Source organism: Oryctolagus cuniculus, chromosome 2 (genome assembly GCF_964237555.1).
Source record: "Oryctolagus cuniculus chromosome 2, mOryCun1.1, whole genome shotgun sequence".
Lineage (NCBI taxonomy): Eukaryota > Metazoa > Chordata > Mammalia > Lagomorpha > Leporidae > Oryctolagus > Oryctolagus cuniculus.
Window position 1 is genome coordinate 176799278 of NC_091433.1, and position 69242 is coordinate 176868519.

A 69242-nucleotide genomic window follows, 5' to 3' on the forward strand; every position below is an offset into this window, starting at 1 on the left:
ACTGTGGCATAACAGGTAAAGCCACGGCCTGTAGTACCGGCATCCCCTATGGGCACCGGTTTGAGACTTGGCTGCTCAACTTCAGATCCAGCTCTCTGCTGTGGCCCGGGAAAGCAGTGGAAGATGGCCCAAGTCCTTGGGCCCCTGCACTTGTGTGGGAGACCCAGAGAAAGCTCCTGGCTCCTGGCTTCAGATCAGCCCAGCTCTGGCCGTCGCCGGCCATCTGGGGAGTGAACCGGCAGATGGAAGACCTCTCTGTCTCTCTCTCTGCCTCTGCCTCTCTGTAACTCTGCCTTTCAAATAAATAAATAAATCTTTTTTAAAAAAAAAATAAGTTATTGGTCGTCTCCCACGGTGCCTAATTTATAAATTCAAGTTTATCATAGGCATGTCTATATAGGAAAAGACTATTAAAGGGTTTGGAACTCTGCGGGGTTTCAGGTGCCCACTAGGGGTCACTGCAGGCATCTTCTGTATTCAGAGATGAACGGATAACGCCACAGAAGAGCTCACTGGAGTGGGCATTTAGGTTGGTGGTGGAAATGCCCTCATCCCGCACTGCAGTGCCTCGGATCAGGGATTGCCTCTGGCTCCTGACCACAAGAATCCTGGGAGGCAGTGGTATGGCTCAAGGTTGGGTTCTCGTCCTCCATATGGGAAACCCGGATTGAGTTCCTGGCCATCGCAGGCATGTGAGGTGTGAGCCAGCAAATGAGAGCTGTCTCACCACCTCTCAAAAAAAGAAAGGCATGCTCCTTGCCCAGTCCAAGTTGCCACAGAAGGTGAGGAAAAGACGAGACTCCGGAGGCTCGCAGGAGGCAGGAGAGTCTTTATCGGGAGGCAGGAGTTGACAGAAGTGTTGGAAGAAGATGGAGCGATCTGGATAGGGTGTGGATTGAGAGCTGAGCTGCAGAACTCAGCACAGGAGGGTGGGAAAAAGGCTGGCTTTGGACTGGGAACCCCAAGTCCTTGTGCTGCCACTAACCCGCTGAGTTAATGTGAAGATTAAAGCGCCCGGTTCAAGTCCCGGCTCCTCCACTCTGACCCAGCTTCCTGCTAATGTGCACCCTGGGAATCAGCAGATGATGGCTCAAGTGTTTAGGTCTCTGCCACCCACATGGAGACCTCGATTGGGTTCCAGGCTCCTGAATCCAACCTGGCTTAGCTCTGGCTATTGCTAGCACTTGGGGAGCAAACGGACGGATGAAAGATCTCTATGTTTCTGCGTGTGTCTCTCTGCCTTTCAAATAAAGTGAAAATAAATAAATAAAAACTTTTAAAAACCTCTGGGTTTGGACACATTTGGGGGACTCCCAGTTAGATAACATCGTAGTGATTGACAGCCCGGAAATTGGGAGCTAATCCAGTAATTTTGTGACACAGTCATGTCTCCCTCTGCTGGCAGAGATTGTAATTGCACCTACAGACCCCGAATGACCCTGTCGTGTTAGTGTAGTCTGCCCTGTGTTGTTACCAGGACCACCCTGGAAGAAGATGCTGGTGTGGAATCCCCTGGGAGAGAAAAAAGGTCCTTCATTAGCAAGGAAATGAAGCAAAGGAACTCCTTCCTCCCACCAAGCCGACCTGAAGCTGTCGCTCACGCTGGGATAAGGAAGCAACTGATGTGCCCCTCCCCTGCACAGCAAGCTCACCCCGAGGCACAGAGGGAAGATCTGCAGGCTGCGGGTCTGGGGGCTGCAAGCGACCAGGCCACTTCAGGACTGGAGTTCCTTCCCTAGTCAATCAGTCTGAAACTTGGGAATTTTCTTACAAAACAGGTATATTAATAGTTTCCCCTTTTCTGGAATCATTGTGAGGGCCCAGGGACTAATCAATGTGTTGGCGCTTTGTTCATTGTAAACCACTCTACAGACACGAGGGTTTACTACTGGCACTTCTTGGTCTCCTCACCATTTTCTTGGCCTGAAGTTATCTGAGCTTTCGTTCATTTGTTTAACGATCCGTGCGGACCTGCAGTGTAGACACAGCCATGCTGGGTCTGGGGAAGAGAACCAAAGGCCAAGATCACCGCTCCAATGCTGGGGACACATGCTACAGAGCGGCAAACAGACTCTGTTAACCACCGTGCGAGTGTGGCTTCCGTGAGCACCAGGAAGAGGAGCTAAGAGTGAGCTACAGAATCAGGAGGGGACGGATTCATTCTGGCAGAGTCTGGAGACTGGGGTCATAGAAGTCTTCCCAACAGAGGTGACAGTCACGTGGGGCTCAGATTTATTTAGTTTATTTTTTTTAAATGGAGACAAGGGGCTGGCACTGTGGCACAGGAGGTTCAAGCCCTGGCCTGCAGCACTGGCATCCCACCTGGGCACTGATTTGAGTCCTGGCTCTTCTGATCCAGCTCCCTGCTGATAGCCTGGGAAAGCAGTGGAAGATGGACCAACTCCTTGGACCCCTGCACCCACGTGGGAGACCCCGAGGGAACTCCTGGCTTCTGGCTTCAGATTAGCCCAGCTCCAGCCGTTGCTAGCTATTTGGGGAGTGAAGCATTGGGTGGAAGACCTCTCTCTCTCTCTGCCTCTGCCTTTCAAATCAAATAAATAAATCCTTAAAAATAAAGTAAAACAAAATACAATCTTAAAAAAATTGAGTCCAGGTGTTTGGCCTGTTGGTTGGGATAACCACCTTCCATTCTGGAGAGGCTGGGTCTGAGTCCCAGCTCTGGCTGCTGACTCCAGCTTCCTGCTAGTGTGGACCCTGGGAGGCAGTGGTGATGGCTCAAGTAATTGGGTTCCCGCCACCTGTGTGGGAAACCTGGACTGAATTCCTGGCTCCTGGTGGGGGGCAGTCTAGCTCCTGGCGGGGAGTACTGGCTGGGGGGGGTCCTGGTACCTGGGGGAGTGGTCCTGGCTCCTGGGGGGGGTGGTCCTGGCTCCTGGGGGGTAGGTGGTCCTGGCTCCTGGGTGGGTGGGAGGTCCTGGCTCCTGAAGGAGTGGGTGGTCCTGGTCCTGGGAAGGTGGGTGGTCCTGGCTCCTGAGGGTGGGGGGTCCTGGCTCCTGGGGGGTGGTCCTGGCTCCTGAAGGATTGGGGGGGTTCTGGCTCCTGGGGGAGTGGGGGAGTCCTGGCTCCTGGGTGGGTGGGGGTTCTTGGTTCCTGGGGGGGTGGGGGGTCCTGGCTCCTGGGGGCCGTTTTGGACATTTAGGAGTGAGCTGGTAGATGGAAGCTCTCTCTGTTTACATATCGCCTTCTCTTGCCTCCCAAATAAATCAACAAAAATTTTCAACAAAAATTGATTAAACATATACCATATGGGGTCAGCACTGTGGCGCAGCAGGTTAACGCCCTGGTCCGAAGTGCCAGCATCCCATATGGGCGCCAGTTCGAGACCTGGCTGCTCCACTTCCGATCCACCTCTTTGCTATGGCCCAGGAAAGCAGCAGAAGATGACCCAGGTCCTTCAGCCCCTGCACCCATGTGGGAGACCCGGAAGAAGCTCCTGGCTCCTGACTTCAGATTGACGCGGTTCTGGCCGTCGCGGCCATCTAGGGAGTAAATGATCGGATGGAGGACCTCTCTCTCTCTCTCTCTCTCTCTCTCTCTCTCTGCTTCTCCTCTCTCTGTGTAACTCTGACTTTCAAATAAATAAATAAATCTTAAAAAAATACACCACATATGAGAAACTGGACTGCTTATTGTGGATACAAAAGATGAGCTAAGCAGACATGGTATGTTTTCATATAACAACAGGGAGGTGGATAAGTAGTCATTTAATTATGAATACGCTAAGTTCCACGAGAGTATGAGCCGGGAAGGATGAGGACATATTACAGAGGGGGATCACACAAAGCATCTTTCCTACCCAGGAAGTGAGATGCAGGCTGATACTGGAAGGATGAAGAGGAGGTATCCAGGCGTGGATGATGAGGATACATGTGCTGGGAGCAGACCGTATGTGTAAAGGCCCTGTGGCAGGAAGCTGGAAGGGAGCGGAACAAGCCCATGCTGACTGCAGCACCGGGGGATGGCAGAGAGTGGTGTGAGAGGGAACAGGGTCCTGCAGTACCGGGGCGTTGCAGTGGGAAGCACAGGGAAACATGAGCCGATACATCTTGTAAGAAGATTGACTTGTAAACAAACGCTGGGTGTGCAGAAAGAGCAGAGCTGGGGAGGCCAGACTGGGGGCTCCTGCAGGAGGCCAGGCCAGAGAAGACCTGACAGTGGCCAGGGAGGTGGACGAGCAGAGAACAGAGCTGAGAAATACTTAAGCATTTGAGTAGAGTCGATGCGGGCTTTGAGTGGATGTCCTAGGCCTGAGGGAGGTGCTGCTGACAGAGCAAGGGACCGTTTCTGGAGCAGCAAATTTGGAGGAGAGAATTGCAGGTGCCTGGGAGGCATCCAAGAGGATCTGTCCATTACTGAATTGGATTTATAGGTTTGGAACTCAGAGGAGAAACCTGGACTCACGATACCAATTTAGGAATCAAGACAATAATAGAAGCCATGAGCAGCAGTGACACTAGAGGGTGGCAGACAAGGGGCTTAGGACCAGCTCTTGGTGAACTCCAACATCTTAATTTTTTAAAAAAGATTTATTTGAAAGTCAGAGTTACACAGATAAAGGGGAAAAGAGAGAGAAAGAGAGAAATCTTCCATTTGCTGATTCACTCCCCAGATGGTTGCAATGGCTGGGGCTGGGCCAGGCCAAAGCCAGCAGCCGGGAGCTTCTTCCAGGTCTCCCACATGGGTAGCAGTGGCCCACACATTTGGGCCATTAGCACAGAGTTGGATTGGAAGTGGAGCAGCCAGGAATCAAACCGGCATCCATATGGGATGCCGGCATCGCAGGCGGCAGCTTGACCCACTACACCATGACGTTGGCCCCTTTATTATCATTATTTCTTAAAGAGCTCCAACATCTTAATGTTGGAGTTGAGGGGGAGCAACTTGGTTAAGGAGACCAGGAAGTAAGGAACCAGAACATATAGGATCCATAGGAGAAAACCCAGAACACTGTAGTGTCATGGGCGCCATGAGAGGTGAGTTTCATGAAGAAGGGAAGGGAGGTAGGTTATGTCCAAGGCTCCCTGGAGTTGGCACCGTGGCGCGCCGATGTCCTGGGGAAGAGTCTCTGTTGAGTGGCCGCATTGAGCGGCAGAGCGAATGGAGGTGAGGCTGTGTAGACCGGAGTGGTCACTTAGGAGGGCGTTTCAGGCAACGAAGCAGACAGCAGGGGCAAAGACGTGGAGACAAATCAGAGCGGCTGGAGGTGCAGGTGTGTAGGAGGGAGGAAGAAGGGTTGAGGACGATGCTGAGAAGGAAGGCACCGGGGGCAGGTTTTGGTCTAACAGGTCAGGTGGCTGTAGCCCTTACCAGAGGGTTTGGGTGTGCGTCCTGGCTCTACGCCAGATTCCAGCTTCCTGCGAAGGCACTCTGGGAGGCAGCAGGTGGTGGTTCAAGTTCTTGGGTCCCTGTCACCCCACGTGGGAGACCTGGATTGAGTTCTCAGCAACATGCTCCGGCCTGGCCCAGCCCCAGCTGTTGTCGTGGGCACCAGGGGAGTGATCCAGATGTGAGCTCGCCCCTCCCCTCCCCCTCCCTCCCCCTCCCCCTCCCCCTTCCTCTCCCTCTCTCTTTCTGTCTGGGTAGAAGGTGAATAGGCTTGAACTCAAAGGAGAAAAGAAAGGAAAACTATTTCGCGAGTGCCTCCCACGTCCTTCACCCACATGGTCACTTCATCCCCAGGTTTCCCGCTGGGACAGCTGTTCAGACAAGTTCAACAGTGCGTTCAGAGTCACACGTCTTAGAAGCAATAGATTCCGATCTGCGTCCCATACAGGAAGAGCTGGACGCACGCTCTCCCAGGGGGTGGCCCTTTCATCCAGCCGTAGCATCAGATGTGTCAGCCAAAGCAGAGAAAAGGGCGTTCAAAAACCAAAGCCAAATGCAACAGGAACATGGCTTAAGAGCCAAGTGGTCCATCCGGAAGTCAGCCTGTCACAGCCAAGAGAAGTCAGTCTACAAAGCCAAAACCCCACCCGGCAACTGGTCCCAAAGCCAAGTTACTCACAAGCAGTGGAGCCCGATCAAGAAGAGGGTGGAGGGCGGACAGGACACTGCAGAGGTGAGTGAGCTCCCAGCCAAGCCTCATGCCTCCTCCTCCTCTCGACCTTCCAGCCCCAGGGAAGACACGGCAAAGGCTCTGGGCCCTCCAAGGACACGATGGGACACATCTGGGGGGAGGACTCAGTCCCCACCCAGTGCTCCACGGAAAGGACTTTGACTTTGTCCTTGCACTTGTAGAATTACACTTAAATTGCACCCTAGAGTGGGAGGGAGTGAAGATCCCGAAAAGAGCATCCGGCACACGCCTGCTCTCCGGGATGCTCCAGGAACCCGGAGCCGCTTGCCCGCCCACCCCGTGAAGGAGACAGTCTCTTAAACGGATGAGGAAAGGGAGGCTGGGGCAAAGCAGGTGGCTGCTCCAGTCCCAGCTTGGATGGAGAGCAGAACCGGAACTGGAATGCAGGTTGTGTTTTATGCAAATTCGATGCCTCCTTCTGCTATGGAAAAAACCCAGGGGTCAGGGAAGGCTCCACGAAGGAGGAGGAGGAGGAGGTGCCAGTGGTGTCCAAGTGGCGGCGCCCCAAGTGCAGAAGAGGACAGGGTCTCTGGGAAAGGCACAAAGGGGCAAAGCAGCTTACGGAGCCAAACTTGGCTCCTAACGGACAAGAAGGGTGCGGCTCCTAGCTGGGGGCCTGGGGTGCAGGAGGTGCGGGGCGGGGGTGGACTGCGAGAGTGCACTGTCAGGGCGGTGAAGCTGCAGAGTCGGCACGCCGCGGGGCAGCGACGCAGGAGTCGCGCGAGCAGGCTGCGGGTGCTGACGCGGGCGAGGAGACGCGGCCCCTCCTGCCCTGCCCTGGGGGTGCAGCCCAGGCCCTGGAGCTGCAAGCTGAACCAGGAACGTCTAGGCGGTGGGGGGCGCTGCAGGCGCCCTGAAGGGGACTGTCGTGGGGAGGGGGGGACACCTGCGGGCCGGAAGGGCGGGACCGCGAGACCGGGGGCGGGGGCGCGCGCCTGACGTCCCTCGAGGGCTCGCCCGCGGCGCGAGAGGCCGCCCGGACGCGAGCGCGCGCGAGGGCGCTGCAGCCCGCCGCGCCGGCCGACAACAAAGGCGGGACTACAACTCCCGGCGTGCTCTGCGCGGCCTCCCCCTTCCCCGCGCACGGCCGCGCCCGCCCGCGCGCCCCGCCCCGCGGCCCCGCCCCTCGCCCCACCCCAGCCGGGAGGCTTCGCCCGGGCCGCAGCGCGGCGGCGGCGGCAGCGGCGGCGGCAACATCCCTCGGGCCGCCGCTGCTCCGCCCCATCCCCTCTGTTTTTCTCCGTCAGTCTCCCGCGGCGGCGGCAGCGGCGGGGGCGCGGGCGGAGGCAGCCGCAGCGGCGCGGGCTGCGATGACTGGTGCCCCCGGCGCGGGTCAGGACTCCAGGTGAGCCTCTGCGCTCGCGAGGGCCGCGACCCCGCCGCCCGGCGCCCCGGCCCCGCCATGCATCCCTAGCGGAAGGAGGCGGAGGCGGAGGAGACAGCTCTGCCGCCCACCCCCATCGCATTCTCCTCTTCCTTTATCTCATTGTTGCCGCGGCTGTTTACGGCAGCGCCGCCTCTGCCCCGGCATGGGGCGGGCTCCGGGCGCTGCCCTCGGGCCGGCGCTGCTCCCTCGGCTGCCCGGGGACTCCGCCTGACCGTGCGTCTCCCCCTCCTCCTCCCCGCTGGTGCAGCAGCGGCGGGGCCACGCCAGCATCCCCACCTTCGGAGGCCGCATGCGGATTGAGGCGCGGCGCCCGGGGGCTGCGCGGCCCGCGCCCATCCCGACCTAGGGCAGCGAGCGCACAGCGGGACTCTGCCGGGCGGCAAGATGGCCAGTAAGACCAAGGCCAGCGAGGCCCTGAAGGTGGTGGCCCGGTGCCGCCCCCTCAGCAGGAAGGAGGAGGCTGCGGGTCACGAGCAGATCCTGACCATGGACGTGAAGCTGGGCCAGGTGACCCTGCGGAACCCCCGCGCCGCGCCCGGGGAGCTGCCCAAAACCTTCACCTTCGACGCCGTGTACGATGCCAGCTCCAAGCAGGCAGACCTGTACGACGAAACCGTGAGGCCCCTCATAGACTCGGTGCTCCAGGGCTTCAACGGCACCGTGTTTGCCTACGGCCAGACGGGCACCGGCAAGACCTACACCATGCAGGGCACCTGGGTGGAGCCCGAGCTGCGCGGCGTCATCCCCAACGCCTTCGAGCACATCTTCACGCACATCTCCCGCTCCCAGAACCAGCAGTACCTGGTCCGGGCCTCCTACTTGGAGATCTACCAGGAGGAGATCCGGGACCTGCTCTCCAAGGAGCCGGGCAAGAGGCTGGAGCTGAAGGAGAACCCGGAGACCGGCGTCTACATCAAGGACCTGTCTTCCTTCGTCACCAAGAACGTCAAGGAGATTGAGCACGTGATGAACCTGGGGAACCAGGCGCGGGCGGTGGGCAGCACCCACATGAACGAGCTCAGCTCCCGCTCGCATGCCATCTTTGTCATCACCGTAGAGTGCAGCGAGCGGGGCACTGACGGCCAGGACCACATCCGTGTGGGCAAGCTCAACCTGGTGGACCTGGCTGGCAGCGAGAGGCAGAACAAGGCAGGCCCCAATGCAGCCGGGGGGACTGCCGCACCAGCCGCGGGTGGCGGCGGTGGCAGTGGAGGGGGCGGGGGCGGCGGGGCTGGTGGCGGAGAGAGGCCCAAGGAAGCTTCCAAGATCAACCTCTCGCTGTCAGCCCTGGGCAACGTGATCGCCGCCCTGGCGGGCAACAGAAGCACCCACATCCCCTACCGGGACTCCAAGCTGACCCGGCTGCTCCAGGACTCTCTAGGGGGCAATGCCAAGACCATCATGGTGGCCACGCTGGGACCAGCCTCTCACAGCTACGACGAGAGCCTGTCCACCCTGCGCTTTGCCAACCGAGCCAAGAACATCAAGAACAAGCCCCGGGTGAACGAGGACCCCAAGGACACGCTGCTGCGGGAGTTCCAGGAGGAGATCGCCCGCCTGAAGGCGCAGCTGGAGAGGAAGGGGATGCTGGGCAAGCGGCCGCGCAGGAAGAGCGGCCGCAGGAAGAAGGCCGTGTCGGCCCCGGCCGGGTACCCCGAGGGCGCCGTGCCGGAGGCCTGGGTGGCGGAGGACGAGGACGACAGCAACAACAACCACTGCCCGCCGCAGCCCCTCCTGGAGCCGGCCCTGGAGAAGGGCATGGAGAACTACCTGCAGGAGCAGAAGGAGCGGCTGGAGGAGGAGAAGGCGGCCATCCAGGACGACCGCAGCCTGCTGAGCGAGGAGAAGCAGAAGCTGCTGGAGGAGAAGGAGAAGATGCTGGAGGACCTGCGGCGGGAGCAGCAGGCCACAGAGCTGCTCGCCGCCAAGTACAAGGTAAGGGCCCGGGCGAGCCTGGGCACGTGGGGGCTCCCTGCAGGGCTCCCCCGAGGGTCTGCGACCCGGCCCAGAGGGCCCCTGGCTGTCCTCGTGGAGTGCCAGGCACAGGCACACACGTGCACACGCATGCACACACACACACAAAGCAGAGCTGGTGGTCTCTGCTGGCCGTCCCAGCAGAGGGTCCACCAGGTCTGGGGATGGCCAGGCAGGCCCGCAGCCTCTCGTGAGTGTGAGCCCGGCGCAGCCTCCTGCCCTGAGGCTTCCTCCCTCTGTAGCATCCTCTGACCTGCATCATTTTAGTGACGACTGACAGGTGGGTAGCACTTTGCTGCTTACGGAGTCCCTGCCATGTATGATCTCATCCAAGTTGGCAGTTCTTAATCCCCCTTTACAGGCAAGGAACTGAGGCACAAAGAAGTGGCAGGTCCCAGACTGCTGTGTACAGAGTGGCAGAGCTGAGCTGGAACCCACGGACCTCGGTCTGCTCTTTGATGGGCGGGACCACGAATGGAGCATACTCCCCGTGAAAATGGTTCCCAGGCCCACCCAGTGGGCCCTTGGCCCGGTGTCAGCAGGAAGGCGCTGCAGGGTCCTGCAGGAGGTGGGGTGGAAAGAGCCCTGGCCCCGTACCAGAGCCCTGGAGGCCGGGCCAGCTGCACTGCTCCTCGCCGAGGGACCTTGCGCACGTTGCTCCTCTCTCTCTCCAGGCCTCGGTCTCCCTTCTCCTGGACATCTCGGAGGCTGTGCCAAGCTGACCTGAATTATTCTGAAAAGCAAACCAATCAGCCCCCACCCAGGCCTCATCACAATAATACCCAGTCCCCCATTGCCCTGAGGGGTGCCAGAGCCTCACTGTGCGCTTCCCTGTGGGAGCCTCCAGACCCTAAGTGGGGCTGAGCTACCCAGGCGCCACCTGGCCCACCACAGACCTGCTTCATTTCAGTGCTGCAGATGCCACCACTCGCTAGTCCAGGCATTTCCAGGCCCCCAGAGCCTTCTGTGCTAGGGGTTGGAGGAAGGACATAGGGAGCCATGAGCTTGCTGGGAAGAGGCAGCCATCGCCATTCCCTGTTCTGCCCAGAAGTGGGAGCTGGGGGCAGGGAAGCCCAGCCTACAGCCCCTGGAAGAGTGGCAGCTGGGCTGGCTGCATTGTCTGTGAGGTGGGGATGTGTTGCGCCGCGAGCCTTGCGTGCTGAATATTTAATTCACCTCCGTGAGCTCAGCCAGGGCTGTGCTGAGCTGCTTCCTCAAGGGAGGCATCAGGGCCTGGCATCATTAGGGCCGTCCTGGGAGAAGCGGATGCTAAGACAGGGTGGTTAGAATCAGCCATCCCCGGCAGGCCAGACTCTGCAACTGGGGAATCTTATCTGCTCAGTCTGTCGCTTGTTTCTCCGCAAGACCTCCCCCTCCTTGAAGCTGGGGGCAATGAACACCCATCAGCCCCCTGAGAGATGGGTAGGAGGGGCAGGGTGGCTGGAAGGTTCCCGCTGCTGAGAACGGGCTGGCTCTCCTTAATAAGGTTTCTAGGATCAAAGGCAACACAAGGCACAGATGGCAGGATAGTCAAGCAGAGAAGCCAGCACCAGAATTCCTGCACTAGCGGTGTAGCCCAGGGGATGCTGCAGCCTTGTGGCCGGCAGGGGCTGTGCCCGGGGCCACACAGGTGAGGCAGGAAGAATCCAGACTCTGGTCCTCGGTCCAGCCTCTGTCCATTGCACTTGATAATCAGAGTGGTTCACTTTTATGTAAATAACACTTTGACATCTTTATCTCATTTGTTCCTCCCAACAACCCCAAGACGTGGGTATTCATTAGTGTTCTCATTTGACAGTGAAATGAGGATGGAGAGGTGGAGTGATACTGGCTGGCGAGTGGCAGGGCCGGGGCTGGGACCCGAGTCTTCTGGTGCCCCCCAGACCTGAGCTGTCTTGAGATCGTCACCAGGTCCTCCCTGTGGGCTCACTGTGTGACTCACGACAAAGGCCTTGCCTGACATAGCTCCCCGGGGAGGGGCTGGAATGGTCACTTTGTGCCAGGTGTTGGATGTAAGCCAGCGGGGAGGGGTGTCTGGGAAATTCCAGGCGGGGATGATGCTGTGTCCGGTGACTTCTGGTCCCACCCAGCCCCGGACAGTCAGCCGTGAGCAAGCTCAGGGTGGAGCCTAGACCTGGGTCCCAGCCTCCCCCCAGCCCCTCTGGCATGCCTGGGGGGGGGGGGCTGTTTTTAGGATGGCATCCTCAGGCCTCTTCTTTCCCGGGGTTGTGCTGAAGATGAAATGAGATCATTCATGTGAGGCTGTGTGAAATAAGTTGAAAGCTCCAAATAAATGGGAGGTGTTAGCAGCCACAGGGCGGCTTCTGTCTTCCGGGAGGTGTCGTGGTTGCCAGGACTGGCAGCTTTGTTAGCTTCACTGCTGCCTCACCTGCCCCCTGGCCGCCTCACCGTGGCCCTGCAGCCTTCGGGAGCAGGGCCAGACAGGAAAGCGGGAGCTCTGGGCCCTCCTAGAAATGAGCTGAGCTCTTGCTCCCCGTCCTCAGCTCCCTCCTGTCCCTGCTCTCTGCGCTGTGGGGTCCACTGCACTTCTCACCCGCCCTGCTCCCCCCTGGGGGCAGCTGAGCAGGAGCTGGTGCGACCCAGTGCCCTCGTTCCCTGTCTGACTCACGCTCAGTCTGCCTCGCCCGCCCTCCCTGCCTGCCACCTCCGAGGCTCCCTTTCCCTTTGTTCTCCCCTCACTGTGTGCGAATCCCACGCCTGGCTCCTGGAGCCTCCCTTCCTCCCCGTTTCCGACTTGCCCTGTGGATTGCCGGCCGCAGGGGACTGAAGATGTGCAGATGTGCGCGTTTGTGCTGGTGGTCAGGGCTCTGTTTAGCATTTGTCATTAGCCAGCCATACTTAGTGGTGTCTCCAAGGGCTGGGGGGCTTGGTGTCATGCAAGGCCTGGGAGGGAAGAGGAGGAGGTGACAAAGCAGACCCACAGTGCTGAGGGAAAGCTCAGCTCTTCGGTACTGTCCAGAGAAAATGCACGAGTCAGGGCACAGCGCACATCCTGGAGGCGCGCTGGTGGGTGCATGCAGATTGGGTGAAGGCCTGCTTGACTCAGATTTAATTGTGCAAGAAAAAAAATTTTTAGGGGTTTGTTTTATTTATTTGAAAGAGTTACAGAGAGAGAGAGAGAGAGAGAGAGAAAGTCTTCCATCTGCTGATTCACTCCCTAAATGGCTAGGGCTGGGCCAGGCCAAAGGCAGGAACTAGGAGTGTCTTACATGTCTCTCATGTGGGTACAGGGCCCAAGCATTTGGGCCATCACCTGCTGCTTTCCCAGGCACAGGAACAGGGAAGTGGAGCAGCTAGGACTTGAACCAGTGCTCATATGACATATCAGCATTGCAGGTGGTTGCTTTACCTGCTACAGCACAGTGCTGGCTCCAAGAAAATTTATTTCTTTTTTTTAATTAAATTTTTTAAAAATTTCTTTATTTGAAAGAGTTATACAGAGAGGGGAGAGGCAGAGAGAAAGAGAGAGAGAGGTCCTCCATCCAATGGTTCACTCCCCAGTTGGCCACAATGGCCAGAGCTGCACCGATCCAAAGCCAGGATCCAGGTGCAGGGGCCCAAGGACTTGGGCTGTTTTACGCTGCTTTCCCAGGCCTTAACAGAGAGCTGGATGGGAAGTGGAACAGCAGAGTCTCGAACCAGCGCCCATATGGAATGCTGGCGCTTCAGGCCAGGGCATTAACCCCCTGCACCACATCGCCAGCCCCAAGAAAATTTCTTAAAATGACTACTTTAAGGGCAAATGTCCTGGTGTGGTGGGTTAAACTGCCACTGGGGATGCCTGTACCCCATATTGGAGTACCTGGGATTGAGTCCCAACATCTCTAGTTCTAATGTAGCTTCCTGCTGATGCATGCTGGGAGGTGGCAGATGATGGCTTACATGCCTGGGTCTTCCCCTGCTGGCCATGTGGGAAATCCGAATGGAATTGTGGGCTGCTGGCTTTGGACTGGTCCAGCCCTGGCTGTTGTTGGCTTCTGGGGCATGAATCAGTAGATGAAGATCTCTTTTTTCCCTCTGTCTCTCTGTCATTCTGCCTTTCAAGTAGATGAAAATAAATGAATAAACAGTTATTTTAAAATGGCTAATTTTGAAATAGATTTTTTTTTTTGGAGGGATTGCATTAAATGGATTCTAAAGCTTTGGGTCCAGCTGCATAGAGGGAAAAGAGGGAAAGACACAGTGCGGGCTTGAGCCAAAGTAGAGAGGCTGAAATCGCAGTATTGGGTGTGATCCATGGCTGGCAGGTCTGCGGGGAGCAGAGCAGGGGGCTTGGCCAGAGCCCAGCTCTCTGTGGAGGGACGTGGAAAGGAGACCCTGCAGAAGCAGCCCCAAAAGCCAGAGGGATGCTGTCACTGTAGGGAGCATAAACCACACTGAATTATTCGTGTCCTCTCAGCATGGGAATTAACCATACATGAGGATGCAGGAGAGGGAGTCCAAACCTGAAAAACAATAGCAATAAAAATAACATTTTGAACACTTGCTTTGTGCCAAGCATGATACTATGTACAGATTGTCTCATTAATCCATACAGGAACGATGTTATTGTTTCCATTTTGTAGATGAGAAAGCCAGGCCCATTGTAGTTAAGTAACTGGCCCAGGCTGCATGCTTTTCATATAGCAGATCTGGTTAAACTCAGCTTTGTTTGACATGAAATGGAATGCTCTTGATGCTGAAAGAATTAGGAGCATCAGGGTGGGAACTGGCTGCTGGGGAGGTGGTGAAATGACAGGAGCTGTAGAAGACATGTGGACTTTTTTAAAAAAATGTATTTATTTGTTTGAGAGGCAGAGTTTTGGACACAGAGTGAGAGAGAGGGAGGGAGAGAGAGAGTGAGCACTTTCATCTGCTGATTCACTCCCTAAATGGCTGCAATGGCTGCAGCTGGGCTGGTCCAAAGCCAGGAGCCAGGAGCTTCTTCCAGGTCTCCCACATGGGTGCAGGGGCCCCAGCACTTGGGCCATCTTCCACTGCTATCCCAGGCCACAGCAGAGCGCTGGATCGGAAGAGCTGGGGCTTGAACCAGTGCCCATATGGGATGCCAGCGCTGCAAGTGGAGGCTAAACCTACTGCTCCCCACAGCGCCCGCCCCACATGTGGAATTTGCGGACAGAATCCAGCCCCACTGGAGATGGGTCAGTGGCGTTTTGAAGCAAGAAAGGGCTGGATTGGAGACTGGGGCTCCCCTTGAGGAGAGGCTCGACTGAAACCCCTGGCTGGCGGCCCTGGCCGCTCGCTCTGTGCGCGAGACTCCTGTCCTCATCTCTGCAGACTTCATTCTGAGGAGCTCCGTCCAGGACCTGCGCCTCAGAGTCGGGCAGGTCTGGGTTTAGTGAGGCGCTAGTTCTGAGACCATGAGCCCTGAGCTGGGTTAATATTCACACCCACGTTTTAGTGCTGTTGAGAAGTTCAATACAATAATCAATGTATAGCACTTTGCACAGTTCTTGGCATGTTAGTGGTCAGCAAATAATTGTTATTAACGTTCTTTTTAGCTGGCTGATGGAAGTTTTCCCGTGGCCGCTTTCCTGATGTGTCAAACACATCACATTTTATTTCAGCATTCAAAGCCCACCAGTCTGGCTGCAGTTAATCTCTCAAGCAACTTACTCCAGTAGGAGACCCACAGCCAGCTGGTCTACCCCATCCTTTGAACCCAACATGCTGGTTGCACTGTTTCTGTATTCTGTAATGTCCCTGGTAACCAACAAGTGGCAGTTATGGAAGCAGGTTAAGCTCCGTAGAAAGAATTTCCTTTTTTCAATATTTATTTATTTATTTATTTATTTGAAAGTTAGAGTTACAGAAAGAGGGAGAGATACCATCCATCCTCTGGTTCACTCCCCAAATGGCTGCAACGACCAGAGCTGGGCCAGGCGCCAGAAGCTTTACCCGGGTCTCCTGCGTGGGTGCAGGGGCCCAAGCACTTGGGCCATCTTCCTCTGCTTTCTTAGGCACATTAGCTGGGAGCTGGCTCCCAAACCTTTTTAAGTTAGAGTTGAGCTGTTTTAAACTGTGGCGTAGCAGGTTAAGCGCCACCTGCAGTGCCGGCATCCCATGTGGGCACCAGTTTGAGACTCAGTTGCTCCCCTTCAATCCAGCTCTCTGCTGTGGCCTGGGAAGGCAGTAGAAGATGACCCGAGTCCTTGGGCCCTGCACCCGCTTGGGAGACCTGGAAGATGCTCCTGGCTCCTGGCTTTGGATCAGTGCAGTTCCGGCTGTTGAGGCCAATTAGGAAGTGAACCAGCAATGGAAGACCTCTCTCTCTCTCTGCCTCTCCTTCTCTCTATGTGTAACTCTGACTTTCAAATAAATAATTAAATCTTAAAAAAAAAAAAAGTGGGTGGGGACCAGCATTGTGGCATACCAGGTAAAACCACTGCTTCTAATGCCAACAACCCATATGGGCACCAGTTTGTGTCTCAGCTGCTCCACTTCTGATCCAGCTCCCTGCCAATATCCTGGGAAATCAGCAGAAGATGACCCAAGTGCTTGGGCCCCTGCCACCAATATGAGATACCTAGAAGAAACTCCTAGCTTTAGCTTGGCCCACCCCTGGCAGTTATGGCCATTGAGGGGAGTGAACCGGCAGATTGAAGATCTCTCTCTCTCCAACTCTCGTCTCAATAAATGAATAAATCTTTTTTAAAAAGATAACCTAGGGAGCATCTGCTTTTCCAGAATCTGTCTGGTTCCATCTGCACATCTGCACATCCCCAAGCCCTGTGTGGGATACTCTGAGACTTACGGGGCGGGGTGATCAGGCACTGTGTACCCTGCTCCCCATCCCAGCTGAACCCTCCCCAATCAGACCCTCGAGAGAAGGATCCACATAGCAAGTGGCCTGTGCAGCAAGCCGGGCCTGGCTTCTAAGTCGGAGTCCATGGCCTTGGTGGGAGCCATGACTGGCATTCCTTCCCATCCCGGAGGGTGTGGTCACTTAGCAGAATTTCCCTGTGCTGGCGGGAAGCACCTAAGACTAATGTGTCTCCATCTGAGGTTCGATGCGTCTCAGCAGGCCTTTGGGGCCAGCGCCGGCCTTCTCCGGCTGTGCGTTGGCTTTTATTACAGCCGGTGGGTAGCGAGACATTGGATGAAGTGGCTGTGATAATGTTCTCATTGTATTCCGAGGACCAGAAGGAAAGGCCCAGGACCCAGCTGGAGAGGGGTGCTTTGTCCTGGCTGTGGCTGGCCAGTCGGGGGCACTTAGAGCTGCTGAGCCTGGTGGCGTGTCTGCGTGGATGAGAAAATGGTCCTCACCACAGATCCAGCCCTGCCACTGAGGGGCTGGGCAAGGCAGACCCCTGTGCTCAGAGCCCGCAGGGCACCTGCCATTTGAGTCAGTGTGTCTGAAATGTTTGACACCCTGAGAAATTCCTGGGCATTGACTTGTGGGCATGCTGAAGAGTTACTTTCTAGTTGACTGTCTTCCCTCCCTGGTGTACCCAGCAGAGCAGTACCAGGTGCTGAGTGAAACTATTAACAGAACACTAGATAACAGGCCTGTGGGCTTTTACCTTTCTTCAGGTGGGCCAGCAGGAAAATAATGACAATAAATAATAATGACAATAACATTAATAATAGGGGGCTGGTGCTGTGGCATAGTAGGCTAAGCCTCCGCCTGTGGTGCCAACATCCCATATGGGTGCTGATTCATATCTGGGCTGCTCCACTTCCAATCCAGCTCTCTGCTATGGCCTGGGAAAGCAGTGGAAGATGGCCCAAGTCCTTGGTCCCCTGCACCCACGTGGGAGACCCAGAAGAAGCTGCTGGCTTCAGATTGGCTTACCTCTGGCCATTGCGGCCATTTAGGGAATGAACCAGTGGATGGAAGACCTTTCTCTCTGTCTCTGCCTCTCTATGTCTGTAACTCTGTCTTTCAAATAAATAAATAAAATCTTTAAAAAAAAGTAATAATAATGGGAGCTACCCTTTCTTCCATATGTGCCTAATGCCAAGCACTCTGATACGTCTTTTTTTCAAAAGCACTTTAACAATTAGAGATGCCCAATCACATTTTAGTTGTTTGTTTTTTCATCTACTTGAAAGGCAGAGAGAGAGAGTGAAATAGTGAACTTCTCTGGGCCGGCACTGTGGCACAGTGGGTTAACACCCTAGCCTGAAGCGCCAGCATCCCATATGGGCACCAGTTCTAGTCCCAGCTGCTCCTCTTCCCATCCAGCTCTCTGCTATGGCCTGGGAAAACAGTTGAAAAAGGCCCAAATCCTTGGGCCCTGCACCCGCATGGGAGACCCAGAAGAAGCTCCAGCCATTGTGGCCAACTGGGGAGTGAACCATCAGATGGAAGATCTCTCTCTCTCTCTCTCTCTCTCTCTCTCTCTCTCATTCTCTGCCTCTCCTCTCTGTGTAACTCTGACTTTCAAATAAAGAAAGAAATAAATAAAAATAAAAGAGCTCTTCTCTCCGTTTGGTTTACTCTCAAATGCCTGCGACAGGCAGGGCTGGGCCAAGCCAAAGCCAGAGCCTCGAACTCCATCTGGATCTCGCACTTGGATATCAGAGGCCTAAGCACTTGCGCCATCATACGCTACCTCCCAGATACATTCACAGGAAGCTGCATTGGAAGCACTCAAACCAGCACTCTGAGATGGGGTGTAGGTGTCCCAAGAATCAGCTTGACCTGTAGTGTCTCAATGCCTGCCCCTCTGGTGTGTTCTTTTTGTGCATTACTTTACTTTATTTAAAAAATTATTTTATTTATTTGAAAGGCAGGAAGAGAGAGACAGACGTCTCCCACCTACTGGTTCATTCCCCAAATGCATGAAATGGCTAGGGTTGGGCCAAGACAAAGTCAGCAGCTGGGAACTCAAATGTGGGTCTCCCGTGTGGGTGGCAGGGACCCCAGTACTCGAGTCGTCAGTTACTGCCTCTCAGGGCGCACATCAGTAGGAATCTGCTATGTGAGACAGCCAGGCACTCTGATATGGGGTCAGGCACTCTGATGTGGGGTGTGGGCTTCCCAAGCAGTGTGCTAAATGCTCATCCCTATGTTGTTTTATTTAATCCTCAAAATAGTACTATTGTGAAATAGTAATATTTTATTATTAAGAAATTTTTTTGAGAGGCAGAGAGAGAGAGAGAAAGCTCCCATCTACCAGCTTACCCACCAAATGCCCATGAGATGAGAGTCAGGGCTAGATAAGGCCAAAGTTAGAATCTGGGAATATGCCCCAGTTCTCCGATGTGGGTGGCAGGGACCCAAGTACTTGAGCCAACAGTGCTGCCCCTGAGATCAGCACTGACAGGAAGCTGGAGTCAGGAGCCAGAACTAGGGAGTGACCCAGCCACTTTGGTATAGCATGCGGGTGTCTTAACCATTAGACTAAATGTCTACTTGGAGTAGTGCTATTTTTATCTTCACATGACAGTGAGGGATATTAAGGAATGAACAACTCTAAGTCGCACACCTAGGAAGAGGCAGGGCCAGAATTCAGAGCCCATATCTGCCTGGCTCCATAGCCTGCAGGCTTCCCATCCCTGCTGTGACATCGGCTCAGAAAGGAAGCATTTATGTCGGATCCCTGGCTAACAGGCCCCAGCGGGAACCTGTTGTCTCGAGGTGCTTAACTCATCTCTGCCTCTCCGTATGATGCAACCCTCCAACCCCCGCCCAGCCTCTGCCCTCAGCCCAGCGCCATTCACCTATGTAATCAACAAGTACAGGTGGGCATTTGGCACTGCTGTTAACACACCAGTTGGGATGCCCGCATTCCAAATCAGCATGCCTGGGTTTGAGTCCTGGTTCTGCTTTTTTGTTTGTTTCTTCATTTTCTTAAAGACTTACTTATTTATTAGAAAGGCAGAGTTACAGAAAGGCAGAGGCTGAGAGAGAAGTCTTCCATCCACTGGTTCACTCCCCAGATGGAATCAATAGCTGGAGCTGGGCCAATCCAAAGCCAGGAGCCAGGAGCCTCTTCTGGTTCTCCCACGTGGATGCAGGGGACCAAGGACTTGGGCCATCTTCCGCTGCTTTCCCAGGCCACAGCAGAGAGCTGGATCAGAAGGTGGAGCAGCTGGGACTCGATGTTTTACCCACTATGCCACAGTGCTGGCCTCTGGCTCCACTTTTTTTTTTTTTTTTTAAGATTTATTTTATTTATTTGAATTGCAGAGTTAGAGGCAGAGGCAGAGAGGGAGAGTTCTTCCATTGCTGGTTCCCTCCCCAGATGGCCGCAACAGCCTGAGCTGTGACGATCTGAAGCCAGGATTTTTATACCTTTTTCATAATTGTATGTTACTTTTTTCAACTGAACAAAAAGTAATGTAAATTTCTTCAAGGGGAAAAACCCTTTTGTTGGGGGGAAGACAGACAGGTGCTTGGATTTAGAAATTTTTGCACCAAAAATAATCGTATCTTTTAGTTCGATTTCCATTGATTTTTTTGTTTGTTTGTTTGTTCCTTTGTATGTCAAGATCCCGTTGGAAGATTTGCTTGAAGGTGATGAATAATTGAGGGAACTCCAGGTTGATGACCATACCCATTTACACCAGTTGTTGGTAATCCTGTGGCTGTGGACAAGTGGCTTCCCCTGCCAGGGGTTGGAGGAAGTGATAGGTAGATGATTCCTTGCTCTTTGTACCATTTGCTGGTTCACCTGGGGAGCCGTGGGTTGGGAGCCAGGAGGCAGGGAGCAGCCTGCGTGCGGGCAGTGCAGGAGGGAAAGGGATGGCCAGGCCTTCACTGGGAGCCTGGAGGCCGTGACCCCCACCACTACCCCCACCCCCTAGACAAGGGTGCTTCCTGAAGCTTGTAGGAAAGAGGAATGGAGAGACAAGCTGGCTTGGGAGTGAAGCGTTGTTCTAGTGGTTTTACTCATGGTTTTCATCTACTTGAAAGTTTCAGGGCTGACTGTCTCTGCCCGCTCTTCTCCAGCGTGGCCTGAAGCACTTCCGGGCATCCTGCCTTGCCCAGTTCAAGGCCGAGACCAGGGTGTACGCCCCTCGCTCCCTGGCCGAAATTTCTCTCAATCTCTCATTGTTTCTTCCTGTTTTCTTTTTTCTTAAACACTTATTTATTTGGGGGGTGGGAAGGGACTCCCATTCACTGGTTTACTTCCCAAATACCTGGTGTGGCCAGGGCTGGGCCAGCGTCAAAGCCAGGAGCTGGGAACTCAGGTCCAGGTCTCTCCCACATGGGAGGGAGGAACCCAATTACTTGAGTCATCACTGCTGGCTCCCCGAAAGCTGGAGCCAGGGCCTGAGCCGGGACTCGAGCCCAGGGACTTGGTGTTTCACGCAGGCACCCTAAGTGACATCTTGACCGGCAGGATAGACGCCCGGGCTTTCTTCCTGAAGAGAGAATTCCTAGCACTTGAAACAGCTGTCGTGCTCGCTGTGTTTCGAGCCACTCAAGAAAGAGCCTCAAACTCAGTGTCCTGATTTCCGTCCCCCAGGGCAGAGGATCCCCAAGATAGCAGCACTGCTCTGAAAATAGCACTGTCCGTGCCGCCCCCATTGTCTCTCTCACTGCTGACTCCTCAAGACCGCGGCCGGTGGGGGGGGGGGGGCTGGAAAAGGAGAACTAGGCCTGTGGCGGAAAGGGCTGCTCTGTCGAGCTCAGCCGTTGACTTGGCTTTTTTGCGGTGAGCGGCCGGTGAGCATCAGTGCGGCACCGAGTGCGTGAGCAGCCGCCAACCTTTGATTGCATTTTGTCATCTACTCAGCACTTTGCCAACTGTTATCCAGCTTCCCGTGCAAAGTGGCAGGGTACTCACGCCCATTTTACAGTTGAGAAAACTGAAGTCCAGAGGGCTGATGCTGTGGATTTTGCAGCAGAGAGGGTGCCAGGGTGTCAGGGGACCAGGGTGCTCTGACATGGCCGATGCTGTTTGTCATACCACCATGGGACTTGTGGGTAGCCCTTTCTGTGAGTGCTCAGGCTTTGGCCTCTGTCTGGCTCTCTGGTGGTACTAACATGCTCTCTCCAGCCCACGGTCAAGAGCTCGAAGCCGCTTCCCCCAGAGGCCCCGTGAGAGCCTCACTCGGGCAGGTGCATCTCCATCAGGACTCTCTTTCAGCTGGAGGAGAAAGTGGTACCCCGAGCTTCCCTGGTGCTTCCTGGGTTGGTGAAGGGACAGAGCTTTCTCTAGGGTGCCTGAACCCAGAAGAAGGCTGTGCATGGAGAAAAGGGCGTCGCACTTGGGTTGGGAGGCTGGTGTTCAAATCCACCATGCTATTTACTGGCTCCATGACCTTGAGCAAATCGCCTGTCTGAGCCCTGCTCTCCTCGTCTGTCAAATGGAGATCCTAATCATTATCTCATAAGGTCCTAGCGATGCTGAGACAGGGTAATTAGTGTAAAAAGGGCCCAGCCCAGCCTCAGGCACATGGCAAATTGCATCTGAGACTCCTGTCTCCTGCAGAATGTCGTAGATTAGGCGGCAGTGGCCGAGCAGAGCAGTTCGCCTCCTGTGTCCTTGGGAACATCATCCTGCTGATGATATCTTCCCAGAAGAGTGGCTGGCTGCAGCGAGTGTCTCCTTTCTGGCTCTCCAGATCAGTACTGGGGTCCTGGGGCCTCCTTCTCCCTCTGGATGTGTGCCCCAGTTACTCCTGTGTCCCGGGCCGTGTCTGCAAGCCGGGGTGGTCCCTGCTGTGTTTCTGGCTGTTCATTGTCACAGCGGCTTACCTGCACTGATTCTTGGCACCAGGGCCTTGATCATATTGGGAAGTTACTTGGGAAGGCACAGCCCGTGGAGGGGCAGCTGCTCTTGCCCTTCACTGGGAACCCGCAGCTCAGAGGACTCCTCCAGCTTCCATATCCTCATCTGTGAGGCATAGCATGGGGGTCTGTGAGTCCTGGTTCCTCTGGTTTTCCCTGGGATTTGTGTCCTCTTGAGTGTCAGGTGGTGGTGGCCTGGGCGCCCAGCCCCATCACCTCTACCCTCACAGCCTCCGCTGGCCTTTTAGTCACACTGGACTGACTTAGCGGTAGCCAGACCAAACCCAGTTCTGTCTCCCGGCACCACCCACCTCTACTCTTTTGCTCTGAAAGATCACAAAGGAAGCATTAACGGGGCAGCTGAGAGCTCCAGGGGGCTTTTCCTGGGGTCTCAGAACAGATTCCCAGGCTCTCTGCTTTGTTCACCCCAGCCTGAATCGCTTTGAGCGGCTGAAGGCAACCTGGGCCCTCCCTGCCCTCCATAGGTGGTGGTTAAGGATTGAGATCCCCACAGCCAAGGAGGAGGTGGCCACTGCTATCCTGAGAAATGGGGAAAACAAAAGGGAAAAAAACAACCTGGTCTCTAAGCAAAGAAAGGGATCTTGTGTGGGACGTATTTCAAAGCGTGGGGGTAAAGCAGACTGCATGGACTGAGACTGGGGGAAGGGGGCTGAGACCCTGCACTGGTACTGAGCATCACCCCCTACCCCCAGCACACACACAGATTTCACACCCGAGCCAGCCCACTCTTCCAGCACAAGGCTGGGTCTGTCAGCCTGCCTGGCTGAGTGTGTGTGGGTTGGGGTGCCTGGGCCAGACTTGGCACGGAAGCGAGAAGGCAGGCATGGTTGTCATTCAGACCACGTCCGTGCCGGGTCCCAGCGCGGCTAGACAGGGGAATAGGTGGGCAACGACTGTCGTCACCCACAGTTCTCTGCAGGAAACCCAGGGCCCAGCTAGCAGGAGAGAGCTGGAAGAGAGTTCTGTGTCCAAGGAGACCTGACCTGCACGCAGGTTTGCAGGAACCAGTCCTGAGAATCACGTCATGGGAATGAGGGGGGGGCCGGGGCGTGGGGACCCAGGAGCCTCGGCCAATACATCAGGCCCTGGCCCTGATGGGCAGTTCCGATTCTGTCTGCAATCTCAGATGGGTTCAGGAACCAGGGGAGGTGCCGGCCTTCGTGGTGTGAGGATGCATGGGCCCAGGGTAGCGTAGCCAGGGAAGGTGGAAGCTGAATCAGCAAAGATCTCTGCTTGGAATAAGAGATCCATCCCCTCAGCCAAAAATCAGCCACAAGGGAGCAGGCATTCAGCCTGGCGGCTAAGACAGCTGCCTGCCACACTGCAGTGCCGGGTTTAATTCCGGGCTCTGGTGATGGCTCAGGTGATTGGGTTTGCCACCCCGATGGGATGGCATTCTCAGCTCCTAGCTTGGGCCCTGGCCCAGCCCGGGTTGTTGTGGGTTGTTGCGGGCATTTGGAGAATGAATCAGCAGATGAGAACACACATTCTCCCTCCCTCCCCGCCCTCCTCCCTCCCTTGTCCCCTCTCTATTTCTGTGCTCCCCAAATAAATAAATCACCCTAAACAGCACAAAAGGGTGTGTTGGGAAAAGAGGGCAGGCAGTGTGATGTAGCAGGTTCAGCTACCGCTAGGTGTGCCCACATCCCATCTCAGAGTGCCGACTCGAGTCCCAGACTTAGCTTCCTGCTGAGGCTCCTGGAAGGCAGCAGATGATGACCCACTTAGCTGGGGGCCCTGCCACCTACGTGGGAGGCCTGGATGGGATTTCTGGCTCCTGGCTTCAACCTTACCCAGCCCTGGCTGTTGTGGACATTTGGGGAGTGAACCAGTGGATTGCAGATCTCTTTCTGTCTCTCACTCTCTCTCTGCCATCCTGCCTTTCAAATGCATCTTTTTTAAGGAAAGTTATAGAGAACATAATATAAATGTAGGTTCCATTTTGTATCTATTACAGTAATGCATTTTTGAGCTGTTATTTCATGCTAGTGAGGCTGCAGTGGAAGTAGTTCTGTTACTTACTGCGAACAGTGTTGAAGTGCTGGAAACCATTGGAAAGGCTAACTTGGTAAGCTATTCCAAGGCCCATGAGATCTCTCTCCCCTTTCTGTAGTCCTGAGATTGCCTTGTAAGAAAGTCAGCAACAAGAAAACAAAAACTTACACGTGCAAATGTTTACTGTAAACAACCTGACCATCTTCTGGGGTTAATGAAATATACGAATTTGTACAGATTATCCGCTTTAAACACCATTAAAACTACAAGCATAAACTTCACAGAAGTAACAAAATGCTTGGACAATTAGATGAAATGGAACTAGCAGGACAGAGCTTGTAGGCGTGTTTATCCCGTGTCTGTGGCGGTGAAAGTGAAGTGTGCGTATGGACAGCTCCGAGGAAGGAGGGAAATGGAAGCAGCTGAGTAGTCGAGGCAGGACATAGGTGAAGCTGCTCGCTTCGTTTTATTTCTGTGGTTACTTTGATATCTACATTTTTTTTTCTCTGAAAGACGAAGACAATAATAGGTAAAAATGTGTCCTTCCAACCCCTTCCTAAACTGTTCCATATTTAATCCTCTGCCGACTCTTGAGATAATACATTTCATGAGTCTTTTTCATATAAGTGGTAAAACTTCCTTTTGTTTCTCCAGAAAGCTCCAGGGATAAGCTCTTTCCAGGATTGATTGGGAAAGCCTGGAACTTCCCCTGTCGCTCCATTTGGGTCTTTGGATTGCTTGGTTTCCAGACAGGTCCTCTTAACCTTTCTTTGTCTTTGAAAGGCAAGAGTCCTATTTCCTAAGTCTCAGAATAGCCCTGAGGCATCTCCGGTTCCAGTCCCTGGAGAGACGGGGGGAGACTATGCACAGCACTCCAGATCACAACCTCTGCTTCCAGTCTCCAGAGAGGCAGGCGGGAGACTGTGCACAGCACTCCAGATCACACCCTCTGCTTCCAGTCTCAAGGGGCAGGCAGGGGACTGTGCACAGCACTCCAGATCACACCCTCTGCTTCCAGTCTCGAGGGGCAGGCGGGGGACTGTGCACAGCACTCCAGATCAGCATCCTCCTGACTTTTGGCGGACAGATTATGTCTTGTTTCTGGAAAGCCTTGGTGCCAGTGCCTGGCCAAGTGCTGCTGCGCTTTTAGCTAGGGTTAGGCCAGTATCTTCCGGGAACAGTAGAGTTACTCCACCCCAGCCCTCCCTGCCCCCGCCACCATTTTTTCCTGGCTCATAACTGATGGCTCTCAGCTATCATTTGAGTGGAGTGAGCATCGCTCCCCCCCAAGATGTAAAAGTGTGACTGGCCCTGATCTGCCATTTCTTTGTCAGCACACACAGCCTGGAAATTGCCCTGCATTTTACCGCCAGAAGCCTCTGGGGGCCTCCGGGGAGTCTGGTGTGTTTCACGCGTGCGCTGTCTTGCACAGCGCCCAGCAGAGGTCATTCATCACTGGCGCATTTTTTCATCTGGAGCGGTGCCTGTGTCCGTTCCCGAAATCACCTCCCCGTCCCTGTGCTGCATCCCCTCGCCCCGCCCGGGTCGCTCTGAGTCACCTCTGGCCTCCCTGAGCACAGCAGCAGGCTGTCCTGTCCCTGTTTGAAGGGGCTCCAGAGGTTGGTCACGCAGGACCTTGTCTCGCAGGGAACAGGTTGATTTCCTTTAATAGGTTCTGCTGCTTCATCACTTAGCACCATGACCGCAATAGAAAGGGCCTCGGTTTCGGAGCCACGCAGGCCCAGCTCTGGATTCTTCACTCACGTGTTACGGCTGTGCTGTGACCCCGGGTGGGCTCCTGAACCTCACTAGCCTGCACTGGGAAAATGCTGGTGTGAGCAGGAGGGCGCTAAAGCTGTCCTTTCTGGCCGGCGCCGCGGCTCACTAGGCTAATCCTCTGTCTGTGGTGCCAGCACACCGGGTTCTAGTCCCGGTCGGGGCGCCGGATTCTGTCCCAGTTGCCCCTCTTCCAGGCCAGCTCTCTGCTGTGGCCAGGGAGTGCAGTGGAGGATGGACCAAGTGCTTGGGCCCTGCACCCCATGGGAGACCAGGAGAAGCACCTGGCTCCTGCCATCAGATCAGCGTGGTGTGCCGGCCGCGGCGGCCACTGGAGGGTGAAGCAACGGCAAAGGAAGACCTTTCTCTCTGTCTCTCTCTCACTGTCCACTCTGCCTGTCAAAAAAAAAAAAAAAAAAAAAAAGCTGTCCTTTCCACACAGGAAAATGTGCAGGTCACGTGGGGGGAAAATGTGCAGGTCACGTGGGGGTCAGGGGGTTGGGCAGGGTTCTCTGTCCAGGTCTGCTCCCCAGGGGATTTGAATACGCAGCTATGTTTGAGAACCAGTGTCTTCTTAAAAATTAATTATTTTTATTTTATTGAACGGCAGAGAGACAGAGAAATCTTCCATCCACGAGATCATTCCCCAAATGCATGCCGCAGCTGGGGTCTCCCACATGGGTGTCAGGGAACCCATGCATTTGAACCATCACCTGCTGCCTCCCAGGGTGAATATAAGCAGGAAGCCGGAATCAGGAGTGGAGCCTGGACTTGAAGCTAGGGGCTCTGACCCGGGACGCAGGCATCCCAAATGGCATCGTAGCCAGTGCACCAAAGGCCCACCCCAGGAGCCCGCGCCTTGTTCTCAGATGGCAGACAAAGAATGCCAGAGTCGGAACGCTGAGGAAGACGCAAGGACTCAAGGCCCAAGTGGACAAGTGCCCCCCAACCCCCGCCCCGATCTGGAGACCAGGCCAGACATCAGGCCCCTGAAGGTTCCATTACCTGGCGGCTGGAGTGGTCAGCTGTCCACAGCCCTCACAGTGGGGCCTCCTCCCCGTGGTTCCTCTGCTGTCTCTTACACCAGCCTCGCACCCCTGCTGGGTCTCCCAGGTGCTCAGAGCCTGCAGTAGTTTAGGCTGATCGGTCAGTGGAGGAGAGACTGGGAGAGAGACGGGGCCTCTTCTGGGTAAGACGGCCCCCCAGAAGGACCTGGGACTTCCTCTGGGTCACCTCAAGGATGCCCATGGGTTCCTCAAATGCTTATTGAGGGCTTGCTGTGTGCCAAGCTGTGTGCTGAGCCAGGACCCTGAGGTGTGAGTAAGGTATGGCTCCCGGAGGTGCTCCCGGGGAGACGGGCTGGGGCTCAGGAATGGCTCTGCCCTTCTAGTCCAGGAGGCCCGAAACGCAGCGGGAGGGGACAAGATGAGTGGCAGTTTTCCCGATGGGAGTGGGGGGGAAGCAAGAACCCGGGCTTGTACGTTCCACAACATGTCAAGGAATGCTCTCAGCGAAGCTGGAGGGCCAGGGAGAACACTGTGGCATAGCGGGTAAAGCCACTTCCTGTAGTGCCGGTTGCTGCACTTCCCATCCAGCTCTCTGCTGTGGCCTGGGAAAGCAGTAGAAGACGACCCAGGTCCTTGGGCCCCTGCATCCACGTGGGAGACCCAGAAGAAGCTTCTGGCTTCGGATCGGCCCAACTTTGGGGAGTGATCCAGTGGATAGAAGATTTCTCTCTCTCTCTCTCTCTCTCTCTCTCTCTCTCTCTCTCTCTCTCTGCCTCTACATCTCTGTAACTCTGCCTTTCAAATAAATAAATAAACCTTAAAAAAAAAAAAAAAAGCTGGAGGGCCAGACCCGGGTACACGGTGAGCAGGCCTGGGAGGCTCCAGCCCCCGGCCTGTAACTGCAGATCCGAGATTTCATCCTGAAGGGAAACCACTAGGTAGCTGCAGCGAGGAGCAGCTGTTCATGCTTGTGTGATTGGTGGGTTACCCCAGGTGTCATGTGATGGACAGGTGGAAGGGGAAACTGAGGCAGCGAGGAGCCAGGTGAGTCAGGAGGAGTGTGGAGAGGCAGCAGGTGTCAGGGAAAGGCGCCTCTGGTGTCAGCCCCCCCAGGAAGCAGGTGTGATGGCACTGTGGGGCTGGCCGGGTGTGGGGCCAGGAGGCGGGAGGCGAGCTGCTCACTTGCAGGGTCAGGCAGGGGCCGGCCTTGAGAGAGAAGGAATCAGGTGAGTTAGGTCTGCGCCGTGGTGATGGGGTCAGTGGGGAGTCTACTGAGAGGAGAGCAGGGGGCTGCCCGGGGCTCCTTCCTCTCTCCTTGGCCCCCAAGACCGGGGTGGCTGGCACGAGGCTCGAGCCTCTCTGACTGCCCCAGCTTTGCTCTCTGTCCCCTGGCATCTTCACACAGCCCAGCCTCTGACCTCCCCAGGGCAGCCCTGAGCCCCTGTCCTGCTCTGTCCCCAGTGGTGTGCTCCCTGCACCCTCCCACAACTCCCCACTGTGAAAGCCTCAGGCAGGTCAGCTGGTTCCGCAGGGAAGAGTTCCAGTGGGGCGGCGGCCAGTTTCTTTGGGTGGCTCAAGGTGATTTCAGCCTTCCAGGAGGCCTGGGGTGGAAGCAAAGGACGGCTGGGTGCCGCGGGGGCAGCGCCTCCTGTTGGCCGCGGTGAAGTGCGTTTTGTGGAGTCATGGTGCACACAGTTCCCTCTGGTTTCAGTCTGGGATTCAAGAAGCACCTGCTGAGTATCTGTGCCAAGCACTCACATGGGTTCCACATAGCACGGGGCTCACTGGGTGAGACCGGGGTGCTGGGTTCAAATCTCCCCTCTGCCTTTGTTATAGGGGAATAGGGGAAGAGGAATAGTTCTTTCCTTTGCCCGGGGAAGGGCGGATGGAGATGATAGCTGCTGAGGGCTGAGCTCAGCACCTTGCAAAATAGTGGGCACTCTGCAAATGTTAGCTGGCCTTCCTGGAGCATGGACTGTGTGGTCCCCATTCCACAGAGGAAAGAACCCGAGGGAGAAACCCACCCAGGGGCTCGAGGCTGGTGGGTTGAACCACATCTTTCTGGCTGAATGCAAAGCTCACGCTGCCTGTAGGGCCCCATACTACCCCGATTGCTGCAGCATCTTCTCCCTTGGGTTTTTCTTCTGCCTCCCAGGCCAGCCAAAGATGAGACCCTCTCCTGCAGCCTGTGTTGAGAGCTTCCTGAGCCAGAAGCCAGTTAGCGCGAGGGCTGGGCCGCCCAGTGAGTGTATCTTCCATCTCCTCCCTGCTGACCTGCCAGCTGGGGCCCAGCTGCCGGGGTTAGACTGCTGCCCCCGGCCTCCTCCCAGCCACGGCATCTCTCTGTATCCAAAGCAAACGGATCAGGTGCCCTGTGTTCCCTGAGGGGTTTCCTCTCTTGGCCTCACTAATGGCCCAGCTGACAATGGGAGCCTTGTGCTGTGGCCAGAGAGGCTGGAGAGGGAGTCTCTGTCTCCAGCTGAGGGCCAGGGGGGCCCAGATGCCCCGTCTTGCATCTGCTGCTTGATGGACCACAGAGCAGGAAAGCAAAACCTCAAGTAGGGTGAGTGCTGTGACCCTTGGGGAAGCCCGTCTCTGACCGCCTCTCTGTCCCCAGGCCATGGAGAGCAAGCTGCTCATCGGGGGCAGGAACATCATGGATCACACCAACGAGCAGCAGAAGATGCTGGAACTCAAGAGGCAGGAGATTGCCGAGCAGGTAGGGCTGCCAGGGCTCAGGTCCCCTCGTCGCCACACAGTCGTGTCTGGGGGCTGAAGGGCGGGAAGCTGTCATGGACTTGGGGCCCCTGAAACGCCAGGGCTGAGAATCTCAGCTGTGCCTCTCTGGATCCCGTGAGGGCACTGCCCTCCACGATGCTGCCAGCCTGCACAGAGCACCTGGGACCAATCCCAGGGCCTTCCACAAAGATGTGAATCTTGCTGACTGCGAGATTCTTTCATAAATCGTCAAGAACCTGTTCATTGGTTACCAATGAGCCATGCAACCACACAAGGAGAGGATGAGGCGGCTTGGAAGCCGGTGTGGTGGGCATCCGTCTGTGTGCCTGCTGCCCCTGGAGGGTGCCAGCCCTCAGGGCTGGGGTCTCTCCGTCCACACAAGGAGGTTCCAAGGGGCTCCGCTTATGCCTGGGGAGCGGTAGACGTGGGCACAGGATGCCTGCTTCTCCCCCTTGGCATCTGACGCCGCGTCTCCTGGAAGGCAGAGCAAGCTGGTCCCCTGGGCTCCGTGCCGCCCAGTGAGCCCCCTGCTCTGCCTTGGCCTAGAAACGCCGAGAACGGGAGATGCAGCAGGAGATGCTGCTCCGAGACGAGGAGACCATGGAGCTCCGGGGCACCTACACGTCCCTGCAGCAGGAGGTGGAGGCCAAGACCAAGAAGCTCAAGAAGGTGAGAGGCAGCGGCAGGGCGCCGGCAGGGCGGCTGGCCCCGGGGGGCACCTCCCCAGTCTGCCCGTCACACTGCCTACACTGCTGGTGCTTGCCGGGGAGGGAGAGTCCCTCCCATGTGGCCTGGGATAGAGCCCCTGGCCAGGGCTGGGGGTTCATGGGTCAGGAGCTGTCACTGTCCCTCCCCAGGGTTGCCGTCCTCACCATCCTGTGTAACTCCCCCTCCCCCCCACCGGTGTCGCCAGGGTGTAGGAGACCTGGGTGTGGAGACCCATGCAGGGTGTGCTCAGGGAGGGAGCATGAGCCCCCGTGATGGGGCATGGCACAGGGATCTGCTCACAGACACTGCCCAGGCTGCAGCAGGGACAATGCGTACCTGGGATTCTGGGAAGAACCTGGGGAGACCTCAGGGCTGCAGATGTGGATGGCCCAGAGCCAACCAGGGCCCAGCACGGTGGGTCGGCTGTGGAGCGGGAGGCCAGTGCTGCCATCACGCCCACCGTGCAGAGCACCTGGAGAGGCAGGAGCGGCACGTCCCCTTCCCACCTCACTCGGGACCTCCGTCTGGGAGCCCAGGTCTCCAAGTGAGGCCCAGGTCCCAGTTCCTGCTCTTTGCACAAGTCAGCCAGATCTTGGCCAAATCTAAGCCTCAGCTTCCTCATCTGTAAAAAAGGTCAGACCCAAAGTTCCCTTCAGTCTGAGCATCTCTGGTGCGGATGGCAGGTCGGGGCCACCGGCTCAGTGAAGGGGCACAGGGCAGCCCTCTGAGTGGCCGGGCCAGATTCCCAGTGGGTGGGGCAGCAGCGGGCAGCTCGGGCCGGGCTCCCCAGCGTCCTCAGGGCCCAGCCTGTGGACCGGAGCCCCTTTGCAGCCCCGAGCAGCCTCTGAGCTGCCTGTGTCCCCACCCAGCTCTACGCCAAGCTGCAGGCGGTGAAGGCGGAGATCCAGGACCAGCACGACGAGTACATCCGCGTGCGGCAGGACCTGGAGGAGGCGCAGAACGAGCAGACCCGGGAACTGAAGCTCAAGTAGGGGCCCCCGCTGCTCCCCACTGCTCTGGGTCCCCTGCCAGATGCTTCTTTTTCCCAGAGGCCCCCTTCTGACGGTGCCCTCACGCCCAGGTCCATGTGGAAGGAGTGAGGTGTGCCTGAGAGACAGGGACAGGCCCACCTCTGCAGCTTCCGCCATCTCTGCTGTCTGCATCTGTTGAGCCCCAGTGCATGCTGGGTGCTGGCCCCACACCTTCAACCTTTGCATTCAGTGTGTTTTTTAAGACGTTAAGGACCCCTTCCCCCAGCTCTTTTGGTTTCCCACCTTCTCCGCTCCTTGCTCTGACCCTTCAGCCCCCAGGCCCTAGGCAGCCTTGCACTGCCGTCTGCATCCCCACCTCTGTCCCGCCTGCAGGTACCTGATCATCGAGAATTTCATCCCCCCCGAGGAGAAGAACAAGATCATGAACCGCCTTTTCCTGGACTGCGAGGAGGAGCAGTGGAAGTTCCAGCCGCTGGTGCCAGCTGGAGCGTGAGTCCCCTACCTGGTGTCCACCCAGGGCTTGGCAGGCTTGGCCTGGGGCTGCTCAGGGGCCTGAGGCCCAGCCTGCAGGGAGACAGGTGTTGTGTGGCAGGGGGAAGAGCTAGGGAGGACGCAGCTGGAGGACGCTTGGGACCCAGTGTGCAGGGATCTCCATGCAGGAGGGGTGTTCTGTAAAAAGAAATGAGATGCACTGGCCTGGGGTGCAGGTGCCAAACACAGCAACTGTAGCTAGCATGTACCGAGCCCTACTGTGTGTCAGGTACTGCATGAGATCCTGCAGACGGCTCGCAGTCCAGTGGGAATACAGAGAAGTAACTGGATCGTGACATGGCAGAGGTGCCATGCAGCCTCTCCAGCCGGTTTCAGCTGGGTGAGTCAGCATTTCCACCTGTTTCCGCGTCCTAGCGCTGATGGGCAGCTGCGTCCATTGGCTGGGTGTGCAGTGCCCTCTGCTGGTGGCCTTGAATAGCAAGCCAATAGGCTATTCAAGCCCAGCGGAGGTACTGCCTCCCCCAGCTGAGCCACTGTCCGCTTCAGAGGCTGGACAGCAAGGCGCTTCTGGAAGATGCTTCGCTCTCCCTATCCTAGGACTGCCAAGCTAGGGCACAAGTCCCCAAATCTGGGATGGGAAGCTGGCAAGAGGTCTGGAGCTTCTCATGGGAGCACTGGATGCCTGCTTAATCCAGTTCCTGAAAGGCTGAGCCACCGTGACCCTGCACAGGTGTGTAAGGGCCAAGTCCACCGGTAGAGGACTTTCCACTGCTGTCATCTTGGACTCAAACCCGCCTTCCTAACCAAAGCAGGGACTCAGCCGTACGCCGTGTGCTGCAGAGCTCCTCACCCTGGCCACAGCCAGAACTGCCCGTGAGGCGGGGCTACAGACAGCCTCACTTGCAGGCTCTTGCTACATCTCAGGGCTCATGGTTTGTGGTTTCCTCCTGCTCAAGGCGTCCAGGTGACTGCCGCGAGGCCAGGCTTCGACCCCACTGCTGCAGTGCGGCTTGCTAGAGGCGGATGCTGGTGGGGTTTCTGCTCTGTTGGTTATCTGGTGCTCATGCAAGTGCCTGGCTTGCAAGCTTGCAGGTGGGGGAAATTTTTTTACATTGGTTGTAGTCATGCCATCAGTATGCTGAGTGTCAGATGGGGTGAGAGGCGAGGCTGTAAGGTGACTTTTTTTTTAAGATTGATTTTTATTTATTTGGAAGACAAAGTGAGAGAGAGAAAGAGAGAGGAGAAAATCTTCATGCACTGGTTCACTCCTCAAATGGTCTGAATAGCTAAAGCTGGGCCAGACTGAAACCAGGAGCCAAGAGCTTTATCCGGGTCTCCCACATGAGTGGCAGAGGCCCAAGTATTTGGACCTCCCCTCCACTGCTTTCCCAGGCACAATAGCAGGGAGCTGAATCAGAAGGAGCAGCTGGGACTTGAACTCATGCCTATGTGAGATGCTGGCATCACAGGTGGTGGCTTAGCCCAGTGCCACAACTCTGGCCCAACATTCTTTTTTTTTTTTTTTTTAACATTTTAATTTGAAACGTAAGAATAATACAAAGAGGGGCCAGAATTGTGGTGCAGTAGGTTAAGCCACTGCTTGTGATGCAGGCAGTCCATATTATGGTACTGGCTGCTCTGCTTCTGATCCCTTTCCTTGCTAATACCCATGGGAAAGCAATAGTGTACTTAGGCCCTGCCACCCAGATGGCATTCCTGGCTCCTGACTTCAGCCTGGCTTAGATGTGGCTGTTGAGGCCATTTGAGAAGTGAACTAGCAGGTGGACTCTCTCTCTCTCTCTCAAATAATTAAATCTTAAAAAAAAAAGTTCTGGGGCTTGTGTGGCTCAGCTGGTGTGGCTGTCACCTGGCATGTGTGCTTCCCATATGAGTACTGCTTTGAGTTTTGACAGCTCCACTTCTGACCCAGCTTCCTGCTAATGCGCCTGGGAAAGCAGTGGAAGATGGTCCAAGTGCTTGGGTCCCTGCTACCCATGCGGGAGACCCAGAAGAAGCTCCCACTTCCTGGCTTTGGCCTGGCCCAGCCCCAGCTATTGTGGCCATTTGGGGAGTGAACCAGCAAATGGAAGCTATCTCTTCCTCTCTCTCTCTCTCTCTCTCTCTCTTTCTCTCTCTCTCTCTCTCTCTCTGTTTCCCCCTCTCCGTATAACTCTGCCTTTCAAAGTAAACAAATGAATAAATCTTAAAAAAAAAAAAATAGTACAAAGAATTTCTTTGAGCCCTTCATCAAATTGTTAACACTTTTGCAACATTATTAATTCTTCCCTTACTGCCCCCCCCCCCATCATTTGGCATTGAGTCGTGGACCGCCTGGCCCCTTGCCTGCATTTCCTGAGAATGAAGACGCTCTTTTAGGTCACTGCAGTGCAATAATCCACTTCAGGGGATGGGGATTCTAGAATAACATAGTGTGAGTTTACTTTTAATTTTTGTCTGTTCCCCAACAATGTCCTTTGTGATAATCCCCTCTTCCCCATTGTCGTGTTTCTTCATGCCTCTTTTTTTTCTTTTAAGTTTTATTTATTTATTTGGAAGGCAGAGTTAGAAAGAGAGAGAGAGAGATCTTCCATCTGCTGGTTCACTCCCCAAATGGCTAGAACATCCAGGGCTGGGCCGTACTGAAGCCAGGAGCCAGGACCCAGGAGCTTCATCTGGGGCTCCCATGTGGGTGCAGTGGGCCCGAGCACTTGGGCTATTGCTGCTGCTTTCCCAGGTGGATTAGCAGGGAGCTGGATTGGAAATGAAGCAGCTAGGACACAAATCAGCACCCATGTGCGATGCCAGCACTGCAGATGGTGGCTTTACCCACTATACCACAACACTGGCCCCAGAGAAGGGGCGTCGATTTGAGATTCGCAGTTATGTGCTCTCTGGAAGAGTTTCTTCCTTTCTCAGAAGGAAGTCCCTGCAGTTCTAACTGCATCAGTCACATGATCCAGACTTTAAGCCTGGTGCAGGCTTTGGCTGGAGTGAAGATGAGCTTTCTGCTTCATGACCATGAACTTCCATGTCGCTCCCCCATTCGCGGAGGAACGACACCAGACCCTGCGCTGTTCTTTTTGCCCGGCCCTCCCCGGGTTAGCTGCCAGTTCCCCTACTCGTGGAGGAACGACGCTGTCCCGGGTTAGCTGCCAGCCCCCCGCCTCTGCAGTCATCTAAACCACGAGGCTGAATGCTGCTCTCATGAGCTGCCCTTCTTTATGTTTTCTTAAAGTTGGGGGAGGTGTTTGGTGCAGCATCCGGGTACCTGGCTGTCCAAGTCCCTGGGGTCAATGTTGTAGGAGGGAACAGATGAAGGCTCGAGTATTTGGGTCCCTGCCACCTTTGTGGAGACCTGTATTGAGATCTGGGCTTTTGGGCAGATCTCAATTTCAGGTCTGCATTTGAGGAGTGAACCAGCAGACAGAAGATCTCTTTCTGCCTCTCTCTGTCTCTGTATCTCTGTCTCTATGTCTATCAAACAAAATAAGAACAATTTTAAAATAAAAATAAATATTTTTTAAATTTCTCATAACTCTTCGTTAAGTTGCAGAAGTAATATGTTTTTGGCTGGCGCCGTGGCTTAATAGGCTAATCCTCTGCCTGCGGCGCCAGCACGCCAGGTTCTAGTCCCGGTCAGGGCGCCGGATTCTGTCCCGGTTGCCCCTCTTCCAGGCCAGATCTCTGCTATGGCCCGGGAGTGCAGTGGAGGATGGCCCAAGTGCTTGGGCCCTGCACCCCATGGGAGACCAGGAGAAGCACCTGGCTCCTGCCTTTGGATCAGCGCAGTACGCCAGCCGCGGCGGCCATTGGAGGGTGAACCAACGGCAAAAAGGAAGACCTTTCTCTCTGTCTCTTGCTCTCACTGTCCACTCTGCCTGTCCAAAAAAAAAAAAATATATATATATATGTTTTTGTTAAGGAAAATTTAGATAGGCATTGAAAGAATGAAAATATGTCCATTTAGTGGTGATGTCTGCGAACATTTGAAAATAAACTTTCCATATTTTATGTTTTTTAAGATTTAGTTATGTATTTGAAAGGTATAGTTATAGGCTTTCCTTTCCTTGGCCTTTTGCCATTATGGGGCTTGCTGCAGCCCTGCGCCTCCAGGGTGCGTAGCCTTTGGGCCACCCGCCCCCATGTTTCCTGGCCTAGGTGCTCCTCCATGTGGCTGGTTCCTGGTAGTCAGTATGAACCCAGATTTACCTCTCTCTCTCTAGATAAAGCCCTCACTCTCCTTTGCATCTTTTGCACTGAATAAAAGCTTAAAAATGTTAAAAAAAAAAAAAGAAAGAAAGAAAGATGGAAAGGTATAGAGACAGAGAGAGACACACAGAGAGAAAGATCTTCCATCTGCTGGTTCACTCCCCAAATGGCTGCAACAGCTAGGGCTGGGTCAAGTCAAAGCCCAGAGTCTGGAACTACATCTGGGTCTCCCACGTGGATGCAGTGGCCCAAGCACTTGGGCCATCTTCCATTGCTTTCCCATGCACATAAGCAGGAAGCGGGATCAGAAGGGGAGCAGCCAGGACTCAAACTGGTGCCTGTATGGGATGCCAGTGCCACAGATGAAGGCCTAACCCACTATAGCACAGTGCCAGCCCCTCCCCCCTTTTAAAGGCTTACTTTATTTATTTGAAAGGCAGAGTTCTGGGGTGAGGGGTCGGGGGAGAGCTAGAGATGGGGAGATTTTCCACCTGCTGGTTCACTCCCCAAATGGCTGCAGTGGGTGGGTCAGGGCTGGGCCAAGCCAAGGCCAGGAGCTTTATCCAGGTCTTCTACGTGGGTGCAGGGGTCCAAGCACTTGGGCCATCTTCCACTGCTTTCCTGGGCGCATTAGCAGAGAGCTGGATCAGAAGCTGAACACTCGAACTGGCACCCATATGGGGAACTGGCACCCCTATGGGATACTGGGGCTGCCAACGGTGGTTTAACCTTTTGCCCCCAAACTTGCTATTTTTTTTAAGTTTTATTTATTTATTTGAAAGTCAGAGTTACACAGAGAGAAGAAGAGGCAGAGGGAGAGGGAGAGAGAGGTCTTTATCCACTGGTTCAGTCCCCAAATGGCCGCAACGGCTGGAGCTGCGCCAACCCGAAGCCAGGAGCCAGGAGATTCTTCCGAATCTCCCATGTGGGTACAGGGGCCCAAGGACTTGGGCCATCTTCTACTGCTTTCCCAGGCCATAGCAGAGAGCTGGATCAGAAGTGGAGCAGCCAGAACTAGATCCAGCGTCCATATGGAATGCTGGCCCTGCAGGCGGAGGATTAACCTGCACCACAGCGCTGGCCACAAGGAATATATATTTTATACAGAAAATATTCAAAATATATCTATCTGCATAAGGGTAAAAGACTAAGGCAGTTATGCACATAGTATTCTCCACTGAATACAAATTATATGAACAGTTAAAACCAATTGTTCTAAAAAGAACTCCAAGAAAGAAATTACTTATAAAAAATATTTGTTAAGAAATAGCAAATAATACTGAGATTTTTTTTCCTTTTCTTTTCTTTCTTTCTTTCTTTTTTTTTTTTTTTTTTTTTTTTTTTTTTTGTCACTGTCCAGTTTGCAGTGTCTGGTGACTGCAGTATTTAATATTTATTTCAGAACTTAAACAAAAAAAATTAACACAAACACAAAAGACAATAAAAACGGACCCAGGAATTTTTTTATATGAAACAGGTTTTTTAAATTACTTTTTCAAAAGCAGTGGTGGTTAGAATAAAGTAAAAAAACAATTCCGTCATAATTGCAATCCCAGTTGTGACTGTGACCCAGCAGAGGGAGCCGGGCAGGGCAGCCTGGCGGGCCAGGGACCTCCCGAGCATCTGCCCCACGTCGCGCTCTGGCGGTCGGGACTTCCAGCTGGACTTCTGGAGCTCAGCTCTCCTCATCCAGGGCTCCCTGCCGTGGAACGAGCCCCCCAGTCCCCAGAGGAAAGGCTCCCACCCTCTGCCACGTAACCTAATCAGGGCTGGGAAACAGAGAAGCGCTTTCTCTCCAAAGCATATTTAACTAATCAGGGCATTGTCGCGTCCGCTGCACGCGGGGGCTGGAACACGCCGCTCGGCTGTGGCCTGTGGTGTTCTCGGTTTGGGAACACGGAGCCCTGCTCAGCGTGAGAGGAAAACTCATTGTCCGACAGAAACTACCTAAGGTCACGCTGTCCCTGGAGCGAGCTTTTGCTGGAAAAACATTTTGCTGCCTCCTCCTCAGGCGACAGGCAGCTCCCCCCACGTTCTCCCCCAGCCTCCTCTAGAACAAGGGGTCATTGTCAGCCGTGCGGACGCCTCGCGCTCTCGCGCTGGCTTCTCCACCATCACTCTGCAGCCATGGGGGAAGACAGAAGAAGTCCAGGTGATTGCCTGCCGCCCCCCCACCCCAGTCTTGTGTTAAAGTGACCGTGACCGTGCAAAAAACATTTTTGCAACCAGCTGGAGCAGTGACTGCTTTACAAATATGACCTGGATTTCCTTTGTCCTCGTGTTTATACAAAATTGTCTTCTAAGGGTAAGATGTCTGAGCGTGTCCCTAGCCCTCTGCTTACAGTTCACAGTGTTCCGTTGGAACTGTAGCCCTCTGGCCTCAGCCACCCCAACACCTGCAGTTCTTTTCAAAATATCAGCCAAAGGGAGAGACTGGGTTTAGGGCTTAGATCACGCTCAATTCTAGTCGCTGCTCTGCCGCTTACACAAGGCCTTCACCTCTGGGAAGGTGAAGCGGGGAGAATAACGTGTATCTCGTAGGATTGTTGAGGTTGAAATGAAGTCCTGTAGCCTTCCAGTCTGCACCTGTCCTAGAGGGCCAGTCCTTTGCTCTAAGAAGAAGAGGAAGTTGAGCCGGTTTCATCTCTCGGGAACACTCTTAGCTCCCCGTTGAGCCCCTGGATTTATTGTTATTGAGAGGGAGAAAGAAAGAAAACGCCCATCCTGTGGTTCACTCACCAAATGTCTGCAATGCCTGGGGCTGGGCTAGGCCGAAAGCAGGAGCCAGGAACTCAGCCCAGGTCTCCCTCGTGGGTGCAGGAGAAACAACTCATTGAGCCACTGCTGCTGCCTCCCAGGGTCTGAATGAGCAGGAAACTGCAGTCTGGCACCCATGGAGCTGGGACTCAACCCAGGTACTCCAGTGTGGGAGACCGCTGAAGACCAGCGTCTTGGCCAGCACCACGGCTCACTAGGCTAATCCTCCGCCTGCGGCGCCGACACCCCAGGTTCTAGTCCTGGTTGGGGCGCCAGATTCTGTCCCGGTTGCTCCTCTTCCAGTCCAGCTCTCTGCTGTGGCCCGGGAGTGCAGTGGAGGATGGCCCAAGTGCTTGGGCCCTGCACCCGCATGGGAGACCAGGAAAAGCACCTGGCTCCTGGCTTCGGATCGGCGCAGCGCGCTGGCCGTGGCAGCCATTTGTGGGGTGAACCAACGGAAGGAAGACCTTTCTCTCTGTCTCTCTCTCTCTCTCTCACTAACTCTGCCTGTAAACAAACAAACAAACAAACAAAAAAACCAGCTTCTTAACCGCTAGACCGAACACCTGCCTGAGTCCCTGGGTTTCTGCTCAGGCCTGTGAGAATTGAAACAGGGAGATGGGGAGAAGGGGCAGCCCTCGCAGGCTGGGGTGGGGCAGCGTGACAGAGAAATGAGCAGAGGGAGACCACACAGAGGTGAGTCTGGTTGGCCATGTTGGCTGCCTTGAAGGACCTGGAAGGAAACACCCAGCGGTGTTGGGTGCCTGTATTCAGAACAGGGGAGGGAAGAGGGTGATCAGACCCGGCCAGCAGTGGGAATAATGGCGTCAGCCTCTGGGATGGAGCCAAGAGATGGTTTCTTTCTTTTATTTTTTTAGTATCAAGGGAAGAAAACAAGATGATAGCAGCCAATTGTGGAGGGAGGGTCCTGGGAGAGAGCACTCACGGGATCTACCAAGCACGTGACTGCTGTGGCTGGTGTGGGGCGGGGCGGTGGGTGGCTGCAGAGCCAGGCCACGGCTCTGGGCTGCTGGCCACAGCCTGCGCACCACAGAGGGAGCAGTCACAGCGGGCCTGGGGCAGCAGAGGGAGCAGACGGGGAGGTCAGTGTCCCAGTTACAGACTCCCTTCCCCCAGCCCCTTTCCCGCACACCACCCAGAATAGCCCTGGCACCTTCACCGGGTCAGGCTGCCAACTCACGCTGATCCTCTGCTCAGCGCTCCCTGTCCTGCCTGCAGAGCCTGCACTGTCAGAGGCGCACTGTGGCGCTCCTGAGAGGCAGCCCACTGCCATCCAGAGGGTCCTTGGGAGGGTTCGGATTCCCGCTCTCCCACCTTTCTGAGTCACAGGCTCCTTGTGGGCTCCGCCCGCACCCTGGGGGGTTGCCCTGAAGCTCAGGTGCACTGTGGGGCAGCTGCTGAGTGACCAGTTGTTTCTGTCCTCACTTCCCCCTCCCCTGGTTTTCAGTGGCCTGTGTCGCAGGCCGTCTTCTTGCCACCGCTGTGGCTGCCTGTCCCCATGTGCACCGACCCTCATGCAGCAACAAAGTGGCCTTGTCTGTCCTGGTTTTCATCTGTACAGAGGGTCTGCAAGGACCCCTGGGCGGGGGCACCTCCCTTGTACGTGGGTGATAAAGGGAGCCCCCAGTGTTGCTGCCCGCCCCTCCCCACGGCACAGCGTGTTCTCCTCTGCGGGACACAGTGTCCTGTCCCCGAGTTGCTCCGCCTGCCTCGTCCCCTCCTCTGCCTTCCAGTGCGCGCCTTTGGACTCTTCCCGTTGCTCATTTTGTTGGTGTCCCTATTGGAAATTAGCAAGAACTGAGAACAAATACTCGTCGCAGCTGCCCGTGGTGAGCCCTCGCGGCTGTGTGCTGAGTGCTTGTCTCAGCAGTCCTCAGGGTGGGGATGGCACAGCTGCAGCTCCGAGACAGAAAAGCCACTTCTCAAGGTGACAGAGCTTCTGGGCCAGGGCCGCCATTCAAACCTGGGTCAGTCTTATTCTCAAACCTGTGCCGCTTTATTTTGAAAAATGGAAATAGCTTCGTTTTCCTTCCTCTCCCTCCGGTGTTTTTGTTTTGTAATAAAAAATCAGATATCACAGTCATCAAGTTGCTAAAAGTAAAAAGTCTGACGCGCTGTGAGTTTCCTAGGATATAAAGCAGTGGAGACGTTTCACAGGTACAACCCTTGAAAAGCAATTTGGCGACATCTGGTGCAGCTGGGAATGCGCATGCCCTATAATGCAACACTGCGTTCCTGGTCAATTCTGCAGGAAAATGGTGGCTGTGTACACGAAAATACCTGTACAGGAATGTCCAAGTTATCGCACCAGCACTGTGTTTTATAGCCAAAAAAAAAAAAAAAAAAAAGGAAGAAAAAGAACAGTCAACCTAATGCCTATCTTTTTTTTTTTTTTTTTAAGATTTATTTATTTATTTGCAAGTCAGAGTTACAGAGAGAGGAGAGGCAGAGGGAGAGAGAGAGGTCTTCATCCGAGGGTTCAGTCCCCAGTTGGCTGCAACGGCTGGAGCTGCGCTGATCCGAAGCCAGGAGCCAGGAGCTTCTTCCGGGTCTCCCACAAGGGTGCAGGGGCCCAAGGACTTGGGCCATCTTCTACTGCTTTCCCAGGCCATAGCAGAGAGCTGGATCGGAAGAGGAGCAGCCAGGACTAGAACCAGTGCCCATATGGGATGCCGGCACTTCAGGCCAGAGCGTTAACCCACTGCGCCACAGTGCCGGCCCCTATATGCCTATCTTTAAAAAAAAAAAAATTTTTTTAAGGCTTTATCTATTTGAAAGAGTTACAGAGAAAGAGACAGATCTTCCATCCACTGGTTGATTCCCCAAATTACCGCAACCTCTAGAACTGGGCTAATCTGAAGTCAGGAGCCAGGAACTTATTCCAGGTCTCCCATAGGAGTACATGGGCCCAAGTACCTGGGCCATCTTCTGCCACCTTCCCAAGTGCATTTGCAGGGAGCTGGATCGGAAGCAGAGAAGCCTGGACTCAAACTGGTGCCCATATGGGATGCTGGTGCTACAGGTGACAGCTTAACCCACTGTGCCACAGCGCCAGCCCCAGATGTAGGAGAATATGTAAGTACACATGGATTTCAGAGACTTTTGCACCAAATTAAACTTACCTTTTTTTTCTATTTTCTTCAGACTTTTATTAATTTATTTATGAGACAGAGAGAGCTCCCATCTGCTGGTTACTACTCAAATGCTACAATGGCTGAGGATGGGCCAGAGCCAAAGCAGGGGGCCAGGAGCATAACCCAGGTCTCCCACATGAGTGGCAGGAGCCCAAATACTTGAGCCATTACCTGCCGCCTCTCAGGGTGCACATTGGCAGGAAGCTGGGATTTGAAACCAGGCACTCCGGTATGATATGTGGGGGTCTTAACTGTTAGGTCAAATGCGTGCCCCCACACATGGATCGTACAGAACATTCGTGGAAAATGGCATGAAATTATGTTTATTTTGGTGCAAATTTTTTGAAATTAACATATAATTTTTTTCATAACATGCAGTGAGCTTTTTGGAATATAGTATGATAGATAAGATTTCCTGATTAGGAAGTAATAAAATGTTATATTGAAACCTTGAAATACTCAATGTAGCAATGCAGTTACACTTGAATAATACAGGGCTACATGGATAAATCTAAAAACTTTGCTGAACACAAAAAGAAAGCAGTTCAGGGAGCAGTACTGTGATGTAGCAGTGCAGTTGCCACTTGCAATGCCAGCATCCCATGTCACAGTGCTGGTTTGAGCCCCAGCTACTCAACTTCTGATCCAGCTTCCTGCTAATACACTTGGAAAGACAGCAAAAGATGGCCCCCCACGTGGGCCATCCTCCAGAACTTTCCCAGGCACATCAGCAGGGAACTGGATCGGAAGTGAAGTAGCCAGGACTTGAACTGTCACCCATAAGGGATACTGGCGTTGCAGGTGGTGGCTTAACCTGCTGAGCTACAACACCAGCCCCTATATACATATATTTTTTTAAGATTTATTTATTTATTTGAAAGTCAAAGTTACACAGAGAAGGAGAGGCAGAGAGAGAGAGAGAGAGAGAGAGAGAGGTCTTCCATCTGCTGGTTCACTCCGCAGTTGGGCACAACGGCCGGAGCTGCCCCAATCCTGGTCTCCCATGCAAGTGCAGGAGCCCAAGGACTTGGGCCATCTTCCACTGCCTTCCCAGGCCATAGCAGAGAGCTGGATCAGAAGTGGAGCAGCCAGGACTTGAACCTGCGCCCCGATGGGATATCAGCACCACAGGCGGTGGCTTCACCTGTTACGCCACAGCACCAGCCCCTGCCCCTATATTTTATTTCTTTAAAAAAAGATTTGTCATAAGGATAGCAAATGTTAAGATTTTGCAAAACTGGGTGGTAGGTGTGCACGTAAATAGATAGGATTTCCTGCACTTTTCAAATGTTTGAATTGTTTTATTAGATATAAAACTACAAGCATTTCTATTGCAAAAAACCCTCAGTATTACAGAAAGGCATAAAGAAGGTCGGCGCTGCGGCTCACTTGGCTAATCCTCCGCCTCCGGCGCCGGCACCCCAGGTTCTAGTACCGGTCGGGGCCCTGGATTCTGTCCCGGTTGCCCCTCTTCCAGGCCAGCTCTCTGCTGTGGCCAGGGAGTGCAGTGGAGGATGGCCCAAGTCCTTGGGCCCTGCACCCCATGGGAGACCAGAAGCACCTGGCTCCTGCCTTCGGATCGCACAGCTCACCGGCTATAGCGGCCATTTGGGGGGGTGAACCAACGGAAAAAGAAGACCTTTCTTCTGTCTCTGTCTTTCTATCTAACTCTGCTGTCAAAAAGGGGGGGGGGGCATAAAGAAAATAAAAATCACCCATAATCACACAATAAAAGATAATAGATATTAACTTTTTTGAATACCTAGACTTTTTTCCTAAGCATACGGAGGTGTACATACACATTTTTAACAGAAGTTGTGTGTAGAAGATTAGTCTCAATTGTTTCTTCGTTATCTCTGCCTTCTCCTTTCCTACTTGGCATGATTTGGCTTTCTGTTCGCGGATCTTTTTGTGGTCTCTGTGCAGTTTTAGCTTAGGAATACCGCCTTGCTGGGGTGAACGCCCACATGGACGGTTGTGCCTTGGCCTCTCCTTGCTGCGCCCGCTGAGTGCAGATGACGTATTTCCTCCTGTAAACCTGGACTGCTTTGCAGTCTGTGGCCTTTACGGGCACAACGTGCACTTCACCATCCGTTTGAATAGGCTGGGTTGCACACTGCCGCCCGTCTCAGCCCTCTGGGAAGAGAGGAAGACATATTTTCTGAGAGTGTGGGAAGGAGCGTTGAAAAGCCTTTTTCAGTTCTTGCTCTGGTCAGAAGTCACAAAGAGTTTGAACTTCTTTTAAAAAAAATATTTATTTATTTTATTTTAAAGGCAGAGTTACAGAGAGAGAGAGAGAGAGATCTTCCATCTGTTGGTTCAGCCCCACAAATGGCTGCAATAGCCAGGACTGGGTCAGGGTGAAGCCAGGAGCCAGGAGCTTCATCCAGGTCTCCCATACGGGTGCAGGGGCCCAAGCACTTGGGCCATTTTCCGTTGCTTTCCCAGACCACAGCAGAGAGCTGGATCAGAGGTGGAGCCGCTGGGACTCCAACCGGCGCCCATATGGAATGCTGGCGCTGCAGGCCAGGGCTTAACCTACTGAGCCACAGCCCCGGCCCCTGAATAATATATTTTTAAATTATTTATTTATTCATTTGAGAGGCAGAGATAAAAAAAAAGAGAGCTCCCATCCATTAGTGTACTCCCCAGATTCCCACACTGGCTAAATCTGGGCTGAGACTGAACCAGGAACTGAGAACTCACCCCAGGCCCTCCACATGCCAGGACCCCAATTATTTGATCAATGTTCGCTGCCTCCCAGGGTCTGCATTAGCAGGAAGCTTTGTCGGGAGTCGGAGCCAGGCATTAAACCCAGGCACTCCCATAGGGAAAGCAGGCTCTTAACCAGCATCTTGACCACCAGACCAAATGCCTACCCCAATACTAATTTACTGTCTCCTACTCGCATACTTGGTTGTTTCTGATTTTTTCCAATTATAAGTAATGCCTCAGTCAACACCCCTACGCATAATATTTTTGTCTTCATCTTTGGTTATTTCCTTTTTTTTTATTTATTTTTATTTTATTTTTGACAGGCAGAGTGGACAGTGAGAGAGAGAGAAAGAGAGAGAGAGAAAGGTCTTCCTTTTTGCCGTTGGTTCACCCTCCAATGGCCGCCGCAGCCGGCACGCTGCGGCCAGCGCATCGTGCTGATCCAAAGCCAGGAGCCAGGTGCTTTTCCTGGTCTCCCATGCGGGTGCAGGGCCCAAGGACTTGGGCCATCCTCCACTGCACTCCCGGGCCATAGCAGAGAGCTGGCCTGGAAGAGGGGCAACCGGGACAGAATCTGGTGCCCCGACCGGGACTAGAACCCAGTGTGCCGGCGCCGCAAGGCGGAGGATTAGCCTGTTGAGCCACGGCGCCGGCCCAATCTTTGGTTATTTCCTTAGGGAAATTCCTAGGAATGGAAATTTGGGTCAAAAAATAAGTACTTTTAAAAAGCCAAACCTGAGTTTTGTTTTATTTTGTTTTTTAGTTTTTTTTTTTTTAATTTATTTATCATTTGAAAGGCAGAGTTACAAAGAGGCAAAGAGAGAGAGAGAGAGAGAGGTCTTCAAAAAATAGGAAAACATTCATTGTGTGTTTCTGATCATATGGAAGAGCGTCAGGTGCATTCCTGGTGGAGAACTGGCTTCAAGCAGGCGTGGATGAGGACTCAACCCTCCATCACTCGTCTGGAAGAATCTCCCACAGACTGGATTTTGGCTATGTAGATTTCTTTAAAAAATAGTATTTATTTATTTATTTGAAAATCAAAGTTGCACAGAGAAAGAAGGAGAGGCAGAGAGAGAGAGAGGTCTTCTATCCACTGGTTCACTCCCCAATTGGCTGCAACGGCCGGAGCTGCGCCAATCTGAAGCCAGGAGCCAGGAGCCTACTTCGGGTCTCCCACACAGGTGCAGGGGCCCAAGCACTTGGGCCATCTTCTACTGCTTTCCCAGGCCATAGCAGAGAGCTGGATCGGAAGTGAAGCAGCCAGTGGGATGTCAGCACTGCAGGTGAATGCCTAACCTACTACTCCACAGAGCCAGCCCCTGGCAAAACCTTTTCAAGGTGTCTGGGGTGGGCATTTGTTGCAACAGTTCCCATGCTGCCTGGGATGCCGCTCCCATACAGGAGTGCCTGGGGTCCAGTCCTCGGCTTCCATTCCAGCTTCCTGCTAATGCACACCCTGGGAGGCAGCAAGTGATGGCTCAAGTACTTGAGTCCCCGCTGCCCACATAGGAGACAGACCTGGGTTGAGTTCTGGGCTCCTGGCTTTGGCCTGGCTCAGCCTCGGCTATTGTAGGCATTTGGGAAGTGAATCAGCAGATGGAAGATAGACTCTCTCTCTCTGCCTTTTAAATAAACATAAAAATTTGTTTTAAAAAGATTTGGATTATATCCATATATCAGTACTACATCCCCCCCCTTTCAAAAATATTTATGTGAAATGCAGAGTAACAGAGCGGGAGATCTTCTATCCACTGTTCACTCCCAAAATGGCTGCAACAACCCGGGCTGGGCCAGGCCAGAGCCAGGAGCCAGGAGCTAGGAATGCCATCTGAGTCTCCCACGTGGGTGCAGGGCCCCAAGCACTTGGGCCATCTTCCACTGCTTTTCTAGGGCACATTCGCAGGGAGCTGGACCGGAAGTGGAGCAGCCAGGACTCAAAGCGCTGCTCCTGTGTGACGTTGTCGTCTCGGGTGGTGGTCTAACCCACCCCAGCAGCCGTGTCTTGAGGTCACATCACCTGCGCTTTCTCTCTCTGACCGCGCCTCTCCCCCGCAGCAGTAGCAGCCAGATGAAGAAGCGGCCAACGTCCGCTGTGGGCTACAAGAGGCCGATCAGCCAGTATGCTCGCGTTGCCATGGCAATGGGGTCCCACCCCAGGTACCGGGTAAGGAACTGGGGAGTAGACGCGGGGTGGGAGGGGATGCCCCCGCCTCTGCCTCCTCCGACTGCCTCCCAGCCCGGCCTGAGCTCCCTGGGTGCCCGCAGAGGGCTCACCAGTGGCGTGGTGTTGGCCTCACAGGCTGAGAACATCATGTTCCTGGAGCTGGACGTGTCCCCGCCAGCCATCTTTGAGATGGAATTCTCCCAAGACCAAGAACAGGACCCTCGCGCGCTTCACATGGAGCGCCTCATGCGGTTGGACAGCTTTCTGGAAAGACCGTCCACGTCCAAAGTCCGAAAGTCCAGATCCTGGTCAGTAGCGGGGCGCTCGGCGCTAGCGCTGGACTTGGGGGGCGGGGAAGGGGGGAGACGGGTGGCTGGGCCAGGCTGAGGAGGGCTCTGGGGGACACAGGGTGGGGGCTGACGCGGGCTGTGTGGAGGGAAGCAAAGGCGCGGCTGTCCTACTTCCCGCACTTCATGTCCTCCCCCATCCCGGGTCCCCGCAGGTGCCAGAGTCCTCAGCGGCCTCCCCCCTCCTCCGCACACGCCCCGCTGGCCTCGGCTTCTCTGCACTCCTCGACCGTGGCCGACCACGAGTGAGAGCGCCACGGTCAGGTCGCCCAGCAGATGGACTCCTGGGATGGGGCAGCCAAGCGCGGCCTGCGGCTTGGTGCGGGTGCGTGCGCGTGTGCGTGCATGTGCGTGGGTGGATGTGTGCAGGGGTGGGGATCCGGCGGGTGGAGCGCCTGCCTGCCGGTCTTCACCTCCTTTATTTAATTCATGTTATTTATTCGTGGAGCGCCTTCGTTGGTGTGGGGCAGGGGCCCTCGTCTGCGCTCTGAGGGCCTGCAGCGGTCTGTGCGCCGCCTCCTTTCCCGCTGGCTTCACCGTGCAAGTCGGATCTGGGCGCCTGCCCGCGCCGCTGCCCCCGAGGGGAAGGGGGCCCGAGTTTCAGCCGACAGGACTTTTCTGCCGCCGCCGCCACCTCCTGCCACGCTGGTGGTGAGCAGTCCCCTGAGCGCTCTGTGGGACTCAGAGACGCTGGGGTGCCCCCCCCCCCCAGGACCGGGGAACAGAGCCCAGCCGTGGCTTCCGGGGGCGCGCGCGGATGGCCTCTTCCAGCCTTTTGGGCTCTGCTGCAAGGACTGCACTGGCCTCTCCGACACGTAGCACCTGCTCCTCGGCCTTGGCACGGACTCACGGCTGCCCCAGCTGCTTCCTGCTCACCTCCCCACCCCCTGGATGGGAATGCCACCTGGGGACCAGCAGGGAAGGCGCTGGCCATGGAGACAACGCGACAGGCCCAAGGGGCGGCCCTCCTCTGCGCCACAAGCCCCGAGCCAGCTCCGCAGATCTGAGACAGGGCTCCTTCCTGTTTTCTTCATTTTCCCCTGCAGCTGCGAGGTCCCAGCTCCCAGTGCGATGGATCCAGGTCATCCTGCCCCTGGCTCCACAAATATTCCAACATCTGTTGCTTGTCCCGCCTGGTTTGGCACAGGAAAAGGAGACCCTGGGCACAATCCCGGCCAGCTTGCCCTTCCATGCCCCGGTCTCTGAATCCCGCTCTGCTGAACACCCGTCCTTTTCTCACCCGTTGTGCACATTGGTCCCCGGGCTGATAACCCAGATGCCTCCGGGAATCTCCAGTGGTTATTCCCACCAAAAACAAAGAAGAAAGAAAGTGAAGTTGCACTGACGTAGTTTTCAGGGGTTCATTCTGGTGGAGGGCAAAGGAGGCAAGGAAGTGAGGAAGGATTTCAGGGTGCCCTGATTGGGGGGGGGGGTCTCTAGTCCCTAGAGGCTGCGGAACGACGTCCTTAGGGGACAGGCACGACAGTGACGGGCACACCAGCTGTGGCAGGGCAGGCGGCGGGGGTATTCTCTTTGCTGGAGGAAACACTCCCTTCCAGCTCTGAGGCTCGGGCTGCTGTCCTGTCTGCCATGATTGCCGGGCCAGATGGTGCAGCCGCTCGGTTGCCATTGACTCCGATTCTCCACGGTTTCGCTCAGAGCCCCTCAGAGGTCGTTTGAGACTCAGGAACAGATCAGAGGTGGCGGCTGGGGCTGGAGCGGGAGTTGGGAGCAGAAGTGCCCCAGGTGGACGCAGGGGACTCGCAGGACCGTGGGGAGCAGCCCCTGCCACCGGGCTGTTCCGCATTTGTGGACAGAGCCCATGTCACCCCACCCATCACTTGGACACACCGACTTTGCTCTGTCTGGTCACTCGTCTCTCACAGTCTTAGAGCACAACACCCCACCTTCACCACCGGCAGTCCGAGCGCTGGCCCGGCGTTTGGGCGGAGGAGGAGCTCCTGCCTGCAGATTTGTGTACGTGTGTGCGTGCGTGTGCGTGCGCGTGCGTGTGTTTGTGTGTTTGTTTACCTCCACAGGGGACACTCCACACTCAGCGTAAGATGTGCTGGGAACAGAGCCGCCGAGGGTGGCTGCATCTCAGTCTCTCTGTCTCTCTCCCTCTCCTTTTGTTGTATCACGCTTTGGGTTGACAGAATAAGGGCCTTGAATAGGACCAAATTTCCGTGTCTGTTGCTATGGTCTTTATTTAGGATGACAGTTAAATGCAGTGGCCCCTTCTTGTCACTCTATACATACGACTAAAAGGGACACATGTAATATATAAATATATATATAAAGCGTTACTTTCTGTCCCCTCGGCTTAGGATGGAGGCCTCTCTCGGAGCTGAACTGCACCTGCAGCCGGGTGCGGCCAGCAGCCCACAGGCCCCAGCCCTGATCAGATTAACACAGTTGACAATAAAGGAATGAGTATTGTTGCGAGTCGGTCGCCTGCCTCTGCGCTTTCTGCTTTTACTCTCTTGTTTCCGCGTGCTCCCTTGTCTCTCTTCCTTGCTTTTGCAGTCGGGGTTCCAGAGTGTCTGGAGCCCAGCCACAGTTACCAGTAGCTCCGAGAAGAGCTGGCTGCTGAGTACAAGGGGAGCTGCCTGCCCCCGAGGACTGAGTGGCAGGTCCCAGGCTCTCGTCTGTGCCGGGGCTGTGGCAGCAGCTGCTCGTCTTCCAGGCTTGCAGTCCCCAGCCAGTTAGCGCTGAGCTCTTAGCAGATTTCAGAACATCCCAGGTGGTGTCCAGATCAGCAGTCCATGTCACACTGCCATCTGCTTCTGCATGTATCCGCTGAGAGTGCTTCCGGCAGGAAATAACACACACAGCACGCAGAGGTGGTACTTGCCGCGTGTTGGGTGCTGCTGCCCTGTGTCCTCTCCTCCCTCTGGGTTCTAGCAATTGGCTTCAGTGTTGTGGAGATCTTTCGGGAAGCAACCTCGCTGCTAAAAAACCAACACAAACCCTGACCTCCAGTGGGGCACTGAGGCCCACCTGGTACAGAGCCAGTTTCTGTGACACTTCCTTGGAGGGACTCCCAGTGCCGAGCTGTGACGGGGGCTGGTGTGACGCTGCAGCTGCTGGAGTGGCATTTGCCAGGTGTTGTGTGTGTGTGTGTGTGTGTGTGTGCTGCTGTGCACACATGGACCGCCTAACCCCTCCTCCCTCCCAGCCAGGAATTACCGCCGCTGGTTTACAGACGAGAGTTAGGGAAGTGAGCTCGCTTGGCTGAAGACGGCAGTGAAGCTGGGCTTCCAGACCCCAGAGCCTGCGTTTTCCCTGTGCCTCTGCTTATGCAGCCCGTGGAAAAACACAGGCACCCTACGTGTCTCACAGGCAGTAAGAGCCGGGGCAGAGGACGGAGTGGGGGGTCTCAGCCGGCTGGATGGGAATAAGACTGGCCTTTAGAGCCTTGCATGAGGGCCAAGGTGGTCCAGAGCACTGTGGAGTCGGTGGAGGGCACGAGCACCCCTCGGCCTGGCTCCAGGTAGTCCACAAGAAAACTGCTATGTTTGGCTCCCTTCTCTAAGACTGGACCCCTGGTCCGCACAGAGCCTAGGGCTGGGGTGTGTCTTGGATAGGCTTATGTAGGCTGGCCTGGTGGCCAGCGTGACTGCACAGCAGTGTTAAGCAGCTGCTAGCAACACCCCATCCCATATGGGAGCGCCAGTGTAAGTACCAGCTGCTCCATTTCCAATCCAGCTCCCTGCTAATGTGCCTGGGAAAGCGGCAGAGAATAGGTCCCCTGCACACACATGGGAGAAGTGGAAGAAGCTCCTGGCTCCTGGCTTCAGCCTGGCCCAGCCCGGTTGCAGCCATCTGAAGAGTGAACCAACAGATGGAAGATCTTCTCTCTGCCTCTCCCCTTCTCTTTAACTGTGCCTCTCAAATAAATAAAATAAATCTTTTAAATAATAAGATGAAATAATGATGACCTCTTCCCCACCCAGCCCCACTGGCAGCTGCTCACAGAGACACTACAGAATTGTAGAGCGAAGAGCCCCATCATTGCAATGGGTTGTGATGACTGTATCAGGGTAAAAGATCAGTTGCCTAAGGGAGAGCCAGAGTAACTGGGGGTTAAACAAGATAAAAGTTGTATTACTCTCATATAGTGGCATGGGCGGAGGCAGACCTGGGCTAGGTTTGGAGACTAGACTCCTTCCGTTGTCTTAGAGTTTGTTTGTTTATTTTCATCTATTTGAAAGGCAGAGAGAGAGAGCATCCATCTGCTGGTCTACTCCCCAGTAGCAGACCAGGCTGAAGCCAGGAGCCTGGGACTCAAGTATGTAAGTCCTCTTGCCTCCGAGGGTGCACACAGCAGGAAGCTGGGATCTGGAGTGGAGCTGAACCCAGGTATTCTGATGTGGCACGTGGGCATCCTAAGCAGTGTCCCTTACACCAAACGCCAGCCTACTGCTAGAGCACCTTTAGAGTCTCCAGCGTGGCCCAGGGTGCTCCTCACCACCTCTGCACCAGGGTTGGTGGACAGGGAGAAAAGGAGAAGAGGGCAAGCCCTGCTCCTTTACAGGAACCTTGAAGTTAAATGCAGCCCATTGGGCAGAACTTGGTCACGTGGCCACAGGCTCTTCCTGGCGCAGCTTTATCCTGGGTGGCTGACAGTCACAGCTGTAGGCTGTGGTGCTGTTCTTGTTCAGAGCACCTGTCCTTATTCTTTGAGCTCTTTACAATGGCCTCTGCCGAGTCCCATTGCATCTGTGCCAGGGGTAGAGGCAAGGTTTGCAGGCTTGGGACCTTATAGCATTATGAGAAGAGTGGAGAGGGCTCTTATTAAGAGAAGGGATGAGGGCCGGCACTGTGGCACATCAGGTTAACACCTTGGTCTGAAGCGCCGGCATCCCATATGGGTGCTGGTTTGAGACCTGGCTGCTCCACTTCCAATCCAGCTCTGTGCTATGGCCTAGGAAAGCAGGAGAAGATGGCCCAAGGACTTGGGCCCCTGCACCCATGTGGGAGGCCCAGAGGAAGCTCTTGGCTCCGGATCAGCGCAGCTTCAGCCGTTGCAGCCAATTGGGGAGTGAACCAGCAGATGGAAGAGCTCTCTCTCCCTCCCTCTCTATAACTCTGCCTTTCAAATAAAATAAATAAATCAAAAAAGGGATGAAAATGAAGAAACAAAATTGCTATAAAAGTGACTGTTTATTTAGAAAATAAGTCACAAAAATACTTTAAAAGCTGGCAAAACCACCATATCCCAAAATTCAGAAAAATATTACAATATTTTAAATCTGATAGATCTCGCTGATCCTTTTTTCCCCTGTATTTTCCAGCTGTGGACTCTGATTGATTCTGCATATGAGAACAATGTTGTAATATTTTGTAGGAGAAAAACAGAAAAATAATCCAGACTTTCTTTTGACACAGTTGACTGAAATTATTTTTATTATTGGGTGTTTAGGAAAGCTTGTTACCATTCCAGCTCATTATTGGCAATGTCATGTAGCTTGGGGAGATTGTGGTTAAACTCGAGAAAACCTCTATGAGACTTTCTTCATCTGTGAGCTGTATGATTTCAGGAGGTGGGTGTTGGAGGTAGCAGTTAAGATGCCACTTGAGGTGCTTGCAGCCCGTACCAGAATGCCTGGCTCCAGCTTCTAGGAGGCAGCAGGTGATGGACCAAGAACTTGGGTACCGGCCAGCGCTGTGGCTCACTAGGCTAATCCTCTGCCTGCGGTGCCAGCACCCCGGGTTCTAGTCCCGGTTGGGGCGCCGGATTCTGTCCCGGTTGCTACTCTTCCAGTCCAGCTCTCTGCTGTGGCCCGGGAGTGCAGTGGAGGATGGCCCAAGTGCTTGGGCCCTGCACCCCATGGGAGACCAGGAGGAAGCACCTGGCTCCTGGCTTTGGATCCATGCAGTGCCGGCCGCAGCGCACTGGCCATAGCGGCCATTTGGGGGGTGAACCAACGGAAGGAAGACGTTTCTCTCCGTCTCTCTCTCTGCCTAACTCTGCCTGTCAAAAAAAAAAAAAAAAAAAAAAAAAAAAAAGAACTTGGGTACCTGCCACCCACATGAGGGACCAGGACGAAGTTCCAGGCTTTGGTCTGGCCCTGCCCTGGCTGTGCTACAGGCATTTGCAGAATGAGCCAACAGGTAGAAGATCTCTCTCTGTCACTCTGCCTTCAAATAAAAATAAATACTTTTTTGTTAAAATGTACTAATCCTGTGCTCGCTTCGGCAGCACATATATTAAAATTGGAACGATACAGAGAAGATTAGCATGGCCCCTGCGCAAGGATGACACGCAAATTCGTGAAGCGTTCCATAAAAAAAAAAAAAAAAAAAAAAAGGTACTAATCCTATTCATTAGAGTGGAGCTCTCATGACTTAATTTTATTTTGCAAAGGCCCTGCTTTGTAATATCATCATGAGGCAGTAGGTTCCAGCACACGAATTGTGAAAGGACACCAACGTTCAGTCATTGCACACTCATTTCAAGTTGTGTCTGTGTGTGTGTGCAGTAACCAATTTTTCAGACTGTTTACTGATCTTGAATTGGCCAGTTTGTTGATGATGTGCTAATTGTGATGGCTTAATGAGTGTTTAGCATTATCTTCATGTATCAGTGTTTGTGTGGATGCAGAAAGTATGCAACAGACACAGAGGTGTACAAGCTTTTTCAGTGTCGCTACAAGATCACACCTGAATCTGATACATTCTCTTTTGCCCAGTTTTCTTCAACAAATGAAAAAACATTCATTGTCTCTGATCATATGGAAGAGCGTCAGGTGCATTTCTGATGGGGAATTGGGTTCAAGCAGGCGTGGATGAAGACTCAACCCTCCACTCACTCGTCTGATAACTGGAAGAATTTCCTGTACTGTATCTTGGCTCTGTAGATTTCTTAAAAAAAAAGATTTATTTATTTATTTGAAAGTCAGAGTTGCACACAGAGAGAAGGAGAGGCAGAGAGAGAGAGAGGTCTTCCATCCACTGCTTCACTCCTCTAATGTCTGCAATGGCTGGAGCTGCGCCAGTCCAAAGCCAGGAGCCAGGAGCTTCTTCCAGGTCTTCCCACGAGGGTGTAGGGGCCCAAGGACATCTTCAACTGCTTTCCCAGCCCATAGCAGAGAGCTGGATCAGAAGTGGAGCAGTCCAGACTCGAACCAGCGCCCATATGGGATGCTGGCACCGCAGGCAGCAGGTTTACCCACTACGCCACAGCGCCAGCCCCTGTAAATTTCAACCTTGTCTCTCCTTTACTCCCCACACTCATGTCCAGGGCCAGGCATTGTGGGACTCTTACCCATTCAGTGGCTCTGCCATGGCACCTTTGTGTCTTGCTACAGTAGGCTGGTGGAGTGGGTGATAGAGGAGTACTCCTGGCAGTCTCTCCTACCTGGTCAGCTAGGGATAACTATGTACACGCGGACAAGACCATGAACCACGTATGTGTATGCCGTAAACAGACTAAATGTGTCCCCGGATCAGCTCCCCTATTTAGCCGGATCCCAAAAATGCCTGCAACCTCTCCCACACCACGAAGAAGTAGGAGTGCAAAGAGACAATGTTCTTGTGTGACTGTAATCAAAGCGTCTCGCTTACAGGCCTGATACATGGTCCACGTGTGTCACATGATCATGTTGTACCCCACAAACACGTACAGGGTGGGCGTGTGGCCTTGTGGAAGTGGAAAACCTGGGCTTGGTATCCAGCTGCTGGCTCTAGCATGTGCTAATGTGCAACATGGAAGGCAGCAGTGATGGCTGGGGCAGCTGGGTCCCTGTCGCCTGTGGCAGGCCTGGTTCGAGCTCCCAGCTCTTGGCTTCAGCTCAGGCCAGTCCTGACCAGGGCCGGCAGCTGAGGGTGAACCAGCAGATGGGGGCTCTCTTCCTCTGTTTGTTTCTCAAGAAATAATGAGCTTACTAAAAATAACTTAAAAATTATCTCTCCCTTTCTCTCTGTCACTCTGCCTTTCAAATAAGTCAATACATCTTTCTTGAAAAAAAATCGGGGGAAGGCATCATAGTGCAGTGGGTTGAGGCACAGTCTGGGATGCTGCATCCCATATGAAGTCCTGATTGGAGTCCCAGCTGCTCCACGCTTCCAGTCCAGCTTCCTGCCAACACACCCAGAAGGCAACACGTTTCTGTCACCCATGCAGGAGACCCAGATGGAGTTTCTGGCTCCTGGCCTTGGCCTGGTCTATTCTTATCTGTGGTGGGCACTTGGAGAGTGAACCAGTAAATAGAAGATCGATTCTCTCTGCCTCTCTGTCAACCTGCCTTTCAAATAAATAAATCTTTTAAAAATTGCTAAAAAAAAAAAAAAAAAAAAAAACCAACTGAGAATATATGATGTATGGAGGGGACTTTTAGCCTAGCAGTTAAGGAACTTGCATCCACTCATGGTACCTGGTCTGGTTCCTGGCACTGGCTCCTAACTCTATCTTCCTGACAGTGTAGACCCCAGGAGGCAGCAGCAATGGCTCAAGTCATTGTGTCCCTGCCACCCACATGGGAGACCTGAATTGTAGCTGCCATGGGCATTTGGACCATGAACCATCGGATTTCAGTCTCTCCACCTGTCAAATAAATAAATAAGTAGATATGATATATATGTCACTTTGGGGAATTGTAAAGATACACGGGACCCCGAGAGTGCATTGCTGGGGCTGCTCACTGGGCTCTGGGAGGGACCCCTGTGGGAGAGGTGCTGGGCCTCCAGCTTCCGAAGCTTCCCAGTGACTCTGCCTCAGTCGCGGCGGGGAGGGGCAGTGCTTTCACGGCCAAGTTGTAGACGGTGCAGCGCAACCTTGCAAACCCTGGTCCTGCCTGTTCAGGCCTCCCCTCCGTACCACTCTATTTTCAACTCCTATCCCAAGGATTTCTCTCTTCCTGAGAAAGGGGCCGGCGTTGTGACGCAGGGGGTCAAGCCGCTGCCTGTGGACACTCGCACACTGCATCCCAGAGGAGTTTCGGTTCCTTGAGTCCTGGCTGCTTCACTGCTGATCCAGCTCCATGCTGATGCACCTGGGAAGGCAGTGGAGGATGGTCTAAGCAGTTGGGCTCTTGCACCAGGCTTCTGGCTTTGGGAGCCATTTGGGAGCCACCTGGGGAATGAACCAGTGGATGGAAGATCTTTTCCCCTCTAACTGCTTTTCCAATAAAGAAATCTTTTAAATAGAAAAAAAAAGTATAGAAGGCAAGAATTACCATGGGAATTTTTCTTTTTTAATTTTATTTTTAAAAAGATTTATTTATTTATTTGAAAGGCAGAGTTAAAGAAGGGAAAGGAGAGAGGGAGAGCTTTCATCCCCTGGTTCACTCCCCAAATGTTCACAATGGCAGAGGCTGGGCTAGGCCAGAGCCAGGAGCCTGGAACTCCATCTGGGTCTCCACGTAGGTGGCAGGGGCCCATGCACTTGGACCATCTTCTACTGCTTTCCCAGGCACAGCAGCAAGGAGCTGGATGGGAAGGGGAGCAGCTGGGACTCCAGCCATGGCTCATCTGGGATGTGAGCACTGCAGGCAGTGGCCTTACTCTGTGACCCAGTGCCAGCCCCGGGAAATTTTCATAGTGTCAACTTTTTGAAGAACTGTAAGGGTAGAGCGTTGTGGTACAGCCAGTTAAGCTGCCGCTTCGGATGCCTGCGTCGCTTATCAGTATACATGTTCAAGTCCTGGTCCCTCTGCTTCTAATCCAGCTTCCTGTTAAAGCCCCTGGGAGGCAGTGGATGCTGGTTCAAGGGCTCAGGCCCCTGCCACCCGTGTGAGAGAGTAGGAGGAAGGTGTTCTGGGCTCTTGGCTTTGGCCCAACCCAGTCTTGCCTGTTATGGGCATTCGGGCAGTGAAACCATGGATGGAAGACTTCTGTCTGTCTTTGCATCTCTCTGCCTTTCAAATAAAAATACATCTTTTTTTTTTTTTTAAAAGGAGGCATGGTATTTTTTTACTGTTGAGAAAAAAAGATGAGCTATTTTACTTAATTATAATTTTAATGAAGAATGATAAGCATTAAAGTAATACACATTTAAAAAGACCCAAACTTCAGTTGTGTAATCTGGCTAGCTTTGTACTTGGTTTGCCTGGTGGAGATACAGCAGTGCATGGGAGAGAAAGAAGAAATGAGTTTGCAGGAAAGTGATAAAGAAGTAAGAGTGCGTGTGAGAAAGCCATGCAGGGACGTCCCTGGGGAGTGCAGTGTTCATCAAAGAAGAGAAGAGGAGAGGCAGGACCCGGGACTCCGCAGGTGACACTTTGTGCTCTAGGACCCCTCCCCCACGCTCCCCTCCCCCAGGCCTCCAGGGCCCTGGCAGCCAGAGTGGAAACTGACCTTTGCATTTTCTTGGCTGGTGCAAGGACTTCGGTGTCATCTCTGGAAAGAAAGACAGGTTTTCTGCTTTAATTATTATTTCGACATTTTGAAACTTAAGGCTAAAACAATGGTTTACTTGCCGTGGAAATCCCAGGCGTTTTGCTAGCTTTGGAAGGAATGACTTCTGTGTCAGATACTTTCTATGGCGCCTAACAGAGCGGTATGACAGTTCCCTTTGGTGTGCAAAAGCGGGCTGCTCCTCACCCGTGGTATTGCCCACAGGTGGGCTGCCAGTTGTTGGAGGCGCTGTCTCCTTGTCAAATTAAATCCATATGTTGATTGCTTGTTCCAGCTGAGATGAACAGCAACAAAAACAATGCAGAGAAAAAGACTTGACGGAATGAGTTGATCATTGCCCTGGGAGCGCCAGGCAGGAGCTGCTGTCATTCCCGGCGCACACAACTCGCCTCTCCCAGCAACCAGGGCCCTGGAGTCCGACCAAGCCCGGCCACCTCCAAGAGCACTGCACGGCTCTCACGCCGCCGCCCCCACTCCCTTTTCTTTGCAAAGGGAAAAGAAAGTCTCCAAGCTGCTAAAAACCAGCATTCTAGCTGAGAAAAAGAGCAGGGGATAGGAGTGGGCTAGAGAGTGCCGGGCACGGGGGTGGGGGTGGGGGGGCTGTGATAACCAAAAAATTCAGCTAACAGCCAGTACCCTGCCTCCCCCGCCCTGACAGCTATGCAGATCCCCTGCACCTACCAGCTGGTGGAAGCCGGGTGGGGGAGTGACTTGGGATTCTCCATTTCATCAATGGGGCAGCCCAGAAAGGAAAGAAAGGGAGAATTAAATTGAAGGTGTGAATGTAAAAAATAGAACAGTAATAACATTAAGTGGGTGTTTGCATAACTCCTGTGAAACCACAAATAAGTCAGTAAACCCAAAAGCATATGAAAAATGCCCAGATTTTAAGAAAAATTTTTTAAAAATGATATGTCCAAAGACACTGTCAATGAAGTCAAATGAAAGGCAGATTTGGCAAAAATTGTAACACATATGACATATTCCTGATATTCAAAGAACACTTGCAAACTGCCAGGAAGAAGACAAAATCTGGATTACAATGGGTAAAAATAGGGGCCGGCGCTGTGGTGCAGTGGGTTAAAGCCCCGGCCTGCAGCATGGGCATCCCATATGGCCACTGGTTCGAGTCCCAGCTGCTCTACTTTCAATCCAGCTCTCTGCTATGGCCTGGAAAAGCAGTGGAAGATGGCCCAAGTGCTTGAGCCCCTACACCCATGTGGGAGACCCAGAAGAAGCTCCTGGCTCCTGGCTTCAGATTGGTCCAGCTTTGGCCGTTGTGGCCATTTGGGGAGTGAACCAGCAGATGGAAGACCTTTCTCTCTCTCTGCAATTCTGCCTTTCAAATAAATAAATGTATCTTCTAAAAATATAAAACAGAATTAAAAACAAACAAACAACGAGAGGGGTTGTTGCTGGTGTTGTGATGCAGGGGTTAAGCTGCTGCCTGGGACGCCTACATCCCACACTGGAACACCAGTTTGAGTTCCCACTGCTCTGCTTCTGATCCAGCTCCCTGCTAATGCAAGCGGGAAAGCAGCAGAAAATGGCCCAAGTACTTAGGCCCTGCTGCACCTGTGGGAGACCTGGGGGGAATTCTGGGCTCTTGGCTTCAACATGGTCTAGCACCAGCCATTGCAGCCACTTGGGGAGTGAACCAGTGGATGGAAGATCTCTTTCCCTCTGTCTCTCTCCTCTCTGTCACTCTGCCTTTCAAATAAATAAAACAAATCTTTCCTATAAGGAAAAACGCTAGAGTTGTTTTTTGTTTTTTGTTTGTTTGTTTGTTTTTTAACCAGGTCCTATATCATTAAAAAAGAAATCCCTTTCTTGGGCTTTGTCTGATGTTTTTGTCATGACTGTGTTACAGTTTGGGGGAGGAAGTATCATGCTGCTAGCATCACACGCTATCTCTGCATATTATCAACATGACTTAGCACTGCTGATGCTGACCTGGGGCTCCTGGCTAAAGCAGTGCAGGTCAGGTTTCTCCACTACAAAGGTACCATTTCCCCCTTTCCATACGGTGCTCTGTGGAAGGAAGGCCCATGCATAAATAACGGGAGTCAGGCTCCAGCCCATGTGGCCGCAGTGCCACCTGTGCAAGTTACTGGGACCTCCTCAGCATGGACCTGTTGTCTCTTCTCCTGCTTTCATTGATGGTCCAGTCACTTATTTCTGTCGGTGTGGACTGTGGATCTTTATACTTTGGGTTACTTATTTTTTGGCTCAAATTATTGGGAGTCCACCACTACACGAAAGAAATGGAAGAGGATTTTTTTAATAAAAAATATAACATACAAAGAGAAAATGGTACAAGCTTCAGGCATACTGCTGGATGAATTTTCAGAGGCACCCATGTTATCAGCATGTGGATAATGAAAGAAATGGTCCCAGCAGCCCAGAACCTGTCCCTGCACCACCTGTCAGTCACCCCCACCTACCCACCCAGGGGTTACCATTGTCCTGGCTTCTAATGGCACAGATTAATTTTGCCTGCTTTTGTACTTCATATAAATGGAATTATATCTTGTAAATGGAAGTATGTCTGTCCTGGTTTACTCAATATTACCTTTAGGAGAGTTATCCATTTGTTAAGCTTGGTTGTGCCTGGTGCATTCTACTATGTAGATTTCTCAACCTCAGCCCCCCCCCCCCCCCCACTGAGATTCAACCAGGTACCAGCTGGAGCTTCCAGCCCCGCCTACTCTGCAGTTGAATGCAGCGATGTGAGTGGGCTTGGATGAAACCAGAAGAATCACCAGGCCCACCCACAGCATCATGAGAACAGCAAATTATAAAATTCTGTAAAGCCACCAGATTCAGGGTTGTTTGAGCGGCTTCTGTCTATCACTGATGGTTGCTCCTGGGGACATGAACATCCTGGCTTTTCTGGTCTGCCCTATTCATGAAGCAAGCCTGCTCCAGAGATGCAAAAAAACTGTCAGGCAGAGAGCCCCAGACACCTGCAGGAAGGAGCTGTCAGCATCCACAGAACATTGAGTGCAGGCAGATACCAGGGGCAGCCTGAAACATTTGCTAAGACCTTGGCCTGCAACATTTGCTATGACCTCAGCCTGCAACATTTGCTATGACCTTGGCCTGCAACATTTGCTAAGACCTCAGACCTCCTTTGCCCAATTTATAAGCATTGCATGGGCCGCGTGAGGGTGGGAGATGGAGAGGAGTAGGTTTCTGTGAGGAGCCATGACCTTGAGATCATCCCTCTGGAAGGCGCCACCGCAGAGGGGAAGAGTCTGCCAGACATACAGGTGGGCTCTCAGAGACTGAGATACGGGGCCTATCTTCTTCTTCTTTCTTTTTTTAGACAAAGTTTTCTCTTTTTAAAGTTTATTTATAGATTTTTTTTATCTACTTGAAAAATCAGAGAAAGAGAAAGGAGAGGGAGAGAGGGTAAGAGTCTTCCATTCTGATTCACTTTTTTTTTTTTTTTTTTTTTTTTACAGGCAGAGTGGACAGTGAGAGAGAGAGACAGAGAGGAAGGTCTTCCTTTGCCTTGGTTCACCCTCCAATGGCCGCTGCAGCTGGCACGCTGCGGCCGGCGCACAGCGCTGATCCTATGGCAGGAGCCAGGTGCTTCTCCTGGTCTCCCATGGGGTGCAGGGCCCAAGCACTTGGGCCATCCTCCACTGCACTCCCTGGCCACAGCAGAGAACTGGCCTGGAAGAGGGGCAACCGGGACAGAATCCGGCACCCCGACCGGGACTAGAACCCAGTGTGCCGGCGCCGCAAGGCAGAGGATTAGCCTAGTGAGCCGCGGCGCCGGCTTCTGATTCACTCTTGAAATGAATGCAACAGCCAGGGCTGGCACAGATCGAAGCCAGAGACCTGGAACTCCATCCGGGTCTTGCACATGGGTGGTGGATACCCAAGTACTCGGACTGTGATCTGCTGCTTCTCAGGATGCATTAACAGGATGCTGCATTGGAAGAAAACTTGAACCAGCATTCTGATATGGGACGTGGATGCCCAAGTGGGGGCCCAACCCACTGTGCCCAGTGCCCTCCCTACCTTGTTCTTTTCAGCCTCTCGCTGTGTAAGGGCTGGAGCTCTCCTAGCCTGTAGCCTGCTGGTCAGACTCCTTGCCTAGAACCCAGTGCTGCTTGAATGCACACATCTGGGATCCCCTCATTGCTATTTGCTGAACTCCTCAATAGCCTCCTGCCGACCTGTTGTCCTTTTTATCGCTTAGCATCTGCCTGTCCCTGGCCCCTGCCCTTGAGGGCCTCAGTGTTCTCAAGCCTGTCTCCAGGTTCTATTGTGTTCAAATCCACTTCATTCTCCTTTTCTTTCTTTCTTTCTTTCTTTCTTTCTTTCTTTCTTTCTTTCTTTCTTTCTTTCTTTCTTTCTTTCTTTCTTTCTTTCGACAGATAGAGTTAGACAGAGAGAGAGAGAGAGAGAGAGAGAGAGACAGAGGGAAAGGTCTTCCTTCCATTGGTTCACACCCCAAATGGCTGCTACGGCTGGTGCGCTGCCCCAGTCCGAAGCCATGAGCCAGGTGCTTCCTCCTGGTCTCCCATGGGGTGCAGGGCCCAAGCACTTGGGCCATCCTCCACTGCACTCCCGGGCCCCAGCAGAGAGCTGGACTGGAAGAGAAGCAACCAGGACTAGAACCCGGCACCCATATGGGATGCCAGCGCCGCAGGCGGAGGATTAGCCAAGTGAGCCACTGCGCCAGCCCCTCATTCTGCTTTTCTACTCAGGACTTCCAGACTTTAAGAAGGCTCACGATGGGACTTGTCCAGCTGGATCTCCTCAGTGACATGAAATTGCAGGAAATCTCCAGCGTGTGTAGCATCACACACAGGCCTGCCTGGTAGGGGAGATGCTATTCCACTATGCCACAGCGCCTGCCCGAAGCGGGAGATGCTACCGAACATTGCAATGCCTGTGACATCCTAGGCTGCAGCACTGTTCCCAGGTACCAGGTGTGTGAAAGAACAATTTCAAAACATCTTGGAAGATTACCAGAAGACACGTTTCTGTTGTCTGAGAACTCAGAAAAATAAAGAGAAGCAATTCCTTTGTTGTTGTTGTTGTTGTTTGTCGCTCCCCATCTTCGCGGAGGAACGACACAGGACCCTGCGTTGTTCTTTTGTCTGCTCGGCCCTCCCCGGGTTTGCTGCTGGTTCTTCCCGGGTTGGCTACCGACCCTTCCACCTCCGTGGAAGTGGCAGTTCCCCCTGCCACTTTCCCCACTTCCGCGGGGGAGCAGCACACCGGCCGGCTCTCTCGGGGGCTGCACAGGTGTTCCTTCAGATAGATGTTCCTGGTGCATGCCGTCTCTCTCCTCCTTTATAGTCCTCTTCCACCAATCCCAACTCTGCTACCCACATGCCGAGTACGCTGCTCTCCTCCAATCAGGAGCAGGTCCTACAGTTTATTGGTTGAACTGGAAGCAGCTGTGTAGAAGCTGGTTCCTCCTCTCCCAGCGCCATATTGTGGGAGAGCAGATGCATAGAATAAGTCTTAATTCCAGTAACAGTCTAGTCCGAGTTGCTCCCCACAGTTGTTGTTGTTGTTGTTCTTGTATCTATCGAGAGGAGCTGAGTTCCTGTATTTGGGATACAAGGAAGTGGTTCTATAAGGGACTGGCCAAAGAAATTTACTTCCCGTTTGTTAAGAGTACAGAACCAAACATCACAGCACTTTGCATTATGTATGAAAAAGCAATCAGATTAAAAATATGCAGCTGCAGGGCCAGCGTCACAGCACCGTGGGTTTAGTGCTGGTTGGGACGCTGCCTTGTGATTGATTTCTGCCTCAACCTCTAACTCCACTTTTAATCTATCTTTTTGCTGAAGCACCTGGGAGGTAGCAGATGACGGCCCAAGTACTTAGGTCCTTACCACGAATAGGGGATACCTGGATGGAGTTCCTGGCTCCTGGCTTTGGTGTCCCCAGAACTGGCTGTTGCAGCCCTTTGGAGAGTGAACCAGCAGATGGAAGATCTCTCTCTGTCTCTCCCTCTCTCTGTCACATCTGCCAGGCAGAAGCCAAGAACCAGGAGCTTCTTCCAGGTCTTCCTCGTGGGTGCAGGGGCCCAAACACTTGGGCCGTCTTCTGCTGCTTTTCCCTGGCCATTATCAGGGAGCTGAATGGGAGGTGGAGCAGCCAGGACACAAACCAGAGCCCATATGGGATGCTGGCGCTGCAGGCGGCTGCTTTACCTGCTACTCCATCATGCCGGCTCCTCTGTCTTTCTGCCTCTCAAAATAAATTACAGGAGTTGTAAAAATTAAAAACAATAACTTCTATTCATTTGATCTAACCTTCAGAACAGCAACTATGCCAACTAGTTCTAGTTTAAATTCATGACCACACAACTCAAAAGGACTATCAAAGCTGCCAAGGAGCCACACTACACTCCCCATTCTTCCGAAAAACGTTTTCACAGGCTCTGCCCTCCACATGTCTCCCACCTCCTGGTCCCCTGCCTCAGCCCTGCCTACTTCTCCTGCCTCATCCCAGCCTGATCTTTCTCGGGTTCCACGACCACACCAAGCTCTCTCCTCTGCCTTCCAGCCTTTGAAATGCCCCTTCCCTCCACCTGACCCTGGTGTGCCCAGGGCCGGTCCCTTCTTGTCCTCCTGTCTTCTGTCTCAGCGCCAGAGTCAATTCTCAGAGGGGTTTTCCTTGTCATCTCAGGTGCACTCTTGCATGTGAACTTGTCTGTCTTCAAAACATTGATCAACATCTGATATTGTCTTGTCTGTTTCTTCCCCAATGCCACAAGACTGAACCTCCATGACACGAAAGCCCAAATCTGAGCTTCTTACATAATGGTCATTCAAAAATGAGTATTTATTGAGTAAATTATCCCAGCCTCTGGCAAATGAGAAAACTGAAGATTACAAGATCTGAAGAAATTGCTTAAGTTCCCTCAGCCGGTAAATGACAAGGTTGGGATAAAGCCAAAGTCTATTTAGGTCTAGGCTACGTCCTCACCTATGTAAAGATCTCTTGCTAGAATGAGCATTTGAAATGTATTTGGCTTCTGAGGAGTGGTTGTGAATGCAAAGAGCATTTAAGACAACCCAGGAATGAATAGTCCAATTCCTCAGGCAGAAAACCCAGGAGATTCCGGGGACATCTGGCTGGACAAAGCCGCAGTAACTAAGGAGCAGCACAGCTCGGGTTCCCAGCGCACTCCTGGCTGGTCTCCAACTCCTTCGCCTTCCTTCCTGCTTCCTACAGTCTACGAGCCTTTGGCCACCTGCACTACAATACAGTTTACATCAGGGCTCTGGCTTTCAGTTCCTGTCCACGAGGTGGGTTAGTTCACGCCCGCCCGTCAACAGTCAACAGTGTTCAATAAAAATGCATCCGTTACAAGGTGCTGCCCGGAGCACTTCAAATATCGTAATGGCAGGGGAGACCTGGTCCCTGCCTTTACTGCTTGTGGTTTTGTACTCCTTTCTGGTCTTCAGCATTTGTTTCATAATTGAAAGATAGTAAATTAATCTGTTGCATTGAATTGGATTACTTCAAGGTCAAAGCACTACGAAATATTTCTTGAGAAATTCTTCAAAATATTCTTGTCCTTATATAAATTGTCTGGTCTGCAACAGACATTCAATAGTTAATTCCTTTCTTCTCCTTCCTTTTCGGTTCCTGTTGGTTGGCCCAGTCCCCCAAGTAAGCTAAATCTTGCTGCATTTAGTGGAGTAACAGGTCAGCAGACAAATGGTGTTATTTTAGGGGCTGGCATTGTGGCACAGCAGGTTAAACCAGTTCAAATACCAGCGCAGGTTCAAGTCCTGGCTGCTTCACTTCCAATCCAGCTCCCTGCTAATACATCTGGCGAAGAGCAGAAGATGGCAGAGAGAAAGAGATCTTTCTCCTGGGCCAGGAGGAACCCAGGAGCTTGAAACTCCATCTTGGTCTCCCCTGTGGATGGCAGGCACTCAAGTAGTTGAGCCATCTTTACTGGTTTCCCAGCTGCGTTCTCAGGGAGCCGGATCAGAAAGTGGAGCAGCCAGGACTAGAACTGGCATTGTAGGACACGGAGTGCTGGCATCACGAGCCATGACTTAATCCGCTGTGCCACAACGCTGGCCCCAGATAAACTTTTGGTTAGTTAGTCATATTTTGATTTGAATTTCACTGATCTTCACGAAGTAGATGCTGTTTTTTATGTTTATTATCTAATTGAATTTCCTGTTTTGTGAATTATCTGTTCATATCTGTCTTTTGTGTTCCTTTTGGGAGCTACTACGATGCTTTAGCAGGGGCACCGTGATGCGTGCGTGTTTCCTCGTGGGGTTAGATAATTTAATTCAATAAATTTTGGTGTGCTTTCCAGGTGGCAGCAGCACGATCACAGGAAGAAATGGAGGAATAAAATCTCTCCTTTAAAAAAAACCTAATTAGTTCTCAATCATCATCGTTATTAATGCATTTTTGCTTTATTAACAAAGTCTTTTTTCATAATTCCTACCCCTCTCAGTCCCACTACTGTGAGATAATTACTCCACATAATTTCCCAGGCATCCTTCCAGAGATTTCCTTGGTAAGCACCAGCATGGTTGCAGAGGAGGCTGGCCTGTGGCAAGTTTATTGCAGTGTGCTCGGGACCAACCCGCAGGGGAAGGCAAGGCAGGCAGCAGGACTGGGCGGCGGCGAAGTGGGGCTCTGATACAGTCCTGGCAAATGCTCCATGTACTCCATGGGCAGCTTCGAAGCTGTCCCGAGTTGGGGTCAGGTGGCCAGGCCTTTGGCCTGACTGATCCATCGTTGAACGTGAGCTGCTCCGAGAAGTGGCCTTGGACAAAACGGTCGTCTTCAGATGAAGGACATTCTCAGGGACATCTGTAGCAGCCGGGGAGAAAGTCTGTCCTGAAGGAGGGCTTGAGGGGTGGATGTGTGGTTGTGTGTGGCTCACCGGGAGCCATTTACCTGTGTACGTGCTGGGCACAGAACTTCCAGGGTTCTCGTGGGCTGCCTTCTGAGCAAAGTTCATCCAGAGTGAGTGGGACAGAGCAGTCTCCGCCGCTGCAGCCCATCTCGAGGTGAAACCCGTCATTGTGTCCCTCCTCCGCTGTCCAGGGTCCTCTCACCCTTCTGCAGTGCCTCCACTGCCCTAGGTGGCTTGTCTGGCGGTGTGGCCCAGACCTCATGCCTGCAGGCTCCGGGCCCCTGGTGAGAATCCTCATTTGGGCTGTGGCTGATATACTTAGCCATTTCCTAACAACATCGGCTAAGTGAGTGCATCGCTTGGGTACTAGATAGGGTCCTTCTGGCTTCTCCTGAAGATCAGGGTCAGTTACCCAGGCCATGATGGTGACTTCTCTGTGTCAGCAGGTGCCTTGACACAGGGTACTCAGGTACCAAATGTAGCTTAAAGTTCAATGGGTATGACACTTGGAGGAAAGACCACGCTTCAGGAATCAGGAGTTCTGGGGATGGTATTTTTTAGCACAACAGCATAAGCCAACACTTATGATTCCAACATCCCATAGTGGCACCAGTTTGAATCCAGGTTGCTCTGCTTCCAATCCAGTTCCCTGCTAATGTGCCAAAGAAAGCAATGGAAGACAGTCCAAGTACTTGGGCTCCTGCAAACCATGTGGGTGACCCAGATGGAATTCCAGACCCTTGGTTTCAGCCTGGCCCAGCCTCAGCCATGGTGGCCACTTGGGGAGTGAACCAGCAGTTTGAAGATCTCTCTGCATTTCCAACTAAACAAAAATTAATATTTTAAAATAAACCAATTATTTTTTTAAAAAGTCAAGATTTCTGTGGCTGGTACTGTGGTACAGCAGGTTCATACCCTGGCCTGAAGCGCTGGCATTCCATATGGGCACCAGTTGGAGACCCAGCTGCTCCTCTTCCGATCCAGCTCTCTGCTATGGCCTGGGAAAGCAGTAGAAGATGGCCCAAGTCCTTGGGCCCCTGCACCTGCGTGGGAGACCCAGAAGAAGCTCCTGGCTCCTGGCTTCGGATCCATTGCAGCTATTTGGGAAGTGAACTATTGGATGGAAGACCTCTCTCACTCTGCCTCTCCTCTCTCTGTGTAACTCCAACTTTCAAATAAATAAATAAATCTTTTTTTAAAAAATCAAGATTTCTAAACTCACAGACTCCAGTGTTTAGGGGATGGGATGCATAAAACAAAGCCATTCTTACTTCTACCCCTGTATTTCCAGTCCCTTGTACTCTATCTACTGGGGACAAAGCACCACATATTGGTCATTGATACAGAGAATGTAAAAGTGTTTTGAAAGTTGTAGTCATATTAGTCAGAGTTTTCCAGAGAGACGGAGTGAATGGAATATGTATATAATATGTATATAATGCACAAGAGGGATTTGTTAGGGAAGCTGGCTCACATGATCATGTCAAGTTAGGAGAACCCTTGACAGGCCATTTGCAAGCAAGAGACCCTGGCCGGTAGCATGGCAAGTCCAAGCTGGACGGAGTCAGAAGCAGGAGGGCTGATGATATAACGATATAACTCTCAGTCCTTGGCCAAATGCCTGAGAACCCAGGGGCCCTACTCTAAGTCCTGAAGTACAAGGGCTGGCGAGCCCGGAGCTCTGACATCCAAAACAGCAGACCAAGTCTACCCCAACTCTCAGTGAAGAGACCAGTTTTTCTTCTGTATTTGTTCTCTCTGGGCCCGATCAATTGGACAGAGCCCGCTCACATTGAGGGCGACTCTTTGGCACCTAGTCCACTCAAACTCACATGCTAATTGTCTCTGGAAACATCCTTGCAGATGAACCAGAAATAATGCTTTACTAGGTTTCCAGGTAGTCCTTAATCCAGTCAAGGTGAGACCTCAAAATAACTGTCCCAGGGTGGTGTCTTGTCCTTACGGGGTGTGTCTCTGAGCAGGTACCTCAGAGTGCTTTCGATGGTCATTGCATTGCTCAGACTGGCAGTTTCTCAGTAGTGTATGATGGCAGTCGACCACTTAACAAGAATTCAGTTCATTAGTATTGTGATTGCTATGTGAAGAATCACACACTTTTTGAATACTCAGCTCCTGGGAGCAGAGGATCCCACAGCCATGTGTCTGCTGCCTTAACTCTTTTGTTGTCAAATGGGCTCTTTGTTTTGTTGCAATCTTACAGGGGGTCCCATGTCGGTGAATCAAACACTCAGTGGGAATGTGGCTCATGCCCACTTAGTCATTATGTTTGTTCACTTAGTGCCTTTTCTGTGGTGAATGCTTTCTGGTAAGCACCAGTGTGACAGCTTCACACTTTTGTCCATAGGGTCTCTTCACATACCTCTACCCCAGCCGTATCTTCTCTGATCTCAATCTCTTTATGGCCAGGTCCCTGACCACTTGGCCAAGCTTTTCTCCACTGACCATGAGTCTATTTATAGTTTGACCTTGGACCATTTCTATTCCCATATACAATAGATAATTCAGTACACTGCCTGAAGCTCTGCCCACACTGTTAGCTTTAAAAGTCCCCCCCCCCCAGGGGACTGTAATGAAGCTGAGGTTACCTTTTACCTTGTCCCTACTTACTAAGTTGACTCATCTGCGAACCAGGCTTGGCTTTTCTTCTCCTCTGTCAAATAGCCAAGGCTTCCAGGCAGCCACAATGGGAACTAAAGAAGTGTCGGTGCATCAGTGTTAAACGATGGGTGGGGGGCCT

General features: G+C 53.3%; 1 protein-coding gene, 2 long non-coding RNA genes and 1 other non-coding gene across 7 annotated transcripts; 2 read left to right on the top strand and 2 right to left on the bottom strand.

Moving 5' to 3' along the window:
- The first annotated feature begins 7225 nt into the window (after positions 1–7225).
- Positions 7226–51171, top strand: KIF3C (kinesin family member 3C). Of its 4 annotated transcripts, none has more exons than XM_008254660.4 (8): positions 7227–9419; positions 29584–29685; positions 30252–30374; positions 31283–31401; positions 31778–31894; positions 46795–46900; positions 47036–47208; positions 47403–51171. In XM_008254660.4, exons 1-8 carry the CDS (start codon positions 7869–7871, stop codon positions 47494–47496), a joined length of 2385 nt encoding a protein of 794 aa, XP_008252882.2. In that variant the 5' UTR covers positions 7227–7868; the 3' UTR covers positions 47497–51171. The 4 variants fall into 4 exon arrangements, 3 of the variants coding, with proteins under 3 accessions (XP_051699085.1, XP_008252882.2, XP_002710023.2); XM_002709977.5 differs by having other exon boundaries at positions 7228–9419; positions 46792–46900; XR_007918311.2 differs by lacking the exons at positions 47036–47208; positions 47403–51171 and adding an exon at positions 45918–46019 and having other exon boundaries at positions 7226–9419; positions 46792–46899.
- On the bottom strand, positions 37419–47114 carry LOC103347721 (uncharacterized). The gene is made up of 3 exons (XR_007918313.2): positions 47011–47114; positions 43818–44154; positions 37419–41197 (listed from the first exon to the last, which is right to left on the bottom strand). It is a non-coding gene; the product is annotated as an uncharacterized lncRNA (long non-coding RNA).
- Positions 49429–58175, bottom strand: LOC138848658 (uncharacterized). The gene is made up of 3 exons (XR_011386741.1): positions 57793–58175; positions 57547–57588; positions 49429–54114 (listed from the first exon to the last, which is right to left on the bottom strand). It is a non-coding gene; the product is annotated as an uncharacterized lncRNA (long non-coding RNA).
- On the top strand, positions 53437–53543 carry LOC138848852 (U6 spliceosomal RNA). Its single transcript, XR_011386998.1, has one exon. It is a non-coding gene; the product is annotated as a U6 spliceosomal RNA (small nuclear RNA).
- Positions 58176–69242: the final 11067 nt, after the last annotated feature.

Coding starts and splice junctions, on each gene's coding strand:
- KIF3C (XM_002709977.5), top strand. CDS start 7,869: ATGGCCAGTAAGACCAAGGCCAGCGAGGCCCTGAAGGTGGTGGCCCGG. Junction 9,420..29,583: donor TGCTCGCCGCCAAGTACAAG/GTAAGGGCCCGG, acceptor CTCTGTCCCCAG/GCCATGGAGAGCAAGCTGCT. Junction 30,375..31,282: donor AGACCAAGAAGCTCAAGAAG/GTGAGAGGCAGC, acceptor GTCCCCACCCAG/CTCTACGCCAAGCTGCAGGC.